This window comes from Pseudophryne corroboree, chromosome 9 (assembly GCF_028390025.1).
Source record: "Pseudophryne corroboree isolate aPseCor3 chromosome 9, aPseCor3.hap2, whole genome shotgun sequence".
Classification (NCBI taxonomy): domain Eukaryota; kingdom Metazoa; phylum Chordata; class Amphibia; order Anura; family Myobatrachidae; genus Pseudophryne; species Pseudophryne corroboree.
The window spans coordinates 363096016-363168104 of record NC_086452.1 but is presented as its reverse complement, the minus strand read 5'-3'; the positions used below and the strand labels follow the sequence as shown (position 1 = coordinate 363168104).

General features: G+C 44.4%; 1 protein-coding gene across 1 annotated transcript; it reads right to left on the bottom strand.

Moving 5' to 3' along the window:
* Positions 1-32194: 32194 nt before the first annotated feature.
* Positions 32195-69803, bottom strand: LOC134958261 (chondroadherin-like). The gene is made up of 4 exons (XM_063940731.1): positions 69700-69803; positions 47865-48304; positions 45987-46579; positions 32195-33997 (listed from the first exon to the last, which is right to left on the bottom strand). The coding sequence occupies exons 2-4, from the start codon at positions 48292-48294 to the stop codon at positions 33164-33166; spliced, it is 1857 nt and encodes a 618-aa protein (XP_063796801.1). The 5' UTR covers positions 48295-48304; positions 69700-69803; the 3' UTR covers positions 32195-33163.
* Positions 69804-72089: the final 2286 nt, after the last annotated feature.

Here is a 72089-nt window from a genome sequence, read left to right as displayed (position 1 = left end):
TTTTTGACCAAAATCGATGGGTTCGGGGCTTAGGGATTTTCTCATATGCCACAAAAACGGTGGAAGTTCCTGTTTGAAAATCATGCTCCGAAATCAACTTCTGTCACCTCAGTGATACATTTTGGGATGGTAACTAAAGTTTAAAGCAGAAATTGGGGCACTTTTGGAATTTTCATTTTTGACCAAAATCGATGGTTCCAGGGCTTAGGGAATTTCTCATATGCCACAAAAACAGTTGAAGTTCCTGTTTAAAAATCATGCTCCGAAATCAACTTCTGTAACCTCAGTAATACATTTTGGGATGGCAACTAAAGTTTAAAGCAGAAATTTGGGCACTTTTGGAATTTTAATTTTTGACCAAAATTGATGGGTCCAGGGCTTAGGGAATTTATCAAACACCACAAAAATGGTTGAAGTTCCTGTTTAAAAATCATGCTCGGAAATCAACTTCTGTCACCTCAGTGATACATTTTGGGATGGTAACTAAAGTTTAAAGCAGAAATTTGGGCTCTTTTGGAATTTTCATTTTTGACCAGAATCGATGGGTCTGGGGCTTAGGGAATTTCTCATATGCCACAGAAAATGGTTGAAGTTCCTGTTTGAAAATCATGCTCCGACATCAACTTCTGTCACCTCAGTGATACATTTTGGGATGGTAACTAAAGTTTAAAGCAGAAATTGGGGCACTTTTGGAATTTTCATGTTTGACCAAAATCGATGGGTCCGGGGCTTAGGGAATTTCTCATATGTCACAAAAACGGTTGAAATTCCTGTTTGAAAATCATGCTCCAAAATCAACTTCTGCCACCTCAGTGATACATTTTGGGATTGTAGCTAAAGTTTAAAGCAGAAATTGGGGCACTTTTGGAATTTTCATATTTTGACCAAAATTGATGGGTCTGGGGCTTAGAGAATTTCACATATACCACAAAAACAGTTGAAGTTCCTGTTTGAAAATCATGCTCCGAAATCAACTTCTGTCACCTCAGTTATACATTTTGGGATGGTAACTAAAGTTTAAAGCAGAAATTGGGGTACTTTTGTAATTTTAATTTTTGACCAAAATTGATGGGTCCAGGGCTTAGGGAATTTATCAAACACCACAAAAATGGTTGAAGTTCCTGTTTAAAAATCATGCTCGGAAATCAACTTCTGTCACCTCAGTGATACATTTTGGGATGGTAACTAAAGTTTAAAGCAGAAATTTGGGCTCTTTTGGAATTTTCATTTTTGACCAGAATCGATGGGTCTGGGGCTTAGGGAATTTCTCATATGCCACAGAAAATGGTTGAAGTTCCTGTTTGAAAATCATGCTCCGACATCAACTTCTGTCACCTCAGTGATACATTTTGGGATGGTAACTAAAGTTTAAAGCAGAAATTGGGGCACTTTTGGAATTTTCATGTTTGACCAAAATCGATGGGTCCGGGGCTTAGGGAATTTCTCATATGTCACAAAAACAGTTGAAGTACCTGTTTGAAATCATGCTCCAAAATCAACTTCTGCCACCTCAGTGATACATTTTGGGATTGTAGCTAAAGTTTAAAGCAGAAATTGGGGCACTTTTGGAATTTTCATTTTTGAGCAAAATCGATGGGTCTGGGGCTTAGGGGATTTCTCATACACCACAAAAACGGTTGAAGTTCCTGTTTAAAAATCATGCTCTGAAATCAACTTCTGTCACGTCAGTGATACATTTTGGGATGGTAACTAAAGTTTAAAGCAGAAATTGGGGCACTTTTGTAATTTTCATTTTTGACCAAAATTGATGGATCTGGGGCTTAGGGAATTTCTCATATGCCACAAAAACGGTTGAAGTTCCTGTTTGAAAATCATGCTCCAAAATCAACTTCTGTCACCTCAGTGATACATTTTGGGATGGTCACTAAAGTTTAAAGCAGAAATTGGGGCACTTTTGGAATCTTCATTTTTGACTAAAATTGATGGGTCCGGGGCTTAGGGAATTTCGCATATGCCACAAAAATGGTTGAAGTTCCTGTTTGAAAATCATGCTCCAAAATCAACTTCTGTCACCTCAGTTATACATTTTGGGATGGTAACTAAAGTTTAAAGCAGAAATTGGGGCACTTTTGGAATTTTAATTTTTGACCAAAATCGATGGGACGGGGCTTAGGGAATTTCTCATATGCCACAAAAACGGTTGAAGTTCCTGTTTGAAAATCATGCTCCAAAATCAACTTCTGTCACCTTAGTGATACATTTTGGGATTATAACTAATTTTAAAGCAAAAATTGGGGCACTTTTGGAATTTTCTTTTTTGACCAAAATCGATGGGTCTGAGGCTTAGGGAATTTCTCATACACCACAAAAACGGTTGAAGTTCCTGTTTGAAAATCATGCTCCAAAATCAACTTCTGTCACCTCAGTGATACATTTTGGGATGGTAACTAAAGTTTAAAGCAGAAATTGGGGCACTTTTGGAATTTTAATTTTTTTACCAAAATCGATGGGTCCGGGGCTTAGGAAATTTCTCATATGCCACAAAAACGGTTGAAGTTCCTGTTTGAAAATCATGCTCCAAAATCAACTTCTGTCACCTTAGTGATACATTTTGGGATTATAACTAATTTTAAAGCAAAAATTGGGGCACTTTTGGAATTTTCGTTTTTGACCAAAATCGATGGGTCTGTGGCTTAGGGAATTTCTCATACACCACAAAAACGGTTTAAGTTCCTGTTTGAAAATCATGCTCCAAAATCAACTTCTGTCACCTCAGTGATACATTTTGAGATGGTAACTAAAGTTTAAAGCAGAAATTGGGGCACTTTCAGAAATTTCATTTTTGACCAAAATCGATGGGTCCAGGGCTTAGGGAATTTCTCATATGCCACAAAAACGGTTGAAGTTCCCGTTTGAAAATCATGCTCCAAAATCAACTTCTGTTACCTCAGTGATACATTCTGGGATGTTAACTAAAGTTTAAAGCAGAAATTGGGGCACTTTTGGAATTTTCATTTTTGACCAAAATCGATGGGTTCGGGGCTTAGGGATTTTCTCATATGCCACAAAAACGGTGGAAGTTCCTGTTTGAAAATCATGCTCCGAAATCAACTTCTGTCACCTCAGTGATACATTTTGGGATGGTAACTAAAGTTTAAAGCAGAAATTGGGGCACTTTTGGAATTTTCATTTTTGACCAAAATCGATGGTTCCAGGGCTTAGGGAATTTCTCATATGCCACAAAAACAGTTGAAGTTCCTGTTTAAAAATCATGCTCCGAAATCAACTTCTGTAACCTCAGTAATACATTTTGGGATGGCAACTAAAGTTTAAAGCAGAAATTTGGGCACTTTTGGAATTTTCATTTTTGACCAAAATTGATGGGTTCGGTGCCTAAAATATATTTTATATATATATATATATATATATATATATATGTATTTCAAGTTCCCTCATTTGTTTTCTTAATAGGGAAGATTCAATGCATATGTATTATGAAATAAGATTGTTGCTGTCTGGTTTTTTCCCGTACTTCTTTATCTCTCTCTCTTTTTTGAAATATATATTTTTTTAGTTTTAAAAAAAAAAGTTTTTATGAAGTCTGTATGTTTTGTTTTATATTATGGAATTGTGATGGATTTTAATTGTGCTGCAGGAAATGGCTACTTGTCATACATCAGCTGTGCTTTGGTTACTATAATATTAGCTGCTAGACAGAAATACCTCATACTTTGAAAGCAAGTTTACTACATGTTTTAGTATATGGACATAATGAGATAATTAGCTCCAGCTGATCAGTGATGTAGCCACACCCATGATGATAAATAAAGATATATATTTTTTATTGTTGTATTTTTTTATCATTTTGTATAACTTGTAAAAAAAATTGAAGTGTTGTTTGAATGTATGTATATGTATATGCACATTTGATACAACTGTTGGTCAGCTGTTTTGAGAATCAGCTGTAATATAGGAGTCGGCAATTTAATATGCAAATGAGATTGGAGAGTATAAATAATAGCGTCTGACTTTGGGTATCCACACCCCCAATAAAGTCCCCGTGACAAAACGCGTTGGCATGGTAACTGAACACTGGATGTAATTACGTCTTTGCTGGCTTGATCCAGTGTGGTCCCGAGTGAGGGATCGGTTGATGAGCTGTAATCAGCGGCTGCTCCACTGCTGCTGTCCGGAGGCGCTTATGTATGAAACATCGAGCAGCTTGTTTCGCTCTGAGATGTATGTATGCATATGCTTTTATTGATTAAATGCTTACAACTATTTACTTATACTCCGCACTCCTCATTTGTTCTTTTGCATATATATATATATATGTGTGTACCAGGGAAGCTATCAGCGCCACAGATGCAGTATTCAAAATATCAACACTAGTAATGGAACTCCCACAGTATGATTATTAACAGATGTATATATATATATATATATATATATATATATACTAAAAGATATCTGCCTATTGGACACTACCCTCTAGATTTGGGGCGTCAGCCTGTTACCTCAAATAGAATTAGGCACTGGTATAGGTGCCTGTGGTGAACACTTATGAACAAAGGATGAGGTGGAAAAGGCGACCACTGATGTCAATCAGATGCAGAGGATAGGCAGTTGCAATAGAAATTAAAAAATTTATTTATACTGTGGTGTACTAAAACAAAGATGGAGTAAAAAAGTGGAATTTTATACAGTAAAAATATTATAATAAGCACAGGGGGGTAAATAAAAATGCTTAAAAAATTACAATTGACATAAAAATTGGTACATGGGACATTAAAACACATAGGATTAAAAGAGTAAAAAAAGGAGATATAAAATGCAAAAAATTGAAAAAAGGGAGTAAGATAGCTTAACTTAATAGTTGAGGTATAGACCCCTTGATGAAGTCCAGACAGGACGAAACGCGTTGGGTGATGCTTTGATCTATACCTCAACTATTAAGTTAAGGTATCTTACTCCCTTTTTTCAATTTTTTGCATTTTATATCTCCTTTTTTGACTCTTTTAATCCTATGTGTTTTAATGTCCCATGTACCAATTTTTATGTCAATTGTAATTTTTTAAGCATTTTTATTTACCCCCCTGTGCTTTTTATAATATTTTTACTGTATAAAATTCCACTTTTTTACTCCATCTTTGTTTTAGTACACCACAGTATAAATACATTTTTTAATTTCTATTGCAACTGCCTATCCTCTGCATCTGATTGACACCAGTGGTCGCCTTTTCCTCCTCATCCTTTGTTCATATATATATATATATTCATATATTTTTCCATCTCTCAGAAAGAGTTTCAGATGTACTCATTAATAGATGGTTAGGTCCCAGATTAGACTGGATTAATCAGTCTCCCACATATAGTGTCATGTATGCTCTTGTAACGGGATATCATTCCCTACTGATTCTTAGAAAGCATCTATTCTATCAATGCTATAATTATCTCTCACATATAGTGTCAGATGTATTTGCAACATATAGCATTCAATGTGCTTTTATTCTGGAATCAGGGTTGGATTGGCCCACAGGGGAACAGGGGAAACCACCGGTGGGCCCCACTGCCTGTAGGCCCTCCTCCTCCTCTAGGGATCAGGTTCCAGACTCTATCCTAGTGCACTTGAATTATGCATTATTCTTATGTTACATTATACTTCACAATAATATGGTTTATTGTATATTTGACAAGGGGAACAGAACATGTACTCTGTAACGGTTAGCCAAACTTCTGTTGTGGCTGGCCACACCCAAGTGGAGCCTGGCCACACCTTTAAGCATGGGCCCCTACAACAGCAACCTCCGGTGGGCCCTTCATGCCCCAGTCCGACACTGTCTGGAATATATTTTCTTGCAACACTATAGGGAGCGTTTATCCTGTAGATGTTATTTCCATCACATAAAGTGTCAGATGAGAATATAATATATAGTACACCAATAACCTGTTAGAGATTATCCAGTCTACAAATGATTTACCTCTCACTTATAGTGTCAGGTGTGCTTCAGTCACATATCATACAGCAATCTCATATAGGTATAATCATGGATGACCCTTGATATATTATTCCCCCAGAAAATAATATCCTGATGATGTTATAAATTTAGTTGGTTATATCTTATTTATATTCAAATTTATATTTATACAGCAATCAGCTAGTCGGGAATAATGTGATTATTGATAGTATGATTTTTTTTTGTATAATCTGTTTTTATTCAGGAAAATATAAGGATTACATCACGTTCAGACATAAAAGCAACAATGTGTAAAATTAGGATTAAGTACATTTTAGCCTGTGGTAGCAGAGTAGTGGGTTACCCCAGACTCTGGGGGTCAGTATAGGTAAAGGCATCGGTACATCATCCTATAGCATCAATACGGTATCCACTTGCTTTCTGTCTATACAATGAATACAATCGTGGTGTCTGGGTGAACATAGTAGGATAGTTATAGGGAGAATGAAGAATGAAGTAAAGAAAAGGAGAGGGAAAGAACAAAGAGTGACCAGTACTGGGGGACCTTCAAACTAAGAGATAGGTGTAATGCAGTCTCTGTAATCGATCAATTGCGATGCTAAGTCACTTGGTTGCATAAATGTAATCTTTGTAGTCTTTGGAGGACGTGTATTCTACCCATGGTAGCCACGTGGTCATGAACTCTGAGAGTTTGTCTCTGGAAACCAGGAGAATGTTCTCCATGTTCATGTAGTAGTTAATTCTAGTGAACCATAGTTTTCTTGTGGGCGGAGTTGGGGACCTCCAGAGAGTGGGGATAACTGCCCGTGCTGTGTTAGATAGGTGGCGGAGCAATGATATTCTATGCTAGGCCAGCGAGAGAGAGGAGTGGGAAAGCAACCAGAAGGCCGGGTCAATAGGGACAGGGGCATGGAGTATATCTTGAGAAGTGGAAATGACATCAGCCCAGAAAGGGCGAAGTAGGGGGCAGTTCCACCAAATGTGCATTAGGGAGCCGGTGGCGCTAAGGCATCTCCAACATCTGTCCGTCACTCCAGGATACATGAAGTGGAGGAGAGAGGGGTGTCTGTACCATCTCATTAGTAGTTTATATTGGGTTTCTCTAACTTGTATGCACACTGAACTTTTATGGGATTTGAGGAATATCATCCGCCAGTCCCTGTCTGTTAATTGAACCCTCAGGTCCCTCTCCCAGGCCACCTGGAAGGATGTAGGTGTTTGAGTATCAGTGCTTTGTAACAGTTTGTAAAGTGTAGAGACAGTATGCTGGGGGGAACACTTGGAAACACACAACCTCTCAAACTGTGTTAGTTCCCTTGAAGCCTGGAGATATCTGTGCTTGGAATGCAAAAAATGTCTAAGCTGTAGATATTTCCAGAAATCATGTTGTGGGATTTCCCATTTTGATCGTACCTCTGAAAACTGCCTAACTCCTGAGGAAGTCGCCAACTGGCCTACCCTAAAGAGACCCGCAAGGGCCCAGTCGCTAAAGTGGGAGGGCGTTAAGCCGGGTAAGAAGTCGGGGTTGGCTAGAAAAGAGGTCAACGGGCCAAAAGCGGAAGAAAGGGAGGGCCAACTGCGCGCTTTTTTCCAGAAAGAGAGGGTTGCGCTGATAGTTGGGTGGGAGGGTGGAGGCCTGGGCAGGGAGGGAAGCCAAGGGAAGATCTCTGGGAATCGCTGCATATAGAGCCCCTCTAGAGCCACCCACTGTTTGGTATCTCAACTCCTCGTCCTATCCAGAACCCTATTAAGCAAAATTGCCCAATAAGAGCCTCTGATATCTGGTAATTGGAAACCACCACTTCGGGTGGAACGAATCATAGTGGATCGACTAATTCTGGGTCGTCTCCGAGACCATATGAATTGTTGTATCAAGAGTTGTATGGACTTGAACCAGGAGTCTGGGATCCGTATGGGGAGGGCTTGTAATTTGTAGAGTAGCTTAGGGAGAGTATTCATTTTCACGACATTTACCTTCCCCAGCCATGAGAATGGTTTAAGATACCATCTGCTATAATCAGCTCTGAGTGTTCGGAGAAGGGGTGCGAAGTTCAAATTGAACAAACAGGTCAAATCTCTCGGCAGCTGTATTCCCAGATAGGATAGGTGAGAGGTGTTCCAAGTGAAGGGGAAGGATCGTTTAAGTTTAGCCACTGTGTCGGGGGGCGTGGATATCTTCAGGGCGCAAGATTTGGACATGTTAATCTTAAAGTTGGAGAGTAGTCCAAAATGGGACAGCTCTTGCATGAAGTGAGGAAGGGAGGAGATCGGATGTGTTATTGTGGCTAATAGGTCATCAGCAAACAGGGAGAGTTTGTGATCTGTATCTCCAACCCTCAGGCCAGTGATGCAGTCATTGGCCCTAATAGCTCTTGCGAAGGCTTCAATACAGAGGACAAAAAGTAAAGGGGATAGTGGGCAACCCTGTCGTGTCCCATTACTTATACAAAAGGGATCGGATAAGGATCCGTTGACTCGGACTCGGGCTGTGGGTGATCTGTAGAGTCCCATAATTCTGCCAAGCGCTAGGGGACCCAGTCCGATGTGACCCAACACATAAAACCCCAACTGACTCTATCGAAAGCCTTCTCAGCGTCGGTAGATAATAACACGGTAGGGGGACCCCCCTGGGATGCTATATGGATTAGGCTCAGAACCTTGGTGGCATTGTCTTTGGCCTCGCGGTTCGGGACAAAACCCACCTGATCGTTGTGGATTAGGGAAGGCAGGAATGCATTTAGTCTATTTGCCATTAATTTTGCAAACAGCTTAACATCGACATTTAGGAGAGATATGGGAGCACATCGAGGGGTCCTTGCCGGGTTTAGGCAAAACGGAGATGTGGGCCTCCAGGGATTGGTTTGAAAAATGAGTATCTGCGGAGATGGAGTTAAAGGCCTGGAGAAGATAGGAGGAGAGAAGGTCTTTGAATTGTTTATAGTATGTGAGCGTGAAGCCGTCCGGCCCCGGGCTCTTACCAGAGGGTGTCGAGGCCAGGGCGTCCTCCAGCTCTAGCTGGGTAAAGGGTTGTTCCAGTGCTTCCCTGTCCGTAGGTGGTAGGACAGGATAGGACACCTTTTCTAAATATGCTTTCGCCTGTAGGAAGTTATAGGGAGTGGCTGTGTCGTCGGCTTGGTTCTCTAGGTTATATAGAAGGGAATAATATTGTTTAAAGCACGCAGCAATTTCATGGGTTTTGAATCGGAGAGCATCCCCGGTGTCTTTTACATTGTTAATGTACAGAGATGAGTGTTGAGCTCTAAGAGCTTGGGCCAGGAGACGACCAGGTTTGTTGCCCCACTGGTAGTATTTGGAGTTGCATTTGCGGACTGAGAGCTGAATACTATCAGTGAGTGGTTTTTTCAGTTGGGCACGGGGGTCAAGTAGTTCTAGGTAGTCAGTCTCCGAGAGGGACGTTTTGTGTGAGGACTCGAGGTGGTGAAGTCGTTCTAATAGTTTAGTGATTAGTGCTGACCTCTGTTTCTTCATAAATGTCCCCAGCTGTATAAGTTTACCCCTTATGGTACATTTATGTGCTTCCCACAGAGTGACCTTGGAAACGTCATCCGTATCGTTAAAGGAGAAAAATTCCGTCAGGGCCTTTTCTATTTCGCCCTTGCAATATTGGTCCTGTAGTAGTGACTCATTGAGGCGCCAAGTCCATTGGCCCTGGGCTGCCTGGGGGGTTGAGAGAGTCATATGTACTGGGGCGTGATCAGACCAGGTTATTGAGCCTATGGAGGAATCTATTAGTAAAGGGAGATGTCTATGACTCAGAAATAAATAATCGAGATGAGAGTAAGCATTGTGTGGGGTCGAGTAAAAGGAGTAGTCTCGATCAGAGGGATGGAGAACTCTCCAGGAATCAGCCAGCTGAAGGTCATGGAATAGTCGCCTAACCTGTCGGTATTGACATTGGGATGTCCGGGGAGAGCCGGAAGATGAGTCCAGTGATGGATCCATTATCAAGTTCAGGTCTCCCCCCAGAACCACAACCCCTGAAAGTAGTGGTTCCACTAGGGTAAGGGCGGAGTGGAGAAATGGGATCTGGTCCTTATTTGGGGCATAAAGTACAACAAATGTGTATGGGCACATACATATTTTACAGCTGACTATCAAGAAGCGACCCGGGATCGGTTTGTGGACTGATATGTCTGACAGTTGGAGAGTCCTAGAGAATATTATCGCCACACCCTTGGATTTAACGTCTGGGTTGTTGTTATAAAAGGCCTGAGGATAACGGTGGTTAGTCAAGGAGGGGTTCTTGGCGGAAATTTTAAAATGTGACTCCTGTACTAGCGCAACAATAAGTATGATTTTATTAAACATTAATTATATAGGTGGGCTAATCCCACGAGCCTTCAATGGTACTCATATAATGTGTGTTTCTCAGTATTCAATTTAATGTCTGTCTATAAATGGTTTTCTTCAAGAATCAAGAGAAATTCCTTATTGTGGAAAGTACAATACTTTGGAATCATAGATATTGTCCACTTGATTACACATTAATTATATACTACAGATAGATGCATTTGAAGATAGACCACTAATATGATGGTATATATATAATCTGAGATCCCATGTATTATCTTATATCTCAGTCTATGGGAACGTCAGATATATGTCCATAACAGGATACATTCATATGAGTAAAATGAGTATCCAGGAATATTATGCCCCAATAAAGGTGGGTAGAACACACATACCGTTTATTTGTATCAATATATAGTATGATAACTACAAATATATAGTATATGTGTGCTAAAAGCAATTATGTGTGTATATGATGGACGTTGAACCCTCTTGAGCTGCTCACATGAACGACCATATACATACCAATAACTGAATAAACAATAATCATTTCTCTGTAAATGAGAGTGACAATTAGCGGGGGCACACACTAACTTAGCAGGTTGACAGCACTCGCGTGCACCCGAGGCTCACCATCCGTTCATACTGACATGCATTGGTTACAAAATATATAAGATGCATATATATTAGTAATTATATATGTGCACACTGTATTCTGAGCCGCCTTGAGCTGCCTATATAAATGGCCATATATATACTAATAAATAAGTAAACAGCAACTGTATGTGTGTACTGCCCACCAGGAGCAGATTGGCCCACCAGGACACCATGACAGATTCCGATGAGCCGGTCCCATACCCCCTTCAGCTAGGATGATTCACACTCAGGCTGGGCTGGCTCACACTGCTTCCAGTACTTGCGGTTCATTGGAATGCAATCCGGAAGTTAGGCTAGAAAGGACTTCCATGTGCCGCTGGCCGTGAAAATTGTTGAAGCTGTTCTGGCAACAGAGGACCTGGAGAAAGTTTACCAGCCCAGCAGCATCCTCTCCCTGGCCCCGTCCAAGGATCTCTCCCCCTCCCTGTACTTTGAAACATATAAGGTTAAAAAAAATTGAGGTTTGCAGAATGAAAAATCAATAAAATCAGAAGTAGATTAAAGGAATGACTGCAGTGTCAGTAGACACAGAAAGTGGGATAGCAGTCCTTGTATATCCAGTCGTACAGATGTACATCAGGGAAGGGCATTGTAGCAGCATATGCATAAAGTTGCAGGTAAACATTAGCATAATGTAAAGCAAATGAGGCCCCAACTGTGTCTATCTCAGAATCAGGACCTCTGAGGAGTGACCCCACCCACTTGACAGATCCCTCCCCTCAAAAGACTCCGCCCCCATTAGGGCTACTTCCATAAATTTCCCGGGCTGGTGTTCAATCCCAATCCACCCCTGCACATGGCTGGCAAGATTAAGGATCTGGTTAGAACTGGTGCTGCTTATTGTTCTGATTAGAACAATTGCTTTTATCTGGTGACCTCATAACATAATCTCAATATCTACATTAAGGTCAGAGAATATTGTATCCAGTGTCCAAAGGTTTCATTATGAAACACCCAGAGGAGTAAATGGGCCTAATTCAGACCTGATTGTAGCAGCAATTTTGTTAGCAGATGGGCAAAACCATGGGGGTAATTCCAAGTTGATCGCAGCAGGATTTTTTTTTAGCAGTTGGGCAAAACCATGTGCACTGCAGGGGAGGCAGATTTAACATGTGCAGAGAGAGTTAGATTTGGTTGTGGTGTGTTCAATCTGCAATCTAATTTGCAGTGTAAAAATAAAGCAGCCAGTATTTACCCTGCACAGAAACAATATAACCCACCCAAATCTAACTCTTTCTGCACATGTTATATCTGCCTCCCCTGCAATGCACATGGTTTTGCCCAACTGCTAATAAAAATCCTGCTGCGATCATTTTGGAATTACGCCCCATGTGCACTGCAGGTTTGGCAGATATAACGTGCAGAGAGAGTTAGATTTGGGTGGATTATTTTGTTTCTGTGCAGGGTAAATACTGGCTGCTTTATATGCTTTATAAAGCTTATATGCGAAATGCGCATAGGGTAGCACGCCACCCACCTTCTGGGTGCTGTGTTTTTTAAAAGATCACATGGTCTCATCAGGCAAAATCATATGCTAAGTGTACTAGTGATATAATCTGATATCCGGGGATACCTAGATTTATGTACTGTAGGACGCATATGTGGAAAATACTTTGTTAACAGAGATGCCGTTTTTCCCTTAGATATATGGGCAGTTTGATTCCATTAAAGTATATTGAAGTATATCTCAGCAAGGGACCAAAATACATTAATATCATACAATGCTACCAACAGCAGCTTTGGGATAAAAGTTCATGTGCAAAGTTAATACTTCAACCATATGTTATAGAAACTATACGTGATTATAATCTGCAGAGCATGCTATAGATACTCTGTATCTTAGATAAGCCATCTAGCTCGAAACGGCTGGCTTTGGAAAATACGCTGCAGAAGGGAGATTTCGTTTTTTACTATCAACTCCCTGCTAAATATGAGCATTATGCCGCAGCAGCATATTGTTTAATTAATTCATTACTCACGGGCTATGTATTGTATCACTGCGTAAAGTCCTTATTATGTTAACTGTGTGCAGAGCCGGTCATAGGCATAGGCAAACTAGGCAATTGCCTAGGGCATTTGATATGCCTAGGGGCATCAGGAGCTTCTGCTGATTAAAATGATATGTGACATGCCTATATTTTGTGTGTAACAGTTTATATGCAGATACAGCCACAGTCTCACACAGTATATAGGCATATCATTTTAATCAGCAGAAGCTGCTTCTGCATCCTAGCCACATAGCAATGCAAAAAAGGTGCCCAACATTAGCATTGAGGCAAGATTTATGAGGACACATCTGTATCCAAGTAGAGGCAGAGGTCACAGTGTTAGTGGCATTGTGAGTGATGTGTGCATGTGAGTGGGTTGGTTGTGCAGTAGTGTTCGGAATATGTGTAAGGAGCATTATGTGTGCCATGTAAAAATGCATTACTAATGTGCAACATATGTGTAAGGGGCACTATGTGTATAAGGGCATTAATAATGTGTGGCATATGTGTAACAGGGTACTACTGTATGTGTGTCATTATGCGTATAGGGGCACTAATAATGTGCGGCATATGTGTAAGGGACATTATGTGTAAAAGGACATTAATAAAGGTTTTCATAATGCGTAAGGTGCATTATGTTTATAAGGACATTAATAATGTGTCTCATATGTGTAAGGGGTATTACTCTGTGGCATTATGTGTTAAGGTGCTCTACTATGTGTCGTTGCATATAGAAAGGGCACTACTGTGTCGTCTAATGTGAATAAAGAGCAATAGGGTGTGGTGTAATGTGAATAAGGAGCAATTCAGTGTGATGTAATGTGAATAAGGGGCTCTACTGTGAGGAGCCTCTGTGGTGGCTGGCACACCCCTTATGCATGGGCCCTATCACTGCCATTCCGTTGTGGGCCCATCATGCCACAGTCCAACACTGATCTGACGTCATGATCTTGTGACCGCCCCAAAATCAGAGGAGCTGCCCTCCACATTCTGCAGTTCTACCTGTGGGCCCAGGTAAGCAAATTGTAATATAGTTGTCACTTACTACCTGTTACACTCTGTAGCTCTGTGCACCTACTGCCTCTCCATGACACCTTCTGCCCATCACCCTCTGGGGCTCCCTATTTTCTCAGTTCCGGGTCCCACAATTTCTGATGGGAGCCCAGCCCATAAGAAATGCTTTATCCTCTCCAATCATATCTGTATAACCTGTATTTTGCTCTCAACACCAAATCTGTATGTTTTATATTATTTATACTGTGCTCTCCCTCAGCGATATGTTTTATATTGTGCTCCCTCCTCTATCTGTGTGTTTTATATTGTTTGGTCCCTCATCTGTATGTTTTATATTATGCTCTCCTCCCCATCCATATGTTTTACAGTATATTGTGCTCTCCCCATGAGTGTTTTATATTGTGCTCTCCACCAGAATTTGGCAGCAGGTATGCAGTACCACCCACTGCACAGTTTGCACCTATGACTGCCATTAGCGCAATTATAATGCACTGCCGAGCAGCAAGACCATGGTGTAGGGCAGCATGACGGCGCCTCCCACTTTGTCAGGGGTACAGGGAGCGTGACGGTGACGTCATGAGATCACATCACTCTTTCTCTCCTAGCGGCCATGGCTGGCATGAAGAAAGGAGCGTGGGGACTGAGCTGGGTGCCTTTTCCTGCAGTTGTTTCCCTTCACTCAGCTCGAGTGACGCATCGGCACTGAGCGGCTTTTGTTCTTCACAGGCTGGGCTGCTGGGCATGTCTCTGGCTTCACTGTGTGGGGTAATTCATTTCTAATATAATGTGGACACTAATACTGTATATATGTCTATTATTATGGGGGCATTGCTATATATTTCTATTATAATGTGGGACACTACTATATATTTATATTATTATGGGGGCAATACTATGTATTTCTATTATTATGGGGGCATTACTATATATTTCTATTATTATGGGGTCATTACTATGTATTTCTATTGTAATGTGGGACACTACTATATATTTTTATTATTATGGGGGCATTACTATATATTTCTATTATTATTGGGGCATTACTATACATTTCTATTGTAATGTGGACACTACTATATATTTCTATTATTATGGGGCCATTACTATATATTTATATTATTATGGGAGCATTACTATATATTTCTATTGTAATGTGGACACTACTATATATTTCTATTATTATGGGGCATTACTATATATTTCTATTATTATGGGGCATTACTATATATTTGTATTGTAATGTGGACACTACTATATTTCTCTTACATCCTAGAGGATGCTGGAGTCCAGATTAGTACCATGGGGTATAGACGGGTCCACCAGGAGCCATTGGCACTTTAAGAGTTTGAGAGTGTGGGCTGGCTCCTCTCTCTATGCCACTCCTACCAGACACAGTTTAGAAAATGTGCCCAGATTTGCTGGTCACAGCTAGGGAAGCTTTACAGAGCTTCTTTAGTAAAAGTTTATTTTAGAGTTTATTATTTTACAGGGAGGCTGCTGGCAACAGCCTCCCTGCTTCGTGGCACTAAGGGGGAGTAGTGTCCTCCCTGCGGGGTCTAGCCACTATCTCCACTGACAGGACACTGAGCTCCTGAGGGGATCGATCGTTCCCCACCATAGGGGATCGCTCACACCAGCAGCATGCCACCACCCCCTTACAGAGCCAGAAGATTGGTGGCGAGTGAGTCACCGACCCCTCTAGCAAGCGGGGGGCCAGTGTGAAGATGGCGGCAACAGGGTATGGAGCGCAGTACTAACTGTGCTCCGGGGCTCAGCAGTACATAGTGCGGCACTGTGAGAAGCGCCCTGAGCCAGCGCCTACACCCTACACTGACCTTCCAGTCTGTCAGGGTACCTGGATCGCTGCCAGCATAATTCCTCAAGCCAGTATAATCTTCTGAAGAGCGGGATGACAGCGTCATTTTGGGGGTGGAGCTTCTCCTCAGAGCAGACCCAGCAGCGTTCAGTGCCATTTTCCTGCCTGCACATTGCTGTCAGTGAAGAGCAAGTCCCTCCAGAACAACTCCAGCTGTCTCCCACGGTACCAGGTGGGAGGCTGTGTAAAGACTGTGTAACCTATTAAGGTGCACAGTCAGCGCTGGTTGGGGGTCTCCCTTTACCAGGGACGAATTAAGGGCCACATGGGCCTGGAGCTGAAAAGTTTCAAAGGCCTATATTGAAAAGGGGAGGAGCTGTGATGAGTGTTGTGTGAGTGTGGCCAAATCCCTGTAAGTGTGTGCACACTATGCACTGTAAACCCCACTGTCTCCCTAAATACATAAACAGAAAAATTGCATAATTTTGTGAGAAAACTACAAAAACAATTTTTAATACTTGTGATTTATGATTGTTTGGCTAGCTGTGCAGCTGGTCATCATCCTCCTGCCATGATGATGGGCCTATTTTTATGTGGAGGCCTGGAGCTGGAGCTCCATCCGCCCCATTGTTAATCTAGCCCTGCCCTTTACCTAAAAAGCGCTGCATGTGGGTTGGCTCCAATCTCTGTGTCTCTCTTGCCATTCTTGGGGGTGAAACTCTGTCTGCCCTCCCCTGTGTGTGTGTGGAGTGTCTGTGGTCTCCGTTAAGCTATGTCCAGGGACTCTGTGTCATATGCTGCAGAGGATATGTCCTCTCAGGATGATCCCATTCCATGTAATCAGGATTGCACTGTTTTAGCACAGATACCAGCAAGGGAGCCTGAGTGGTTATCCTCTATCAAATCTATGATTTCTCAGATTTCTACTAGGGTTGCACAGAATGAGTCTGCAACTCAGGCTTTACAGAACTCTATGGCAGTTCTGTTACCTCAGGGCCCCCCGCTGAATATTCCCAAAAATGTGCTCTTGCACAGATTATGCAAGACGATACGGATACCGATTCTGACACTGCGGACGGTGATGGGGATGTCTTGAGGGGGGCAGCATCTCTTGCAAAAGGGGTGCAGTTGATGATAGAGGCCATTAGGGATGTGTTGAATATTACTGATACAACACCTGAGCAGGTTGAGGAGGCTTACTTGACTGAAAATAAGAAAGCCTCGCTAACCTTCCCTGCATCAAAATAATTAAATGCTATTTTTGAAAAAGCTTGGGAAAACCCTGAGAAAAAATTCCAGATCCCTAAAAGGGTCCAGGTGGCGTTTCCTTTCCCTGTGGAGGATAGGAAAAAATGAGAAAACCTGCCCATTGTTGACACGACGGTATCCAGGTATTTTACCTGTTCCAGGATCCACCACCTTGAAAGAGCCGGCTGATCGTAAAATTCATAATACGCTAAAATCCATGTACACGGCCTCAGGGGCTACACTACGTCCCACTACTGCCAGTGCTTGGATTGCCAAAGCTATAGTAAAGTGGTCAGGCATGTTACTTGAAGATTTGGATACTATGGATAAATCTGATGTTGAATTGTTTTTGCATAACATTCAGGATTCGGCAGGTTCCATGGCTGCAGGAATTTCTTCCATGTCTGTCTCAGCTCATCGAGGACTGTGGCTGCGACAGTGCTCTGCCGACGCGGAATCCAGGAGAAATGTAGAGACCCTACCCTACACAGGCCAGGCTCTCTTTGGGGAAGCGTTAGATGCGTGGATCTCCACGGCTACAGCGGGCAAGTCACCTTTTCTTCCCTCAGCTGCACCTGCTAGGAAGAAACCCCTTTCTTTGACTGCATCACAGCCCTTTCAGGCTGCCAAGCCAGGAAAGGCCAGACCGCCCAACACCTTCTTTAGGGGAGATCGGCACAAATCCAAGAATCCTGCTGCTGCGGTTTCCCAGGAACAGAAACCTGCTTCAGGTACGCCAAAGTCCTCAGCATGACGGTGGATTGCACGCCCCGGAGGTGGGGCTGGTGGGAGCGAGACTCAAGCTTTTCTGTCTTGTCTGGGTGTCATCCGGCCTGGATCCCTGGGTACAAGATATTGTGTCCCAGGGGTACAGGCTGGAATTTCAAGATATCCCTCCTCACCGATTCTTCAAATCAGGCTTGACAGCTTTGCTGGCAGACAGGACTGTCCTGCAGGCAGTCATCCAGAAGTTTGTGGAGGCACAGGTTATTGTACCGGTCCCTCCTCATATGCACAACAAAGGTTACTATTCGAACCTTTTCGTTGTAACGAAACCAGATGGTTCTGTCATGCCCATTCTGAACCTAAAATTGCTAAATCCCTTTCTGAAGGAGTTCAAGTTCAAAATGGAGTCTCTAAGGGTGGTGATATCAGGTTTGGAAGAGGAGGAATTAGTGGTATCCCTGGATATCAAGGATGCATACCTCCACATTCCGATTTGGCCGCCGCATCAAGTTTATCTCCGATTCGCACTGTTGGACTGTCACTATCAGTTCCAGGCCCTGCCATTTGGCCTCTCCTTTGGATCTCCTGGACAAGTGGTCGGGATCATATCTACAATTGCACCAGAGAATACGTTTGTCACCAAAGGCCAGGATTTCACTCCTCTGGTGGTTGCAACTACCTCACCTTCTGGAGGGCTGCAGGTTCGGGATTCAGGACTGGATCCTTCTAACCACGGATGCAAGTCTCCGGGGATGGGGTGCAGTCACTCAAGGGGAGACCTTCCAAGGAAGGTGGTCAAGTCTGGAAGCCGGCCTGCTGATAAACATTCTAGAACTAAGAGCCATCTACAACGGTCTTCTCCAAACGGCCCATCTTCTGAGAAATCGGGCCATTCAAGTGCAGTCGGACAATGTAATGACAGTGGCTTACATCAACCGACAGGGTGGAACGAAGAGCAGAGCTGCAATGTCAGAGGTAACAAGAATCATCCTCTGGGCAGAAAAACACGCGTTGGCGCTGTCAGCAATTTTCATTCTGGGCGTAGACAACTGGGAAGCGGACTTCCCCAGCAGACACGATCTCCATCCAGGAGAGTGGGGTCTCCATCCGGAGGTGTTCAAGGAGGTAACAGATCTTTGGGGTGTACCTTAAATAGACATGATGGCTTTCATCTCAACAAGAAGCTTCGGCGATATTGTTCCAGGTTGAGGGACCCACAAGCAGTGGCCGTGGACGCCCTAGTGACTCCATGGGTTTTCCAGTCGGTGTACGTGTTTCCACCACTCCCACTCATTCCAAGAGTGCTTAAGCTCATAAGGAGAACAAGGGTTCAGGCGATCCTCATTGCTCCAGACTGGCCAAGAAGGTCTTGGTACGCGGATCTTCTGGATCTACTGCTAGAAGAGCTGAGGCCTCTTCCTCTTCAGGAGGACCTGCTGCAGCAGGGTCCGCTCACCTATCAAGACTTACCGTGGCTGCGTTTGACGGCATGGAGGTTGAATGCCAGATACTAGCTCAGAAGGGCATTCTGAACAAGGTTATTCCTACCCTGATAAAGGCTATGAAAAGAGTAACGTCTAAACATTACCATCATATGTGGAAAAACTATGTATCTTGGTGTGAGTCCAAGAAGTTTCCTACGGTGGAGTTTCAACTGGAATATTTTCTCCTCTTCCTGCAAGTAGGTGTATATGGGCCTCAGGTTGGGATCCATAAAGGTCCAAATTTCGGCCCTATCCTTTTTCTTCCAGAAACAGTTGGCTGCCCTCCCTGAGGTTCAGACTTTTTTGAAGGGAGTTCTGCACATCCAACCTCCCTTTGTACCGCCTACAGTGCTCTGGGATCTTAATATGGTGTTGCAGTTCCACCAGTCGGACTGGTTTGAACCTCTACAGGAGGTTGAGGTCAAGTTTCTCACGTGGAAGGCTGTCACTTTGTTGGCCTTAGCTTCTGCTAGGTGTGTGTCGGAGTTGGGGGCTTTGTCATGTGAAAGCCCATACTTGATCTTCCATGAAGATAGAGCTGAGCTTTGGAATGCGTCAGCAGTTTCTTCCAAAGGTTGTGTTGGCCTTTTTATATCAACCAACCTATTGTGGTGCCAGTTGCGACTGACTCCTCAATTTCATCAAAGTCCTTAGATGTGGTAAGGGCTCTAAAAATCTATGTGAGGAGGACTGCTCGTCACATAAAATCGGACTCTCTGTTTGTCCTTTATGATCCCAAGAAAATGGAGTGTCCTGCTTCTAATCAAACGATCTCTCGCTGGATCAGGTTCACTATCCAGCATGCGTATTCTACGACAGTATTGCCGTGTCCAACGTCTGTTAAGGCCCACTCCACTTGTAAGGTGGGATCTTCCTGGGCGGCTGCCCGGGGTGTCTCGGCGTTACAACTTTGCTGAGCAGCAACTTGGTCTGGGTCGAACACGTTTGTAAAGTTCTACAAGTTCGATACTTTGGCCTCTGTGGACCTGAAGTTTGGTATATCAGTCCTGCAGAAGCCTCCGCGCACTCTCCCTCCCGTTCTGGGAGCTTTCGTACATCCCCATGGTAGTAATGTTGACCCCAGCATACTCTAGGATGTAAGAGAAAATAGGATTTTGGTTACCTACTGGTAAATCCTTTTCTCGTAGTCCGTAGATGATGCTGGGCGCCCGCCCAGCGCTTTGTTTTCCTGCTATCGTTATTTGGTCCAGTTGAACTTTGTTTTAGTTGAGTACTGCATTATTACTTGGTAAGTAATGTTACAGCGGTTGCTGAGTTTCAAGCTAGTTAGCTTGATGTGCCTTGTATGTTTGAGCTTGTGTGAATCTCGCCACTATCTGTGTAAATCCTTCTCTCGAAGATGTCCGTCTCCTCGGGCACAGTTTTTAGACTGAGTCTGGTAAGAGGGGCATAGAGGGAGGAGCCAGCCTACACTCTCAAAGTCTTAAAGTGCCAATGGCTCCTGGTGGACCCGTCTATACCCCATGGTACTAATGTGGACCCCAGCATCCTCTGCGTACTACGGGAAAAGGATTTACCGGTAGGTAACCAAAATCCTATTATTTCTATTATTACGCGGCATTACTATATACTGTATATCGGCTCGAGTGACTCATTGGCACTGACCGGCTTCTGTTCTTCACAGGCTGGGCTGCTGGGCATGTCTCTGGATTCACTGTGTGGGGTAATTCATTTCTAATATAATGTGGACACTACAATATGTCTATTATTATGGGAACATTATTATATATGTCTATTGTTATGTGGACACTAATAAATATTTCTATTATTATGGGGGCATTACTATATATTTCTATTGTAATGTGGACACTACTATATATTTCTATTATTATGGGGGCATTACTATATATTTCTATTGTAACGTGGACATTACTATATATTTTTATTATCACGGGGGCATTACTATAAATTTCTGTGGTACTGTGGATACTACTATATATTTTATATTTTATGGGGGCATTACTATATATTTCTATTGTAATTTGGACACTACTATATATTTCTATTATTTTGGGGGCATTACAATATATTTCTATTGTAATGTGGACACTAGTATATATGTCTATTATTATGGGGGCACTACTACAGTATATATTCCTGTTATAATGGGGGCATTACTATGTATTTTTATTAAATTGGAGGCATTACAATATATTTCTATTATACTGGGTTGTTGTTGTTTTTTTTTAATAATCTGTTTATTGAACAGTCAACAGTTACAGAAATGGAAATACACATAAATCTGGAGTATATGTAAATAAAATAACATCAATATACTTAACAGAGTACAGTTCCAGAGATCAATAAAATGTACATTTTGACTGTTCCTTTCTTACATTTTGTAAATGAAGCAAAGGAAAGATCAGAAAAAGAAAGAAAATAGGGGGACAGAGGGAGGACTAGAAAAGAAGGAGGGGAGGGGGGAGGGAGCTGGAGTAATACCATATGGGAGAATTTTAAGTTTCCACGTTGGTACTTATAAAGCGTTCTAAAGGTACTCAATGAATGCTATCATTAGCTATCGCGTATTCAACCACATCTACTATGGGGATGGAGAGGGCCGCCTTTGCCCCGAGACCGGGTCAAATAGCTTCTGCAGTTGTTCCTGTGTATGTTTGAACATATTAGTTAAAGATGTACCCCATTTCTTTTAGAAAAGGCTAATACCGTTATTCGCATAGAAAGTCGCCATGCGGCGTTCATGATATATGACTTCTATCAAAGCATTTTCCCATTCCCGAATCGTTGGGGCCGTTGGGAATATCCAAAGGAAGAGAATCATTTGTTTTGCTATAGTTACCATGACAGTCAAAGCTGGAATCAAATTAACAATTTCAAAAGGCTCCAACCATTCTGAGAAGTCAGCAAATAACATTGGTCTTATAGATAATGGCAAAGTCAGTCTAAACATCCCATTAATATAATTATGAAGTTTATGCAAAAAAATTTTAACCTTGCAACATGCCCAGAAATTATGAGTTAGGTTGGCATTCAGCATGGAACATTTGACACATAGCCCTAATTCAGAGGTATTGAAGTCTCTCCTCTGTGAGGGGGACACATACATTCTATTAATGGTTCTAATATGTATTTCTTGTAACTTGGCTGGTTTTAAATGTTTGAGAGCCTGTTTCGTATTGATTAGTATATCTGAGATTTCGGGGAGGTTCGGGATATCTCTCTTCCAAGCTGAAGAAAGTGAGTTCCAAGAGGGAGTGTTAGCTTCAATCAGTTCAACATACAGAAGTCTAATTTTGAATGAGCGAGTACGGCAAAATGCTAAGACAGTGCGTATTACTTTGGACAAAGAAAATAGACCCATGAGATCCTTCAGAGCATTAATATAGTGTCTAAGCTGAAGGTACATGAAACATTGTCTTTGTGGTAAGGAGTATTATTTTGTAATTGGGAAAAAGAAAGAAGTTGGCCACCTGGATCAAAAACGTCTTTAATTGCATTAATTCCCTGCATTTTCCATGTGTAAAATAGTTTATTTTGTAGTGACGGTTGGAAATTAGGGTTTCCCCATATAGGGATGTAAGGGGCAGAGTAGGGATCACTGTGAAGATTTTTATGAACCGCTACCCAGGCTTTATATGTGTTGTTAAATAAGATATTCATTCTGATTTCCTTTAGGATGTCTCTCAAAGGCATGTGCAAGAGAGCAGCCGGAGAATATGGGGAGAAAAGCGCCTCCTCCAGGGATGGGTTAGTATATGAGTCCTGATTCAAGAGCCACTCTGTGGTATACCGGAATAAGGCTGCTCTAGCAAATAACTGAACATTTGGAAAACTCAACCCACCTTTTTGTTTATTATGGTACTTGCGGGCTTTGGGCATGCAAGGTTTTCCATTTTTCCATATGAATTTGGAAAACATCCTAGAGCATAAGAGAGCATCCTTTCTGGAAATCACTACAGGAAGCATCTGGAGCAAGTAAGCCAACTTGGGGAAGGTCACCGATTTTATCACTATAGTCCTGTCAAGGATGTAAAGAGGGAGGTCCATCCAATTTTCCAACTGAAGTTTCATTTTCTGCATAATTGGGGCATAATTAGACAAATATACCTGCGAGGTCTGCGAGGGAATATTTATTCGTAGGTATTTCAGTGTGTTCGTATTAAGTGTAAGCTGAGGCACTAGGTCTGAGAGGTCCATGGGAGCTATCTGGGGGCCTATAGGGAGGATGTCCGATTTGTTAGCATTCACTCGATATCCAGCAAACGAACCGAACTTAGCTATGGTATAAAAAATGGGCGGGATAGAAGTCAGGGGGTTACTTACGAACAGGAGCATGTCGTCTGCGAACAAACTTAACTTAGTCTGCACTCCACCCACCGCAACACCTGTGAAAGTTTGAAGTAGTCAAAGAGCAATGGCAAGGGGTTCCAGGGCTATCACAAACAGAAGAGGTGAAAGTGGACATCCCTGCCTAGTACCTCTCTGAGTAGGGAATGGGGTCGAAAGGAATTTATTAGTGAAAATCTGGGTGAGGGGTTTATGGTAGAGAGCCTGCACCATATAGATAAACTGTGGAGGAAAGCCAAATCTCCGTAGAGTCTCGAACAGGTGATCCCACGTAACCAGATCAAAGGCTTTCTCGGCATCTAAGGATAACAGGAAAGCAGGACCACCAGCTCAAGAAGACTCCGGGGCCTGTATAACAGTTAGGATCTTTCTGATGTTGGTCACTGAATGCCTCCCCCATATAAAGCCGCTTTGGTCTTCGTGGATTAGACCTGGGAGCAATTTTTTCCTTCTCTCCGACAAAAGTTTTGTGAAAATTTTATAATCAACGTTAAGTAACGCTATGGGTCTATAGGAGGAAGGCAACAGCGAGTCCCGCCCCGGCTTAGGAAGAACCCGAATCAGCGCTGAATTAAAATATTGGGGAGCTAGATGAGAAGAGCAGATCGAGTTGTATAAAGATGCCAGTGGGCCACTGATTTTTGAAGAAAGAATTTTGTAAAACTCTGTTGACAAACCGTCAGGGCCTGGGGTTTTTAAGTTTTTAAGTGATTTAATAGTGTCTAGAACCTCTTGGGTGGTAATAGGGGCAGTGAATGATTCCGAATGTTCCAGGGGGAGCTGTGGCCAGGGCCGGCGCTACCATTAGGCAGCTGCCTATGGGCGCCGGCACTTGAAATTCGGTGCTGAGTGAACAAAAACATAAGTGAGGCACCCGCAGCGCTCTCTGTTCACCCGGTGCCAGATTGGAGCCACACGTGTGGCGCGCTGTTCACTCCTCCCCCTGCTGCATCACTCACACCCCCCCTCCTCCCATCCATCTCGATGACAGGGGGGCGGTGCCTTCACCCAGTGGGGAATAGAGGATTTCTGCAACTGCCATCAGATCTGTCCCCACTCATAGCGCATCCTGCCTGGCAGCGGATGTTGGAAGAGCAGAAGGTGGGACAAGAGGAGGGGGTCAGAGGGCTAGGCACATATTTGCTGCAGGCAGCCGGCGGGGATAATTGGCCAAGCTGACTGATGAGCTGCTGCTGGGTGGGGCTACACAGTAGTGTGCTTACAGTCAGCCAGCTGTACTGAGAGGCTGGGCTGACTAGGGAGGGTGGGTGGCAGGTGGAGCTGAGAGGGGCAGAAGTAATTGGAAGCCTCAGGGGGGTAAGGTGGGACTGAGGAAGTATCACTGACAGAGGGGCCCGCTGGTGCTGGTGATCGTGGCTGCAGATTGCTGCTCACTGACAGGCAGATATCTGCCTGTGCAAGTGTGAGAACGAAGCAGCAAGGGGCTTGGATCATCTGCACCAGTGGCTTCCTCTGTCAGCCTTTTGCTCATAACATTCAGGTGCAGGGATGGACTGGGTGCCCTGGCATGTGCGTGAACGTACCCACCATAAACGGGGGTGCATGGGCACTAAAGGCGGGTGTGTCGCGAGTTGGGGAGGTGTGGACTCGCGGCATGCCCCCATTTCCATGGATATGGGCGGGGACGCGCGACACGCACACGGGGAAAGCGGAAGCGTGGACTGGTGGCACTCCTCCATTTCTATTGAGATGAGAGGGGAGGCTGGGGAGCAGCCAGACCAGAGAGCGGCCGCTCCTGATTGGCTGCTAGTCCGCGGTAGATTTTAAATAGTAGCGCCATGGTCATCATAGGAGCCAGTGCTGCACCAAAGGGCACCAACCACAGATGCTGCTCTTCCGTTGCACCGCCGCCGCACTCAGCCTCCTCAGTCCTTCTCTGCACCTCTGCACAATCTCCGAAGACCACAGCCTCCTCCACCCCGCGCCGACCACAGCCTCCTCATGCACAACAAACCACAGCCTCCTCATGCACCACCGCTGCTAAATAGGTAATCTTACCCTGCTGCCTTTCTCTCTCCCTAGTCCCTACTGTATGCCCTTGTTGTCCCTCTCTCTGTCACTCTTCTTGTCCCTATGTCCCTGCTGTCACTTTCCCTATCCCTCTGTCACTCTCACTGTCCCTGCTGTCACTTTCCCTGTACCTCTGTCACTCTCCCTGTCCCTATGTCACTGATGTCACTTTCCCTGTCCCACTGTCACTTTCCCTGTCACTCTCCCTGTCCCTGCTGTCACTTTCGTGTACCACTGTCAATCTCACTGTCCCTGCTGTCACTTTCCCTGTCCCTCTGTCACTCTCCCTGTCCCTATGTCCCTGCTGTCAATTTCCCTGTCCCACTGTCACTTTCCCTGTCTCTCTGTTACTCTCCCTGTCCATGTGTCCCTGCTGTCACTCTCCCTGAATTTTGTCTCGTTCCATGTGGCATAATGTGAATTTCGGCTCATTCCGTGTGCTCTAATGTCAATTTGGCTCATACCGTGTGCTATAATGTCAATTTTGGCTCATTCTGTGCGCTATAATGTGAATTTCGGCTCATACCGTGTGCTATAATATGAATTTTCGGCTCATACCGTGTGCTATAATGTCAATTTCAACTCATTCTTTGTGCTACAATGTGAATTTTGGCTCATACCATGTGCTATAATGTGAATTATGGCTCGTACCGTGTGCTATAATGTGAATTTCGGCTCATTCTGTGTGCAATAATGTGAATTTCGGCTCATACCGTGTGTTATAATGTGAATTTCGGCTCATTCTGTGTGCAATAATGTGAATTTCGGCTCATAACGTGTGCTATAATGTCAATTTTGACTCATTCTTTGTGCTATAATGTGAATTTCGGCTCATACCATGTGCTATAATGTGACTTATGGCTCGTACCGTGTGCTATAATGTGAATTTCGGCTCATACCGTGTGCTATAATGTGAATTTCGGCTCATTCTTTTTGCTATAATATGAATTTCGGCTCATACCGTGTGCTATAATGTGAATTTCGGCTCATTCTTTGTGCTATAATGTGAATTTTGGCTCATACCATGTGCTATAATGTGAATTATGGCTCGTACCATGTGCTATAATGTGAATTTCGGCTCATTCTGTGTGCCATAATGGGAATTTTGGCTCATTCTGTGTGCTATATTGTGAATTTCGACTTATACCGTGTGCTGTAATGTGAAAGGGGCACCAGTACTAGATAGTATAAGGGGTCCCACTATTGTGGTGCAAAATGTGTATAAGGGGTGGTAAACTACAATGAAGGACATGCCCCTTTTGAGTGGCCATGCCCCCTTTTCCCAGAGCACGCGCACCTTCAGCGAACACATAATTACAACGTTCACTTTTCCATACCCCCACTTCAAAATTTCCACTTCAACCACTGTGTGTGTGTGTGTGTGTGTGTGTGTGTGTGTGTGTGTGTGTGTGTGTGTCTGTGTGTGTGTGTGTGTGTGTGTGTGTGTGTGTGTGTGTATATACACACACACACACACAATGTGTCCTCCCTCATCTAACGTGCGAACGGGTCATACGTGCATACTAGTTACGACCACCATCAGGTGGTGGCTGTGAAACTTATTAGATGCTGTGTCTGCACTTTTTCACTTTAGGGGGGCTTGATATCTTTATTTATTTATTTATTTTTTTGGGGGGTACAGTAAATATTTGCCTAGAGTGCTGAGACACCTTGCACCGGCCCTGGCTGTGGCAGTGATATTTCATCCCAAACATCTTGTTTGGCTGTATTATCTATAGGATTCTGAGAATATAGATCTTTACAAAATGTATGGAGGATATCTGAGATCCTGTTTCCATGAAAGTGACATTTTCCCTCATCATCCTTTAGGGCTGCTATGTGATGGGGGCCAGAGTCAGCCTTAAGAAGATTAGACAACAATTTGCTAGATTTATTGCCAAATTGGAAGATATTGTGTTTTTCCGCGCTGAGGTATTTGTTATCTAGTTGTGTCAAAACCTGATCAAAATGTTGTTTAGTTTTAATGTAAGTTTTTTGTCTACAACGTGGGAGAGGACTTAAAATCTTGAAATGAGGAAGTAAGGCTAGATTGTGCAGTACGGTAAGTAGCATTTAAATCTTTCTTAAATTTGGCTACAAATGCAATAATCTCGCCCCTTAATACCACCTTGGCCCTCTGCCAAAACAGAGCCGGGTCTGATTCATGCAAGGAGTTGTTAAGTTGGTAAGAATCCCAAGCCGCTTGTAACATAGCTTGAAATTGGTGGGATCCCGCCAACCTGTCCGGGAACCTCCACTGAGAGCAGGAGCCCAAAATAAATTTAGTCTGAATAATAATCGAAATGGGGGCATGATCCGAAATCAGTATTGGTTCTATGCTGGTGTCAGTAATTTTGTCCGACAGGGTGTCAGAGACAAAGAAGTAATCCAGACAAGAAAACGAATTAAAAGTGGCAGAATAGTATGTGTATTCAAGTTCTATAGGGTTATGTAGTCTCCAAATGTCTATAAGGCCAAGTTGTGTGGACAAATATGTTAAGTTGATCTTAGGAAGACTATCTCCGGGAAGAGACAGCCCTTCTATCCAAAGTCACAGAGGAGACCAAATTCAGTTCTCCTCCTAAAATAATAGGGGTATTAGTAAATGGCCTAAGAAGATCAGTAATTTTCAGGTAGAAAGTTTTATCATAAATGGTGGGGGCATAGACATTACACAAGACGTATCTGGAGCCCTACAGTGTTAGATCCAATATAATATACCTGCCTTCCGTGTCGATTATTTGGTGGTGTATCTCAAATGAAACTCCCTTACGTATAAGAATGGCTACTCCTCTCACTTTTGAGGTGTAAGAGGATGATGCAACAAGCTTCTGGCAAAGCATAGTAAGCTTTAAGTATTCATCTGGTGTCAAGTGGGTCTCTTGTAACATAATTACGTCTGCCTTTACCTTATTCATGTATGTAAGTATCCGTCTGCGCTTGATAGGGGAATAGATACCCCTCACATTCCAGGAATACATTTTAATTTGAGAAGCGATAATATAAGTCAGTTAGCAATGACTTTGCAGTACACCTAGGGGTTCCTAAAACACAATTCAAGACAAAGGAATACATTTGTAGCATTGTACTTGCATGTACCAACGACATATTCCTGGAAGGAACATCTCCCCAGCCCCCTGGGAAAAAAAGGAGATAGAAAAGCGAAAGAGAGAGGGAAGAAATGGAGGGCAAAGCAAGAAATAGAAAAGAACATGAAGCAAAAAAGACACCTGTGAAACATTGGGTCTCTTGACCAAATTACAACTATCAGCAGCAACCATGAACACCCCCAAACCAATAAGTGAGGAGGGGGATACAGAGAAAACCCCCGGCATCAAAAATACATTTTGAAAAAATTTTTTGTAGATCTTTGAAAACTTTTGTAAATATCGCCTGAAGTAGCAAAACATTGGTATAGGGTAAGCCAGTACGGAGTAGATAGACACAGGCTCAAAACCCTATCATAAGCTGGTAGGCTCTACAGACTCAGAAGCAAAACTATCTTAACCATAATGAGACAGGCAGTCGAACAAGGAGCCTGTCACCTATCAACAACCATAAGAAAACTAATACTTGATTATATGCCAAGATGACATCCTCTGCCTACACGCCTATACAATCGATAGTTCGTTTCTAAAGAGGACATATCTCCAGCTCCTGAGGCGTATATCATGGTATATCCTCCTGCCGGCAATCTCATTCATTCTGGTCCATTACCGTGGGTTCTGGGGTGTCAGCCACCCGTTGCAGGAATGCCCTAGCATCCTCTACATTAGTGAAGTCTTTTGGACCATGAGTTAAGAAGATGCGTAGATGGGTCGGGTATAGCAGCACAAATTTAGTACCTGACTGCACTAATTGCGAGCAGACAGTTGACATCTCACGTCGAGCTCTGGACACTTCTGCGGAATAGTCCTGAAACAGAAAAAGTCTCTGGCCATCCCATTTTAAAGGGCCTTTAGATCTAGCTGTGGACCAAATCAATTCCTTATGGTGAAAATTTAGGCATTTAAATATCACCGGGCGAGGACAAGCTTGGTTAGTTTCTCTCGGTGGGCCCAAGCGATGCGCCCTTTAAATTTCTAGTGAGGATAGTTCTTCAGGGATCCCAAGTAGTTCAGGCAGCTCTGACAGCAGAAATTTAAGTAAATCTGGGCCCTTAACGGATTCTTTAAGGCCTACTATCCTCAAGTTATTCCTCCTAGAACGATTTTCCAGATCATCGAGCTTTGACGTGTTGTCGGGAGGACGACAGGTGTGACACTTATTGCTTTAGATCTTCAATCTCTTGGAAGTTGGCTTCTATGCGATTCTTATTAATGGTGATTTTACGAGACTTAGAATTTAACTCTGATTTAATATCTGAGACCGCTGACATAAGTTTATCAGCCTGTATTTGAAGTAAAGGTTCCACTGTTTCCTTGATTACTTTCACAATCTCTGCAGAAAGAGGGGGGTGTTGAAGGGGCTTTTGGTGGCATCGTGTCAGGTCTGTCTAGTCTCAGCACAGGAGAATCGAAGGGCTCTGGAACGGGAGGCGATTCAGGGATGAGTGCAACCCTCTTCACACCACCTTTGATACGTTGAGGTTTAGGAGCCAATAAGGTAATAAATCTGTCCATAACACATTCAAGAAACACTATAGGTAATATGTAGTCAGGCCAGAAGATGTCCAACGCTTTGTATGGTAGGAGAGGTAATCATGGTCACCGCTTAAATTTTATCATTCCATATATTTCACATAGAAGTATGAAGAGAGAAACATACTGTAAACACCACTGGGTGCAGGAAAATATGAGAAAACACCGGCATCTATAGGAGCAGACAAGGGTATTTCGCTCCGTTAACCAGAGCCTTCCCCTTCACCGGAATGACCTGTCCAGCAGCGTCATCCCGGGATTGAAGATCCGTTTATGCTCTGAAGATGGACCAGTTCCCAACACTGACAGGGTGAGGTGGGGGGTGATAAGGTGTTAACAATCTGTGGTGTATGGCTGGCACCAGCTATGGCTGTGAGTATATGAGTAGATATACTTGTTGAACAGAGCTATAGATGGAGTGACAGACACAGCCTACGCAGGCTTAAGTGATCACACTATTATTAAGAAAACTGATAGGCTGTGTGATGAGTTTCTGTAATAAAGCCTGCAGCAAGCAAGCAGATATAATGTAATTCAAGAGAGGGGGAGAAGAAGCCGCTGTTGAGAGCTCCCCGCAGTAAACGCTGAAGCCACAGATGCACAGATTCTGGGTGATCATCAGTTACCTCAGTGAGCTCTGGTAAAATGGCCGCCACTCCATAGTACTCCCGCCCGAAGGCCCCCTCTCGTCTTCCTCCGCTGCTCCCAGCTGTTAAGGTGAGCATCCAGAAAGCGGTGGGGAGCAGTGAGGCAGGCATCGGCGGGAAGGTCTGTAGCTGGTGCGGTCACGGACTCCCATGTGCGGCTCTGCCGCCCGTCCCGGAAAGTCACCAAAATCGAGGCCCCGACTTTGTGGAAATGGGAAGGCTGCAACCCACAGAGTCGGCCTAAGCCTCCTCCCGATTCAGCGGCGCTTACCCACAGAGGCAGGTAGACACAGAAAGGGGTTGGGGTGCAGATGCTGGGGGAAATAACGCCTCCGATGTGGTATTAATGGGCTTTTTGTAAATGGGCAGGCTGGAGCCCATAAGAAGTGCAGCCTGCTCAGTTGCCAGCCAGCCCACGGCCCCCATACTGGGGTTTTTACTATATATTTCTTTTATGCTGGAGGCAGTATTATATATTTCTAGCCTTGCCTCCAGAGTACAAAGAAAAGGGACTGTGCTGTGCGTCCGCACCCCTAGTGTAATGTAACCGCTCCCCCTAGTGTCATGTGGTCATGAACCTCATGACCACTAAAAAAATATTTCTACTTACACCACTGGTTTTACATTATGCTCCTCCCAACTCCATGTTTTTTATTGTTTAGTATTGTTGTCACTACACCACTCCCCAGTCTGGTATTGTGCTGAAACCCTTTCCCATCTTAGTTTTTTGCTTCTCCATGTCAATGTTTCCCCAATGATAAGTGTAATGCTTATGTCTCTCTCCACTTCTTAGGTTTCAGTCATCTGACTTCCCATTGTCTGACTGTGATATCACATCTGGATGCTTCCAGGAGGCAGAAACAATATCTGTTCAACTGATACATCTGGTGAGTGGAGAGTCGGGATCCGGGCTCTTTCCTAGTTACAGCTCTGTGGTGCCCATGTGTGACCACCCGCTGGTAATTCGGCACTGGAGCCGTTGGAGCAGGGGCGCATCAAGAGAAAACAAGGCCCATGTGCACTCTCTGTCTGGGCCTCCTCTTCTCTAGCTAGCAGACCAATAGACTCTGGGCACTAGAGCCACTAGGAGACTAGCACTATACCAGAGTCTAGTGTGCACGTGCAGGTCTCCGGGAAAATGGCCACTGCATAATTTTCCCCATGGTTTCTGCAGCGCTGCTGCTGCTGACGTGGGACTGCTGCACTTCACCCATTATAGATTCGCCAGTGCATGGGAGGGCTGCTTCATCATGTTACAGAGTGCCTTGCTACTTGTCGCTGTTGACTATGATCGCCTGTTACTCTCTGAAACATAACTTTTAGATTCTCTCTACTTACTCAAAGAATAACTCTCACAAACATGCTTTATTTCAAATCTTTATTTCTGGAGTAGTGAAAATGGAATGAAAAATATTTTGCATGTGTTTTGCAGGTGATATATTTTACAGGCATAATGGATGGATTCAATTAAACACACTCACATTACTCTCCATAGGGTGCGAGCAGAATCTTCCTGCTGCAGATAACACGCAGAAGGCATTAGGACACACAAGTAACCTTAGGTTGCCTACTACTAGGTGAAGCAGGGGAGTAATGTTTGTGAATGTGTGTATTTAACTGCTAATTCCCTAATCTTTGTTTCTATGAGAAAGTCTAAGGGGGGGATTCAAATGTTTGAAAAGTTGGTTGGGTGTCTGTTTTTTCCTGTCTATTAGAGAGGAAAAAACAAATTCCCAACTGACTTTGCAAATATTTGAATCTCCCCCTAATACTGTAAACGGTCACTGTTTTTGCTTTCCTTTTTCCTTGTTAGGTTTTTCCAGCAGCAAACATGACACAATAGGAAAACATCAGATTCAAAGGCACTCCAAAGTTGATGGTAATCACAAGAGTGCTCATACAGAACAACAGCCTCCTGTAAAACCAGCAGTGGAAGGACGCACAGTTAAGGCAAATGGCGAGGGACAGCTATGCGTCTCAAGAATACTAAAGTGACTCGTTGATGTTTTATGTGTTTCCGTCTTCCACTGTCCGCCTTTATTGCAGAGGTTAGACTCTACTGGTAGCTGCACAGAAACAACACTCACTAATGACTGCTTTATTACTGGCGGCTGATAATGCTACACATTCCCCATCAGCAATTGCATCTTTTACACTGCTATTTATGTATCAAGTGACCCTTACACCTTTTAGATCGTAAGCTCTTCTGGACAGGTCCAGTTTTGCTTTCTGTTTCAGTTCATTGTATGTAATTTATTTGGTTCATGATCCCCAAAGTGTAACCTAAATTTGCACTGACTGTTTTAGTATTCTCGGTACAATGTTAGCGAGAATCAGAGAGTAACATACTTTGGACATGAAGGTAAGGGTACGGAGTCGGCTAAGCTACAATCAAGTTTTTCATTATCCATTCCCCATAAGCTGGATGCAGTGACATAAATATGTCGGTCTTCATCAACATTCTCATACACATCATCCCATTTGTCTGGATCAGTTTCCTGCTTCCTTCCGCCATCTATTCCATCTTCATCATGATAACGTTGGAACTGAAAGTTATTGGTGCGCCTAGTATATAGAATGAAGCAAACAGCTGCCACCAGCACCACGACAGCCATAAAGGACCCAATAATCACAAAGGGGGAGCTGTTGGTACTGGGTGGAGAATTTACATGATAGGTCTGCTCTGGAACGTCATCTGTTTGACCATTTGCACACTGCCCGGGTTTTGGCTTTTGGCATTTCGCAATGTCTATATTTTGGGGCACAATGCAAACTGTGTAGATGGTACCAGGATGTAGATGGTAAAGTTGGGCATGCATTGGTTCCCCTAAAATGTGCAGTGTACCTCTGTCTTCATCTGCAGAGTAAACAATCTGAAAGGATTTGTAAGTTCTGGAGACCGACCAAGAAACCTGAAGTGACTCCTCACCCATCGATTTCACCAGAACGTTAGATATGTAATCTGCGAGACATGGATCTTCATCCACCTTATTTATCACTGTAGTAGAAACCGATGTTGCTGGTGTGAATATTTTGTAAGGTGTTACAAGTGCTCTAGTGGTAACGGCCACGGAGGGGGGTGAATTCACCAATTTGCCTTCAGTATAGTTTCCTGGAGTAGCCGTTGTGGAATCTTCAGTTAACGACTTGCAGTTGAGGTGTAATATCTGGTAAAGAAAATAGTTAAAAGTCCCAGTTTAATTTGACAATTTACCAAAAAGTATTTTTTTTTGCTTTAATATAACAAGATAACCCTTTTTTTTTTTTTAGAATCTAAAATACTTACACAACTTGTGTAGAAGTCTACAAACCTGTCAGAAAACGTACATATTACTAGTCCAGCACCAGTATCTTCCCAATACAGTCACACAACTTCAGCTTTTTCTAACTTACAATAAATGTAACAATTCTTTGCAGCTGTGTACAAGGTATTGTTCTCTGGTATTAAACAGCTGAGATATAGAGAGACTGCCAGCTATGGGCTTTACTGCAGCCTAGTCTATACAGGTGAAAACAGCAGGAATTATCAGCCAAAAGTGTGGAACCATCACCGCACACCCTAAACCCAGAGATGATACTTCTCTACTCAGGGGCGTTTTAAGAGAGAAGGGGACCTGCATGCAGCCTCTGTTTCGGGCCCTCTCTGGCAGCAAGTAGACACTGGCATAATGTCAAAGTCTATTGCGCATGTGCAGGTCTCCAGGAACATGGCTCCTGAGCCTTGCTCCTGCGACATCTCCAGTGCATATGCGCAAATCATTAAAAAATGGTTGCCGTGGAACTCCGGAGGGGTAAGTACACTGCACCCATTATAGAAACTCCTATGTCTCTAATGGCATTGCAGTTATCACCAGGAAAATGACACTGATGTTACAGCACTTTCCCAGAGATCTGTGCATGAGCAGGAGAGGAATCACCAGGAACATGGTGCCGGCACCATTTTCCCGGAGATCTGCATATGTGCAGTAGAGTATGGCACAGTGCGAGGGTCTACTCGGCACGTGGACCTGCAATAGAGGATGGCCCACACAGAGACTGTACACGTCTCCCTTCTCTCTTACACTATCCCTACCTATATTCAAGTACTCCTCAACTTACTCAGCATCGGGCCTCTAAAGTAGGAAGAACCTGCTGATGCTTAGTAGCACAGAGCCGCACCACTAGGCCCCATTATATGTAAATGAAATAATAGCGCCAATGTCAGGATTATGACCAAATACTGCCAAATGTTGAAGATTTTAAGTAAGAATTTATTAGGGGGCCAACATGTACTTATTAATTATGGTGCTAATAATTATTGGTGTATTAAGAAGGTACGGTAATATCAATGTATTATTTTGTAATAGGAGTACAACTATTTGATTTATTTTTAACAGGACACGTAAGCCCCTTTCACATCTCCAATGCCGGATCCCACCCTGGAATTGTTTAATGGGTCCTTCCTGGGTGGGATATGGCATGGGAGCCTAAGCACTGGCTTCCCGACTCGGCAATATGCTAGGCCGGTTGCCATTGCGGCGGGGGGCGGAGCCAACAGCGGAGGTAGCACTGGGAGATGAGCTCATCTCTGTGCCGCCTCAATCTATGTAATAAACGGGTCCTTGGTCGCATTGCCACTGACCCAGCATTCAACCCAGGAATAACCCTTCTTATAACCCTGGTTGAATTACCGAGTCAGGAGACCCGGGAATTCTCCAAGGCCCCTTTCACATCGCACAGTGACCCGTGTCGACCGGGTCGATACCAGGTTATGTTTGCGATGTGAAAGGGGTAATATTGGTAAGAAGACCTCTTAATACCATTCTGATTTTATCAGTTCCATGTAAGGCTGCAGCAGAGAAACACATCAAGGTGCTCCGTTCATATGCTGTGTTCATCCGAGAGGTACAACGCTTTATTTGGGCTACACAGATACCACCGCTAAAACACCTTAGTGTGTCCGCTGCACACTATTGAGACGAGAACTTAACTCACTCACAAGCACAAGTATAAAGGTCGTGAGCAGGAGCTAGTACATTCAGGCTGCCTGTGGCTACAATTGCCTTTAGTGTTTGTCAACTACAACCCGACATAGTGGTGTAATCACGACACCATAGGAATTCTGCGGTCGGTATCCCAGTGTCGGTATGCTGACCTCCAGGATCCTGACTGCCGGTCTCACAGCCCCAACCCATTAGGGAACTCAACCTCAAATACTCCTGGTGCTCTGATTGATCAGGACTGAACACTGCAATTCTTAGGGGTAATTGGTTTTTACCCCTTATATAGTCGAACAAAAATAGAAAATATAGAGCGCTGTTCTATCTGATGTGGATTTTAATTCAGAAATATAAATTCAGCATATACATATATGTTTGATACCGGACAGCGTCACATAAAAACAATAAAATAAAAAAAATCACAAAAAAATATTATACACACTCCTCTAAAAAGTATTATTATCTTGTTAGAATTGCACTCAATATATTTTTTGTTAATATTTGCAATTAGCAACATGCAATACTTGTTACTTTCTATTTCCAGCTTTAACTAATAATCAGGCAAATCATGCATTAGTGTGCCATTTCACATAGACACGTATCTCTTTAAAAAGGGTATTAAAACGCTCCCCGGGAACTATAGACCGGTACGCTTGACATCTATAGTGGGGAAAATATTAGAAGGTATATTAAGGGATAGCATTCTAGAGTACTTGGATTCCTCCTAGGTTATTACTAGGAATCAGCATGGATTTGTGAAGGACAGGTAATGTGAAACTAACTCAATAAGCTTCTACGAGAAAGTGAGTGATAATATTGATCATGTTATGATTCCCGAACTCCAGACCAGAGGAGATCTTATGGCAGAGGTCTGAGTACAGGGAAGATCTGCTGGTAGTGGGAGCAGGAGAGCCTAGTAACCCCTGGCGCCCTAACTCCGTTGTCTCGCCCGTGTTATCAGAAATCCCCTGCGAGACTATGGTTGCTTGAGCCCATGGCAGCCGCGTTCGAAGGGCGGATTATGTCTGCCCAACCCCGATGCCCCCTCAGGTCTTAATGGGAGACAAAGGGAAATCCGAGACAGGGTGATAACAAGGGGCCCTCTGACTAAGCAACCAGGCCAGGGGTTACAAGCTAACTAACTTAAACCAAAGGTATGTGCGGACTAGCCGCCAGGGAAAAGGACAACCAAGGATCCACCGATCCGTTACTCCTATCCAGCACCGCTGGATACCAGAGTGGATCTGTGGGAGCGGAATCCTCCGCAAAAGCTCCAGAACACAAATATACTAAATAATAAACAGTAAGCGGACAAGCCGCAACACACGGCTGCGCCGCGACTCACGAACACCACAGGATGTTAAAGGTGCTCGGTCAGACTCCAGGAATGATGACAACTTTCCGAGTACAGGACCACTGAGGACAGGAACAACCGGATTGAGCAAGACTGGAACTCTCTGCAACTGACACAGGCAAACAGGAAGCTATCACCGGCGTCTGTGGGAAGTCCAAAGGGTGCTTATAACAGAGAGCTCCCCAATCAGGAGCCAGACTGGGTAATCACAATGAATGCCGTGCAGCTTGCAAGCTGCACGGCCAGCACACCATAAAATAATTAGAACAGACCCAGCAACGGGGAACGCGGCCCGAACGTGGCGTCCCCGTTGCTAGGGTCAGAGCGGCTCCGTGCGCCCGGCGTCTAGCGTTGCCAGGGAGCCGGCGGCTGTACGCGCACGGCGTCCCTGGTTGCTAGGCGCCGGGCCGCACCGACGAGCGGACCCCGGCGCCTAACAGTACCCCCCCCCCCTTGAGGAGGGGTCAAGGAACCCCTAAAGCCAGGTTTCTGAGGAAATTCTCGAAAAAATGCCCTTTTGAGCCTCGGGGCATGAAGATCCTCATCCAGGACCCAAGACCTTTCCTCTGGCCCATAACCTCTCCAATGTACCAAAAAATAAAGCCGACCCCGGGAAAACTTGGAATCGAGAACCTTCTCAACCAGGAACTCCTGCTGACCCTGTACATTTATTGGTGATCTCCCCTGAGATATTTTACGAGGAAATCTACTGGACGAAACATATGGTTTCAGCAATGAGCAATGGAAGGTATTTCCGATCCGTAAAGTTTTTGGTAAACGCAACCGGAAAGCAACTGGATTGACTTTTTTGATAATGTGAAATGGTCCAATAAATTTAGGACCCAATCTGGCTGAGGTTTGTCGAAGTTTAATGTTGCGAGTCGACAACCACACCCTATCTCCTACTTTAAAAGTGCACGGCCGCCGGAGCCTGTCAGAAAATCTTTTTTCCCGGAATGCCGCTTTTCTGAGAGCCAGGTGTACTTTTCTCCAAATGAGTCTAAGATGAGAGGTCAGGGCCAGTGAGGAGACAGAGGAATGTTGAAAAAATGAATTAGCCCTGGGGTGAAAACCAAAAACTGCAAAAAATGGAGACACATTGGTGGAAGAATGACAGGCATTATTATAAGCAAACTCCGCCAATGGAAGAAACTCAGACCAGTCATTTTGGAGTTTGGCCGAGTACAAACGCAAATATTGTTTTAGAGATTGATTAACTCGCTCAGTCTGCCCATTGGATTGGGGATGATAGCCAGACGTTAAAGATAATTTCATCTTTAATGAAGCACAAAAAGACTTCCAAAATTGTGCAATGAATTGTGGACCCCGATCAGAAACAATATCAGTGGGTAAGCCATGGAGTCTGAAAACATGGCGGAGGAACAAGACTGCCAATCCCTGGGCAGATGGCAATCGGGGAAGAGCAATGAAATGGGCCATTTTGCTAAAACGGTCCACTACCACCCATATGACTCGGCATCCGGCTGACAGAGGGAGGTCCACCACAAAATCCATGGAGATATACGACCATGGCCTAAGAGGAACATTCAAGGGCATAAGTTGACCGATAGGCAAAGAACGAGGAACTTTATGCTGTGCACAGACCTGACACGAAAAAACAAACTCTTTAATGTCTTTGGAAAGACCAGGCCACCATACAGAGCGGGAGACTAATTCCAAAGTCTTAGCGATTCCCGGATGCCCGGCAACTTTGCTATCATGAAACTCCGTCAAAACAGTTGCTCTCAAAAACTCAGGGACAAAAAGACGACCAGCAGGAGTATTTCCAGGAGCTTGATGTTGAAGCAGCTTTAACTGGGTAAATACATCCTGTGTGAGGCCTGCCCGAATGACTGAAGACGGAAGTATGGGAGTAACAGGACTGTTGTCTTGAACTGGAAGAAAACTGCGTGACAGGGCATCTGCCTTAGTATTCTTGGAACCTGGCCTGAAGGTGATAATAAATTTGAAACGAGTAAAAAATAAAGCCCAACGAGCCTGCCGGGCATTCAGTCGTTTAGCTGATTCAATGTATTGAAGATTTTTGTGATCAGTCAAAACTGAAATGGTATGAGTCGCTCCTTCAAGCCAATGACTCCACTCCTCGAAAGCCCATTTAATAGCCAGCAATTCCCGGTTACCAACATCGTAGTTGGATTCTGCAGATGAGAATTTCCTGGACATAAAGGCACAAGGATGTAATTCGAGGGAATCCGGATCCTTCTGAGATAGGATAGCCCCTACTCCAACCTCCGAGGCATCAACCTCAACAATGAAAGGCAATTCTGGGTTGGGATGTCTGAGGACAGGGGCTGAGACAAAGGCTTGTTTCAAGGCCTGAAAAGATAACTCAGCTTCATGTGACCAATTGGTAGGATCTGCTCCCTTCTTAGTCAGTGCCACAATGGGAGCAACTAGGTCAGAGAAGGAGTGAATAAATCTTCTATAGTAGTTCGCAAACCCTAAAAAGCGCTGAATTGCTTTTAAGTTGGTGGGTTGCGCCCAACTAAGGATGGCTTGGAGCTTCTTTGGTTCCATACAGAATCCCCGAGGGGAAATAATGTACCCTAAAAAGGATACCTCCGTGACATGAAATTCACACTTCTCAAGCTTGGCATATAGGTGATTTTCACGTAATTTTTTTAGAACCTGACGCACCTGGGTAACATGTTGTTCTACAGAGTCAGAATAAATCAAAATATCGTCTAAGTAGACTACAACGAACCTTCCAAGAAACTCACGGAGCACATCGTTAATGAGATCCTGGAAAACTGCCGGAGCGTTAGACAGGCCAAATGGCATAACCAGATACTCATAGTGGCCTGACTGAGTACTGAATGCCGTTTTCCACTCATCCCCTGACTTGATTCTGATGAGGTTATATGCTCCTCTCAGGTCAATCTTAGAAAAAATCACAGCCGAACGTAGCTGATCAAAGAGGACAGAGATCAGCGGCAGAGGGTAAGTATTCTTTACTGAGATTTTATTCAAAGCTCTAAAGTCAATGCAGGGTCTAAGTGAACCATCCTTCTTCTCTACGAAGAAGAAACCTGCACTTAAAGGGGATTTAGATGGCCTGATAAATCCTTTCCCAAGGCTTTCTTTCACATACTCATTCATGGCCACAGTTTCAGGACCAGACAATGCATATAACCTTCCTTTAGGCAACGTGGCACCAGGAATTAGCTCAATGGCACAATCATAAGGCCTATGGGGAGGCAGAATATCCGCATTGCCCTTGGAAAATACATCAACAAAATCCTGGTATTCCACAGGAATGGGTGCGGGAACGGCGGCAGCTACTCGGATAGGAAGCGTAATACATTCTTTATTACAGATGGTACCCCATTGTAAGATCTCCCCCGACTGCCAATCAATGATGGGATTATGAAAGGCCAGCCAAGGGTGACCCAGAACCACAGGAACTGCTGGACAATGGGTAAGGAAAAACTCAATCTTTTCAGAATGCAGAGCTCCTACCGAAAGTAAAACAGGAGGTGTACAGAGAGAAATAACCCCATTGGACAAGGGACTCCCATCTAAACCATGCATGGTGACACACCTACCCAAGGTTAACTGAGGAATACCTAAGGCCTTGGCCCATGTTAAATCCATAAAGTTCCCTGCAGCTCCACTGTCCACAAAAGCAGAGACCGAGGAACAGAGGCTGCCAAAGGAAACTTTAGCAGGAACTAACAGTGAATTATTTGAGGAGATAAGCTGCAGACCAAAGTGAACCCCCTCACAACTCACTTGGTCGGGAAGTTTCCCGACTTGTTCGGACAACTACGGGCAAAATGTCCCTTACCTCCACAGTATAAACAAAGACCAGAATTTTGCCTCCTGGTTCTTTCTTCAGGAGACAATTTGGAGAGACCTATCTGCATAGGCTCCTCCATGTCCACAGGAATGGAAAAAACACAAGGAGTAGATCCGACAGATGCTCCTTTTTCAGCCCTCCGCTCTCTGAGCCGACGATCTATCTTAATAGAGAGCTCCATGAGTTTATCGAGAGTCTCAGGAGCGGGATACTGAAGGAGACTGTCTTTTATAGATTCAGATAAGCCGAGGCGAAACTGACTGCGTAAGGCTGGGTCATTCCATCCACAGTCGTTCGACCAACGGCGAAACTCCGTACAATAAATCTCTGCGGGATTCCTACCCTGTCTGAGAGCACGCAACTGACTCTCAGCGGACGCCTCTCTATCAGGGTCGTCATACAATAGCCCTAAAGATTTTAAAAAGGCGTCTACAGACAATAAGGCCGGATCGTCTGTCTTTAAACCAAAAGCCCAGGTCTGAGGATCCCCCTGAAGCAGAGAAATAATAATTCCAACCCGCTGAGCCTCCGTACCTGAGGAGACTGGTCTTAAACGAAAATAAAGTTTACAAGACTCTTTAAAATTAAAAAACTGTTTTCTATCCCCAGAAAAACGGTCAGGCAGATGCATTTTTGGTTCAGGGATGACCCTCGGGGAAGTCCGTAACAGATCTTCCTGTGACCTCACCCGGAGGGACAGATCCTGAACCATCTGAGTAAGTTCTTGAATCTGACTAACTAGAAGTTGGCCAGGATTTGGCCCAACACCGGTGGGATTCATGAGGCCGACAAAATCTCCCAACTGAATAAGTGAAAAAAAATTAACTCCTTTTAATTTTTTTTTTTGTCTGGCCGGTGATAATGTTATGATTCCCGAACTCCAGACCAGAGGAGATCTTATGGCAGAGGTCTGAGTACAGGGAAGATCTGCTGGTAGTGGGAGCAGGAGAGCCTAGTAACCCCTGGCGCCCTAACTCCGTTGTCTCGCCCGTGTTATCAGAAATCCCCTGCGAGACTATGGTTGCTTGAGCCCATGGCAGCCGCGTTCGAAGGGCGGATTATGTCTGCCCAACCCCGATGCCCCCTCAGGTCTTAATGGGAGACAAAGGGAAATCTGAGACAGGGTGATAACAAGGGGCCCTCTGACTAAGCAACCAGGCCAGGGGTTACAAGCTAACTAACTTAAACCAAAGGTATGTGCGGACTAGCCGCCAGGGAAAAGGACAACCAAGGATCCACCGATCCGTTACTCCTATCCAGCACCGCTGGATACCAGAGTGGATCTGTGGGAGCGGAATCCTCCGCAAAAGCTCCAGAACACAAATATACTAAATAATAAACAGTAAGCGGACAAGCCGCAACACACGGCTGCGCCGCGACTCACGAACACCACAGGATGTTAAAGGTGCTCGGTCAGACTCCAGGAATGATGACAACTTTCCGAGTACAGGACCACTGAGGACAGGAACAACCGGATTGAGCAAGACTGGAACTCTCTGCAACTGACACAGGCAAACAGGAAGCTATCACCGGCGTCTGTGGGAAGTCCAAAGGGTGCTTATAACAGAGAGCTCCCCAATCAGGAGCCAGACTGGGTAATCACAATGAATGCCGTGCAGCTTGCAAGCTGCACGGCCAGCACACCATAAAATAATTAGAACAGACCCAGCAACGGGGAACGCGGCCCGAACGTGGCGTCCCCGTTGCTAGGGTCAGAGCGGCTCCGTGCGCCCGGCGTCTAGCGTTGCCAGGGAGCCGGCGGCTGTACGCGCACGGCGTCCCTGGTTGCTAGGCGCCGGGCCGCACCGACGAGCGGACCCCGGCGCCTAACAGATCAGGGTCAAGCAGTGGATGTGATCTTTTTGGACTTCGCTAAGGCCTTTGACAAAGTTCCACACAGGAGACTAATTCTCAAACTAAGAGAGATTGGGGTAGGAAACACTATTTGTACTTTGGTGAGTAATTGGCTGTTTAATAGGGAACAGCGAGTCGGGATTAATGGGATGTACTCTGAATGGGCTTCAGTACTCAGTGAAATACCGCAGGGCTCAGTACTCGAGCCATTGCTGTTTAAAATATTCATTTATGACCTAGGAGAGGGACTGGAAAGAACAGTGTCAATTTTCGAAGATGATACTAAACTATGTAGAATAATTATTTCAGACAAGGATGTTGAGTCTCTACACAATGACTTATCTAGACTTGAGGTCTAGGCGGATAAATGGAGAATGAGGTTCAATATAGACAAATGTAAAGTTATGCACTTTGGGACTAAGAACTATCAGGCAGCCTATAAACTAAATGAGGAAAATGTAGGGATAACGGTAGCTGAAAAAGATTTGGGAGTGCTCATCGATAATAAACTTGGTAGCAGTACGCAATGTCAAAATTCAACAACAAAGGCTAATAAGGTTTTAGCATGCATAAAACGGGGTATGGAGACAAGTGATGAGAGTGTAATCCTGCCTCTGTATAAATCATTGGTGCGGCCACACCTGGAATATTGTGTACAGTTTTGGGCACCATACTATAAAAAAGCTATCTTGGAACTCGACAGGGTTCAGAGGCGAGCCACTAAACTGGTTAAGGGGTTAGTGGCACTGGATTATGAGGAAAGACTTAAAAGGCTTGATATGTTCACACTGGAAAAGAGGCGACTGAGAGGGGACATTATTCATATTTATAAATACATTAAGGGACAATACAAGGATTTATCAAACGATCTGTTTACCAAAAGAACACTACATAGGACATGAGGACACCCCCTGAGGTTAGAAGAAAAAAAAAATCCACATTGAACGGAGAAAAGGGTTCTTCACAGTAAGAGCAGTAAGGATTTTGAAGTCTCTGCCAGAGAAGGTAGTAATGGTGGACTCAATCAATAAGTTTAAAAATGGATTAGATAAATTCCTAGCGAAAAAAATATCCAGGGATACAGTATTTAATTAACATTAAAAAAATGTAAAAAAAATAAAATTATAATATAGGTTGAACTCGATGGACATTTGTCTTTTTTTCAACCTCAACAACTATGTAACTATGTATCCAATTACGTAATTAGTAGCAACAACAAGTCATGTGATGTTTTAGATTTTTTCTCTCACACTGCTCCTGTTAGTATTCAAAGCATGTCATGCATTAATAAAACCTTTTTATATGCATATATCCATGTACTGTAGTTCGTAACAGCCACACAAAAAATCATGCAATGTAGTTCTGAGCCTCTCTTATTGCTCCTGTTAGTATTCAAACAGTTCATGCGTTATTGGAACGTATCCTGTAGCAGTCCATGCCTTTCAATGTATAGTTAAAAGCAATAATAAAAATCAGATGCCATATACTGTGCCTGCTTTATAGATTCCAAGGTGCTTGGCAGTACCCCTCCCGGCTGGTTCTCTCACCACCAGCCTTATCCAGAGTCTGTGGGTAGTTTTAGGAGTGCGCTCTCCACTTTCCCTTTGCACTGGGATTCTCAATCACACAGCCGGCCGGCTAATAGTGCTCTTTGCTGGAACCGTTTTTGATTTTTTGATGGAGTTCGTGACAGATGCGTTTCCATGTATATATATATATATATATATATATATATATAAGCGGCTTCCTCGGTGTCAAGTGAACTAGTTTATTCTAGAATGTATAGAGTCGCTGTGTTTTGATGGTACCTGAGGAAAGAGCAACACCTCACCCCCAAAAAGCACTTCCTGAAATGTACCCTATATGGGGAATTTAATTGCTGGCAAATCCATTTGCCTGGCCAACTTAGCGTGGCAATAACCGCTCTGTACAGCAGCCCGATCTTGCACTTTTGTGTGAATTTAGCTGGCCGAACAAAGGGTGCCAGATGGGGTTCCGTTGCAGCATATAAACACTGCGGCAACAGCAATTCGCACTCTTCAACTGGAATTGAATTGCCCCCTATGTGCAGTTCAGTGGACTTCTTCTGTCATGCTGCATATATTTGGTAGTAAGAGAGTGGAGAGAGATTTATATTTGGGTGGGGTATGTCCAAACTAAAATCTAAATTGCAGTGTAAAAATAAAGCTGTCTAACATTTGTGGGCTACATGCAGAAGCAGCCAGTATTTACCTTGCACAGAAACAACATAAATATATTCCCTCCCCCTGCATGGCAACATGGTTTGTTCCAGACACAAAGTAACTTGCTTTTTTTGCTTTACTACCATTGTTTTACTTATGCACATGCGTCCCGATGATCACTGATGGTAGATGAAAATTTGAAGTGCATGGAGACCCACGGCATTCCTGGGTGGTGGCAGGGTGCATGGCTCGAGTCGATGGACGTGTCAGTGGCGTGCTCGTGTCAGGGACTGTGTCCAAAGATGCAGTTCCTCTGGCCTCAGCATTCCAAATTCCAATGGACATTCTGAGTCTGGCCAATGTCCACTCTATGGTGTGCCTTTGTGCACTCCACTGTGAATCAGAACCGCCACCAGTCAATATACAGCCCATTGGCTGCCACTACTGCTTAGCGTCCACCTCCTGAATCAGGCTCTGTGCCCTACCATTAATGGACTTGATACAGAGATGAACAGAAATCATCTGTGATGCTCCTTCATTTTGCCAAATATATGGCCAAATTTAACGAGTGGTATTCTTGTTATCACTCATTACAAATGATAAATGGTGCTCCAGCCAATCAGCTCCTAACTGTCGTGTTTGAAAAATGACAGGTGATGATTGGCTAGAGCCACATTTATCATTCGTGATAGCAAGAATATGTCTTGTTGCTAAATCTGATCCATAGACTGGTGCAACTGCATACTGATGATGACGAGTGGCAAACCAATAACAGGGTATGGGCGCACCGCACGATGCATAAAATTCTGTATGTTGGCGAATACACGCATTCATGTCTGTGCTTGCAAAGTAGCAGCATATATGAGTGGGCGAGTTGCCTTCAACTCTGCACCAAAGCCCTAAGTGTACATTAATGTCTGACATTTGTTCTAAAGGTAATATTTGCTGAACAACAACAAGCCTTACGTTTAATGTAGTTAGACTTCTGCCCTCCAGAGCCTTGGGGCTTTGGCACTGCACTTGCTGCTGTGGGTTATTCTTGTCTCCCAACAATAATCGGACGTAGAGAGCAACGATGGAGCAGTCACATCTCCAAGGGTTTCCACTAAGATAGATCTTTGTGTTGCTCTTAATTCGAGACACAGGGAGAGACGTCAAGCTATTGTTCCTCAAGTCAAGCACTTCAAGCATGCGGATTCTGGAGAACGCTAAAGATGACGCTTTTTCCAGTCCCATGTTGTCCAGATACAATTCTTTGACAGACTTCAAGGAAATAGATGTCAATTTTCTGATTCTGTTCCCACTCAATCGCAGCTTCTGAAGGTTACTTGTGATGCGAATGGCGGAAGAAACCCTGGTCAGATTGTTCATCTCCAAATTCAGATTGCGGATATATGGCACATCCTCAAAGGCCTTCCGAGATATGTTAGAGAGTGCATTGAACCCTAAATCAAGCCAGCGTAGCTGGGTCAAGCCTTTCAAGGAACCGTCAGTTAGTTCAGTCAATGAGTTGAAATTCAAATACAGTGCAGTCAATTTATTCAGAGCTGAAAATATACCTGGAAGAAATAATCAGCAAATGAATCATCAATGACTGGAAATATATTAGTAGACTATTTGTATCCATTTAGTTCAGGTTTTCATTTATATACTCTTTTTACCACTGTCTGACAATCTGGATTTGTGGCATTTATGAATTCTCACACACTGATTAACAGTTCATCTACACCATGGGGCATCTACTATTCGAAATTGCTCAAATCCTCATTATATGGGGAAATATATTTGGTAAAGTGAAGAGCATATAGGTGAAAAGTATATTTCACAATGTAAGATGCAGATACTGTGGGAGAAGAATAAGACAAAATGAACAGCATGCAGTGGGAAAAGATCACACAAAATATTCTATACGGAACGGATTAAGGGCCACATAAGCCTGGGGCTGAAAATGATCAGGGGCCTATAGGTAGAGGTGGAGGAACTTTATGTTGGCATGTGCACCCCCTACACCAGTGGTTCCCAAACTGTTTTGAACCACGGCGCCCTAGAGAATCAGATTTTTTTTTCACGGCACCCCATGGTCAAAAATGTCTTATTTAGAAAGAGATATTAAATTAAGTAAATTGTGTTTATAGGTCATCCTTATGTTCAGTTATGTGTTGAGGGACAAGATTTGCTTCTGACTGACCACATATTTTATGATTGACCGCCACCTGCACTGGTTTTGCCTATTATATTGACCATTTGAATTGGTCCTGGACCACCAATCCAAGGCATCCCTGCAAGTGTCCCGAGGCACCCCAGTTTGCCACGGCACACAGTTTGAGAACCACTGACCTACACTATCAGCCCTAATGTCTCCTGAAATACATAAAAATTCACAATTTTGCAAGGAAAATAAATATACAATTTTAATGTATGGCCAGCTGGTCCTCCTTATGATATCATGACTATGGGCCTATGTTTATGTGGAGGACTGGGGCTGTAGTCCCATCTCCCCATTGATAAACTGGCGCTGCTTATATAAGTAAATTATAAATCAATCTATTTATGGTAACTTCAATTCCTTTTTCTAGATTTAAAAAACTACTGTATGTAATTGTCTGTGCCTTGGTTGCAAATGAATAACATCTCGGAATATAGAAGAAAACAATACTGAGAATAACTAGCACACTGTAGTATCGACCTCCCTTACCTAGTGTTACCAGCTACGTATTGTTAGCACAGCTTAAAACAAATGTTTTTGAGTTTAAAACCAGCTGAAAAATCTTAAATTGCAGGATACAGTGTCATCTGCTTTACACAACATAGAATTAAATGAATTACATTTTATTTCTATAATACCTGGATGCAGATAATCAATTTTGTTTTTCTCCAGATGTAGATACAGCAAATTGCTCAGATTACTAAATGTACCCTCCTGAATCCGGTGTAACTCATTGCTGTCCAAGTACAGGTGTTCTATGCCTGTTACTTCTTGGAATGCACCTGGCTGGATGTCTTCAACGTTACAATTGCTCAGGTAGAGGGCTCTGAGATCTGGCAGATTCTTCAAAAAACTCGACTGGAGCAGCGAGAAGTTGTTGTCTTGCAGGTGAAGCTCTGTTGTGGTGTTCTGTATTTCAGATGGTATGGATGTGAAGTTGGCATTGGAGCACAGGACATGGCGCTGAAGAGGAAGGCAAGTACATCTTTCGGGGCACAGTGCAGTTGGCAGTGAAATAACACAGGTCTTCATCAGTACTGCCATAAGGATCAAATATGACCATACCATGGTGAACAATCTGCAAGAGAACATTGCACATCAGAACACCGCACATCCATAAAACTACTTATTCTACCCAGGCTTATAGATAGGGTGGTCTGTCCAGTACCGTTGCGTCAGACTGTAAATAATAATAATAATAATAATAATTTTATTTATATAGCGCTCTTTCTCCAACAGGACTCAAGGCACTTTAAATATTCTCTAGATGTAACATCAAGGGACTGCAGCAGATATCTCCACCATTCATAAAAAGTACAAAAATCAGACACCCAAAAGAGGCGGAACTGAAAATGGGAGGGACAGGACTGGAAGTGGGAGGAGCAATAAGTAGAGTAGGAGGGGTCAGGATTAATTCTATACCGCCCCCCTACCCCACCTTACATGAAAAATCTAGATCTGCCCCTGCAGAGTACTAGAGTATACAGGTCGGAAGAAACATTGGGGTAAATTTACTAAGATGGAAGTTCTATTTAAGATGGGATGTTGCCCATTGCAACCAATCAGATTCCAGGTATTATGTTCTAGAAGGTGCTAGATAAATGAGAAGTAGAATCTGATTGGTTGCTATGGGCAACATCCCATCTTAAATAGAACTCCCATCTTAGTAAATTTACCCCATTGTAACATAGTAACATAGTAACTAAGGTTGAAAAAAAGACAATTGTCCATCGGGTTCAACCTATATGTGGTCTCCTATGCAGTCTTATTAAAGGACTAGTTATTTTTATGTTAGCGCTAGTTATATTAACTATAATGCGTGCCTACGCACCATAACCCTGAATATCTTTATCCAATAGGAATTTATCTAACCCATTCTTAAAGGTGTTGACTGAGTCCACCATTACTACTCTCTCAGGCAGGGAATTCCAAACACGTATTGTCCTTACTGTGAAAAAACCTTTTTGCCTCAATGTGAGGAAACTCCTCACCTCTAACCTAAGCGAGTGACCACGTGTCCTCTGTGCTGATCTTATAGAAAACAGGTCCCTCCCAAGCTCTGTGTATTGACACCTTATATATTTGTAGATGTTGATCATGTCCCCTCTTAGTCTCCTCTTTTCCAATGTAAACATGCCTAGCCTTGCAAGCCTTTCCTCGTATTCCAGCGTCTCCATGCCCTTGATTAGTTTGGTCGCCCGCCTCTGAACCTTTTCTAGCTCCAGGATACCCTTTTGTTAATATGGTGCCCACAATTGCACACAGTATTCAAGATGTGGTCTCACTAGTGATTTATATAATGGGAGTATAATACTCTCGTCCCTTGCATCAATTCCCCGTTTTATGCATGCTAATATCTTATTAGCCTTCTTTGCTGCACTCCTACTATGGGTACTGCTGCTTAATTTGTTATCTATGTGAACCCCTAAGTCTTTTTCCAGTACAAATTCCCCTAATATTACCCCATTTAGTATGTAGGTGTTATATTTGGTCTTGTCAGTGCATTGTCAGTGCATTACCTTACACTTGTCTGTGTTGAATTTCATTCTCCAATTTGCTGCCCATGCTTCCAGTTTAGTTAAGTCGTTCTGAAGAGACTCAGCATCCCCCTCCGTATTTATAACCTTACACAACTTGGTATCATCTGTGAAAATTGACACCATGCTCTCTACACCTACTGTTAGGTCGTTGATGAAAATGTTGAACAAAAGTGGTCCAAGTACAGACCCTTGTGGCACACCACTTAGTACTTTAGTCCAATTTGAAAATGATCCATTGACCACAATGCGCTGCTCCCTATTATCTAACCAATTACTGACCCAAGTGCATATTGTGCTCCCTAGCCCTATTTCTTGTAGCCTATAGATAAGACGCATGTGTGGTACAGTGTCGAAAGCTTTGGCAAAGTCTAAAAAGATTACATCCACCTCCTTACCCTGATCAAGGTTCGCACTTACTGTTTCATAAAAGCCAAGTAAGTTGGTCTGACATGATCTGTCCTTCACAAATCCATGTTGGTTCCTTTTAATGACCTTATTTGCTTCAAGGAACTTTTGAATCCTGTCCCTTAGAATACCTTCCAATACTTTCCCCACTATAGATGTAAGACTAACTGGTCTATTGGTTCAACTTTGCTCCCCTTTTTGAACATTGGCACTACCTCCACTATACGCCAGTCTTTGGGAACCATACCCGATTTAACCGAATCCATGAAGATCAAAAATAGAGGTCTTGCTAGTTCAGCGTGCAGCTCCATAAGAACCCTCGGGTGAATTCCATCGGGACCAGGTGACTTATTAATCTTTAACTTTTTTAATCGGTCACAGACTACCTCCTCACATAAATAAGCATTTAGCAGTGGGACATTATCTTTGTTGAGATTTTGTGCTAGATCCAGCATTTGGTCCTCTCTGGTAAATACCGTTGAAAAAAACTTGTTTAAATTGTTTGCTATGTCATTATCATTTTTGATTAAGACTTCCCTCTTGTCCTTTAAAGGGCCTATACTCTTTTTCTTTAGTCTCTTGCTGTTGATGTACTTAAAAAAAAAAAATTGGGATTCGATTTGCTTTCCTTTGCTACTAGTTTTTCAGTTTCTACTTTAGCCGCTCTTATTCCTTTTTTGCATATTTTGTTACAGTCCTTATAGTGCTGAAATGACTCCGCATCCCCCTCAGATTTGTATTTTTTAAATGCTCGTCTTTTTTTGTCCATTAATTCCTTTATATTTTTGTTAAACCACATTGGTTTGGGATTTTTATTCCTTTTTTTGATGCTGGTGGGAATAAATTTAACGAGTATTATTAATTAGCAGTGATTTTAATACATCCCATTTCTCTGTAGTATTTTTTCCTTGAAACAGAATTTCCCATTCAATGTTCCTTAACGCTTCCTTCATCATGTCAGAGTTGGCTTTGCTAAAGTTTAGAGTCCTAGTTGAGCCAGTATAGGACTGCTTATGAAAACTGATATTTAATGTGACCATATTGTGGTCGCTGTTACCTATGGGCTCTTCTACTTCAATATTTGATACCAATTCCCCATTGTTAGTTAATACCAGGTCTAAGATTGCATTGTGCCTAGTTGGTTCCTCGATTAATTGAACTAAGTAATTATCATTTGGCATGTTTAAAAACATTGCCCCTAGCAGTATCACATGAATTGATTTTCCAGTTTATCTCGGGATAGTTAAATTCTCCCATCACTACTATGTCTCCTACTCCTGCTGCTCTTTCAATTTGATTCAGTAACAATTTCTCGTCAGACACATTAATACCAGGCGGCCTGTAGCATAACCCCAATAACAACTTCTTTATTCCTTTACCCCCACATGCAATTTCTACCCATAACATCTCAATAGTATTTACAGTCCCTTCTTGAATATCTTCCTGTATAACAGGTTTTAGAAATGGCTTTATGTAAAGACATACCCCTCCACCCTGTTTATTTAGTCTGTCTCTCCTGTACAGCGTATAACCCTCTAGATTGGCTGTCCAATCATGAGATTCGTCCCACCACATTTCAGTAATGCCTATAATATATTTCTTGCTTGCTGCGAGGATTTCTAGTTCCCCCTTTTTACCTGTAAGGCTTCTAGCATTTACATACATACAATTGAGATATGTATTTCCCCTTATGGTCGGGACATCTTAATTCTTATGAAGCAAAGATGACCCGTAATCATCATTGGTTACTGTTATTCTAAAACCCTTTTTAGTTCCCATGTTACTAACCTTGCCGTCTGCTCTATTCCTCCCCCTACTCCTCCCCAGTTTTGTTCACTAACGCCACTCCTGCTATTCTTACTGAATGACCCGTAATTTCTTGCCAAACCCTCCCCCAGACACCTAGTTTAAAATCTCCTCCAACCTTCTAACTATCCTTCCCCCCAGCACCGCTGCCCCCCTCCTCATCCAAGTGCAAGCCATCATGACAAAAAAGATGGCACCTGACTGAGAAGTCTACCCAGTGTTCTAGGAACACAAACCCTTCTTTCCTGCACCAATCCCTAAGCCACACATTTACCTCCCTAATCTCCCTCTGTCTCCCAGGGCTAGCGCGTGGCATTGGTAATAATTCAGAGAATATTACCTTAGATGTCCTTGCCTTAAGTTTCTTGCCTAATTCCCTATAGTATTTCTTAAGGACATCCCACCTTCCACTAACTTTATTGTTGGTGCCAATGTGCACCAAGACCGCCAGATCATTCCCAGCCCCTCCCAACAATCTATCTACCCGGTCTGCGATGTGCCGCACCTGAGCAGCCAGGAGACAACAGACCGTAAAGCGATCACGGTCCCGGTAGCAGATTGCCCTATCTATCTTCCTAATAATGGAATCCCTTACCACCACAATCTGACTAGGTACCTTACTAACTTTTATCCCAACTGCGCCAGAGGGACTGCTCCTCTGGTTGCTAGATGGAACAGTCTCCTCCGGCACTGTCATTTTCTCACTATCATCCTCCGATTCCTCGTCCAGTTGTGCGAATGTATCATTACTAGTTTTAGCAAAGAGTTCCCTATGCTAAAATGTAGTATTTTAATATTAAAATTATACATTATATTTGAATTTGTGAAATACTCATGTGGGGGAATCTGACATTGCACATGCGCAGGGCTGCCATAAGAAATTGTGGGGCCTGGGACAAACCAAATAGGTAGGACCCCCCTTTCCCCTCCATAAAAAAAACACCAAACAACCCTGCATTTAGATGACAAAGAGAGGCAGTGGGTGACAAGCAGAGGGTGACAGGGAGAGGCAGAGGATGATGGGCAGGTGACAGGAGAGGGTGACGGACAGAGGCAGAGGCTGGAAGGCAGAGGCAGTGGGTGATGGGCAGAGGGTGACAGGGAGAGGCAGAGGCAGTGGATGATGGGCAGATGACAGGAGAGGGTGACGGACAGAGGCAGTAGGAGACAGGGAGAGGCAGAGGGTGACAGGGAGAGGAAGTGTGTGCCACAATGTACATACTTCTAGGACTATCACACAAAGCGTACCTCTATAATAACACTGCACCTCCAGGACTATCACCACAAGCATACCTCTATAAGAACAGTGCACCTCTAGGACTACAACACATACACGTAATAACACTGCCCCTCTAGGGCTATCATGCCAAGCATACCTCTATAAAAACACTGCACCTCTAGGACTACAACACATATGCCTAATAATACTGTACCTCTAGGACTACCACAAATACTCCTAATAATTCTAGGGGGGGGGGGGATTTATCAAAACATACAATGCTGTGAGATAAAGTACTAGATGACTACTAGATAATCATATAATACAATACATTTTACAGGCTGTGTTTCAAAACTGACAGAAACTAATTGTTTGATACTTCATCTCTCACAATTTTATCTCTTTCCAAGCTTTGATATATAGGACCGGATGCAATGCCGCCCGAGTCCGGTGGCCATGCGGCATGCCAGCCAAACTTGGACTTTTTTTTAAAAGGGATATTCACTTACAAGGCAAAACCATGCGAATGCCCCTTTTAAAAAACCCTCCAAGTTCGGCTGGCATCCTGCACGGTCACTAATCTCAGGCGGCATTACATCCGGCCCCTAGTCTCCCAAATATTTTATTGGACAAAAATTAAAGGAAAACTATTTTAATTCAAATAAGAAAAATATGTACTACAGTATATATACACATAATATATACAGTGTCTTGCTAAAGTATTCATCCCCCTTTGCATTTTTCATATTTTGTTGCCTCACAACCTGGAATTAAAATGGATTGTTTGAAAGTTTGCATCATTTCATTCACAGAACATGACTACAACTTTGAAGATGTTTTTTTTTTTTTTTTATTGTGAAGCAAACAACAAATAGGACAAAATAACAGAAAACTTCAGCGTGCATAACTATTCACCCCCCCTAAAGTCAGTACTTTGTAGAGCCACCTTTTGCGGCAATTACAGCTGCAAGTCACTTTGGATAAATCTCTATGAGCTTGCCACATCTTGCCACTGGGATTTTTGCCCATTCCTCGAGGCAAAACTGCTCCAACTCCTTCATGTTGGATGGTTTCCGCTTGTGAACAGCAATCTTCAAGTCTGACCACAGATTCTCAATTGGATTGAGATTTGGGGTTTGACTAGGCCATTCCAACACCTTTAAATGTTTCCCCTTAAACCACTTGAGTGTTGCTTTAGCAGTATGCTTCGGGTCATTGTCCTGCTGGAAGGTGAACCTCCGTCCCAGTCTCAAATTATAGGCAGACTGAAACAGGTTTTGCTCAAGGTTATCCCTGTAGCACCATCCATCTTTCCCTCGACTCAAAAGAGTTTTCCAGTCCCTGCTGCTGAAAAACATCCCCACAGCATGATGCTGCCACCACTATGTTTCACTGTGAGAATGGTGTTCTTGGGGTGCTGGGATGTGTTGGGTTTGCACCAGATAGAGTGTTTTCCTTGGTGGCCGAAAAGTTAAATTTGAGTCTCATCTGACCAGAGCACCTTCCTCTATACATTTGGGGAGTCGTCCACATGCCTTTTGGCAAACTCAAAATGTGCCTTCTTATTTTTAACATTAAGTAATGGATTTTTCTCTAGCATCCATAAAGGATATTGAGGACACATTAGTATGATGGGGTATAGACGGGGTCCAAAGGAGCCAGTGCACTTTAAATTTCTTCTCCTGGGTTTGCTGGCTTCTCCCCTCTATGCCCCCTCCTACAGGCAGTTTAGAAAAAAGTGCCCTCAGGAGAGGATGCACACTCTCTGCTAGCTCCAGAGTTTTTCTTCAATTTCTTTTCAACTTTTTTTATTTTGGTATGCTGTTTGGGCAACAGTATACCTGCACCGTGGGAGTTAGGGTGGGGATGGTCACCGGCCTCGCGAGGTGCAGAGCCGCTTCCCCGCTGCAGGACCACCGTCCTGAAGGTTTGCTTGTTCAACGAGGTACTGTGCCTTGGCTATCGCAACCGCAGCACGCCGCACACCCCTAACAGATGGCTGAAGGTGAACATCAGTGGTGAGTACACACCGGGGGCCCCGCTAGGGGGGTCCCCCGATTCATGGTGTGGCTATCACACAGGTGAGGCAAATGGGTCCCTTCTGGGGGGGATCCACTATTGCCCCTGTGAAAACTGGCTAGCGGTGGGCTTAACTGAGCATCTCTGTGAAGTTATAAGCATGTTTGGAGACATTGCCAGTATAAAATCTTCAGTAGCTCCGGCGCCATGAAGGGTGGCAGAGCTACATCACAGCGGGCTCAGCTGCATTTTGGCGCCTTCCTCTGCAGATACAGCAGCAGCCTCACACAGCTCCTCCAGACACTGACACACGCTGGATCACTAGTACAGGGTGTAGCTTTGGGGAGAGCCGCTAAAACTGTGCACATTACACATTCCTAAAGGAAAATTGGGTTTTTAAAACAAACAGTGTTTCACTGAACTAAATGCTGACAGCCTCACTGGGGCTCTCTGGCATGGGTGTGCTGGTGCCTTTTCTTCATATGTGTCTCCTCTCACATACAGTAGGGCAGGCTTGTGTGTTACTTTTCACCATGGTAAAACACAAGTTATGCAGTGTCTGTAACACCAGGTTCTCCCCACTCTCCTCTGGTTCCATTTCATGTGAACAGTGTAGTCAGTCCTCACAAAACGTTGAGGAGAATGTGGGGGAGGGTCACGAGCCTTCCTGACTAGGTGCAATCAAAACTATGATGTCTGATATGTCATCTCAGCTCACTGCAAATGCCCACAAAACAAGAAATGCAACAAGCAGCAGCAGATCTGGCTGAAAGGGCTGACATTCTCCATTCCCCCCTCTCTACTGCAGGTCCACATAAACTTGCTTTCCCTGCACTTCTACTAGATACTGATGATGACATACAGGATAATGGGAACGATGTGGATCCCATAGGTGGGGATTCCACTCCTACACAGGGTATTGAACCCCTAATTTTAGCTATGGAATGTGCTAAAGCTTCCCCTAGAGGACGTTGCAAATCAGCAGTTGTTTTTTCTCCCTCAAGACAAAGTGACTGTCACCTTTCCTGATTCTAAAGAATTAGATGATTTATTTAAGCTAGCCTGGAAAAATCCAGATAAGAATTAGCAGGTGTCAGAACGGTTTTGCATACATTCCCATTTGCCCCTGAGGGCAGAAAGTTCTGGGAAGAAGGCGGAGCTCCCGACTCCGGGCTCCTTTACAGTAAGGGACCCGGGGATAGAAAAATTGAGACCACACTGAAATCTATCTACATTCCTGCAGGTGTATCTCAAAGACCGTCATTGCAGGTTGCTGGATGAAACATGCAATTCACTCCTGGGCTACTCAAATTCAGGAGGGTCTCTCGGGTGACATGACCCTGGTTACTATGGTAACTTTCCTAAAACACATTCAGGACACAGCAAGAGTCCTCTGTGACTCCCTAAAAGAGATTGGCAATATTAATGCAGAGCCATATGGTTGCGTCAGTGGATTGCAGACGCTGACTCCAAATGCAATGTGGAATCTCTTCCCTTTACAGGTGAATGGCTCTTTGGAGGCATATTGGATGATTGATCTCCAAAGTTACTGCTGGGAAATCCATGTTTCTTCCCTCGGTGGCTCCGCCTGCTAGACATAGCTACCCGGGACCATCTATTCAGTCCTTTCGGTCCACCAGATTTCGATCTAGGGCCAGAGGTGCATCAAATGCAGCTAAAGGCACCAGGGGTAAACCTAAGAAGCCAGCCTTTGCCAGTTCAGCTTCTGCAAAAACCTCAGCATGACGGTGCCTGCCCACCCCGGGAGGATCTTGAGTTGGGAGCCCGGTTATGTCACTTCAGCCACATCTGGGAAAGTTCCTGCCAGGATGCCTGGGTAAGGGACCTTATTTCTTAGGGTTACAAGCTGGAGTTCGATGGTGCTCCTCCCCAACGATTTTTCAAATCAAGCTTACCAGCTTTGGAAACTATGCGTGTTACGTTACTGCAGGCCATCACAAAGTTGGTCCAGTCCCAAGTCATTGTTCCAGTACCCCTGCCACAGTAAGGACAAGGTTACCACTCCAGTCTGTTCATTGTGCCAAAACAAGACGGGTCTGTGAGGCCAATTTTGAATCTGAAGTCCTTGAATCCTTACCTAAAGGTTTTCAAATTCAATATGGAATCTTTGAGAGCAGTGATCGCAGGCCTGGAACATCAGGAATTCCTAGTGTCCCTGGATATCAAGGACGCCTACCTCCATATCCCAATTTGGCCTCCTCATCAGGCCTATCTGAGGTTCGCCCTGCTGAACGATCACTACCAGTTCCAGGCGTTACCCTTTGGCCTGTCTACAGCTCTGAGGGTGTTCATGAAGGTGATGGCGGAAATTATGTTCCAGCTCAGGGTCGAGGGGGACAAAGTGGTCCCTTACCTGGACAATCTCCTGATAAAAGCGAGTTCCAGGGAGCTCCTACTGCTCCATATAGATCGCACTATCCAACTTCTGTCACACCACGGGTGGATCCTCAATCTACAGAAGTCCCACCTGGAGCCATATCAGTGGCTCCTGTTTCTGGGAATGCTACTGGATACTGTAGCGCAGAAAGTGTTCTTCCCAAAGGACAAAGTGAGAACTCTCCAGAAAATGGTTCGCATGGTTCTCCGACCGGCTCGAGTTTCCATTCATATTTGCATAAGATTGTTGGGAAAGATAGTAGCCTCGTACGAAGCCATTCAGTATGGAAAGTTCCATGCCAGACCATTTCAATTGCACATCCTGACCAAGTGGTCCGGTTCCCATCTTCAGATGCACCGGATGATTCAACTGTCACCCCAGGCCAGGATTTCACTCCTGTGGTGGCTGCAGTCTTCCAATCTCCGGGAAGGTCAATGCTTCGGGATTCAGGATTGGATCCTCCTCACGGCGGATGCGAGTCTGAGGGGGTGGGGGGCTGTCACCATGGGGTGCAGTTCCAGGGCAGGTGGTTTGTTCAAGAGGCCCTACTTCCGATCAACATCCTGGAACTTCGGGCTATCTACAAAGCTCTGATTCAGGCCTCCCTTCTGCTTCGGGATCAGGCAATCCAGGTATGGTCGGACAATGCCACGGCCGTGGCATACATAAATCGACAAGGAGGGACAAAAAGCAGGGCCTGCATGCGAGAAGTATCAAGAATAATCCTCTGGGTGGAAAGAAATGCATTAGCACTGTCTGCAATCTTCATTCCGGCAGTAGACAACTGGGAAGCGGACTTCCTGAGTCGCTACGATCTCTACCCAGGGGAGTGGGGCCTACATCCTCAGGTGTTTCAAAAGATCATTGACCGGTGGGGTTGCCCCCAGATCGACATGATGGTGTCTCGCCTCAACAAGAAACTTCGCTGCTATTTCTCGCGAACCAGAGACCCTCAGGCGTGCGCAGTGGATGAACTGACGTCGCCTTGACCTTACCAGCTGGTCTACGTATTTCTTACGATTCCGCTGATCCCAAAGGTGCTCAAGAGGATCCGGCATCAAGGAGCACCAGCAATTCTGATTGCCCCGGATTGGCCCCAGAGAGCATGGTACGTGGATCTTCTGGACATGTCCACTGAAGACCCTTGGCCTCTACCACTCAGAAGAGATCTTCTTCAACAAGGACCGTTCATCTACCCTGACTTACGGCGGCTTCGTTTGCCGGCATGGAAGTTGAGCCGAACATCCTAGCTCACAAGGGACTTTCCAAAAAGGTCATTGCCACTATGATGCAAGCCAGAAAACCTGTGATGTCAAAACACTATCATAATATCTGGCGGAGATATGTCTCCTGGTGCGAGGAACGCACATATCCATCTGCCAAATTTCACTTGGGAAGATTTCTTTGTTTTCTGCAGACTGAAGTGCATCAAGGCTTACATCTGGGATCCATTAAGGTTCAGATTTCAGCTTGGGATTTGGATGTGGTTTTACGATTTCTGCAGTCCTCCTGGTTACTGGCCCTGGCTTCTGCTAGACGTGTCTCAGAATTGGGGGCCTTATCGTATAAAAGTCCATACTTCGTCTTTTATGAGGACAGAGCGGAGCTCAGGACTAGGCAGCAGTTCCTGCCGAAGGTCATCTCTGTGTTCCACTTGAATCAACCTATTGTGAACCCGTCAAGTTCTGTTGCTTCTGCCCCTCCGGAGGCATTGGATGCTGTGCGAGCCTTGAAGATCTATGTCAAGAGGATGGCTCGGATCAGAAAGACAGATTCCTTATTCGTGCTATATGATGCACAGAAAAAGGGTTGCCCTGCTTCAAAGCAGTCCATTGCTCGTTGGCTTCGGCTCACTATTCAGCAAGCCTATGTGTTGGCAGCCTTATATGTTCCACAGTCTCTGAAGGCCCACTCTACAAGATCAGTGGGGTCTTCTTGGGCGGCTGCCCATGGAGTCTCGGCCCTGCAACTGTGCCGAGCGGCTACCTGGTCGGGGAAGAACACCTTTGTGAAGTTCTACAAGTTTGATACCCTGGCCAAAGAGGATACCCAGTTTGGGCAGGCGGTGCTGCAGATGTCTCTGCATGTTCCCACCCATTCTGGAAGCTTTGGGACATCCCCATCGTACTAATGTGTCCCCAATATCCCTTATGGATGCTAGAGAAAATAGGATTTTAAATACCTACCGGTAACTCCTTTTTGTCACAACTGAGGGCTGGTGCTGACCAGGGGGAAGCCTCAGTTGTAGGGGCTGAGGTATATGTGTACCTGGGAGGCAGTACAGGATTCTTGGACATGCAGGGAACCTTTAGAACAAATGCCCGAAGGCGTGACCACGACAACAAGGGAAAGTTCAAAGGTTTTATTAAACACAGTTCAGAGGAATACTGATGACTTGGTACTGGTAATAGGAAACACAGTTCAGAGAAATACTTGGGATCGATGACGGAACACCGATGGTGACTTGGAATCGATGACGGAACACCGATGGTTACTTTGGGATCGTTGGTAAGCTTTGAATGAAGCTGGGGTTCGCAGATAGAAATGCACTATTGTACTTAGAAGCATAGGTGAAGCATGAAGTGATGCTGGGGAATGGCTGCTGGGAAGCCGGAGTTCAGACACAGGTGAATCAGGGTAGACTGTAGAGGGTTAATCACTGGAGTGTCGGGTTACACTGCAGAGTATAATCACCAGGGAGTCAGGCTGTACTGCAGAGAAAGTCCATGGGAGAACTGCACACTGGAATCACTGATGACAATTGAAGCACTGACATCTTTCCACCCCAGGAACAGGATATTTATACCTGCTGGGAAGCAGGGATTGGCTGGCTGATTAACCAGAGACCTAGAGTGCAGCTGCTGGATAATTAGGCTGAGATCAGAGTGCAGCTGATAGGCTGAAAGGTAACATGTGACTAGGAAAACATGGCTGCGCCCATGTTAGCTTTTGGAGGGAAAGATTGTTTGTAACTTGAATATGAGCTTTAACCAAGAAGCTGCCAGAATCACAGTAAAGAGATTTGAGACAATGAGATGCAGCGTGCTGCACACAGACAGTGCAGATGGAATCCAGGCTTGGAACACTGGGACAGTCTCAGGAGGCATTTGGAAGGTAAATACTGATAAGGAATTACCTAGATCGTGACAGCACCCCCTCCTTTAGGAGTGGCCCCAGGACACTTCTTATAAGTTCTTTACCTGAACAAATGGAAGGATCTAGATTGAATCCTGATGAACTTGAACTGGCTGGGACCAGAGGAGACTGTACCGACCTATGGACGAGACCAAATTAAGTCCAGACAAACTTGAACCGGTTGAGACCGGCGGAGACTTTAGACCGACGGATAGGACCGGATTAGATCCGAAGGTATTGGAATCGGCTGGAACCGAAGGAGGCTGATCCGGACAGACGGATGGGACCGGATTGAGTCTAAAGACAGTTGAATCAGCTGGAACTGAAGGAGTCTTTGGACCTACGGATGGAACCGGATTGGGTCCAGAGATATTGGAATCGACCGGAACCGAAGAAGTCTTTGGACTTACGGATGGAACCGGATTGGGTCCAGAGATATATGAATCGTCCGGAACCGAAGGAGTCTTTGGACCTACGGATGGAACCGGATTGGGTCCAGAGATATCGGAATCGGCTGGAACCGAAGGACTCTTCAGACAGACGGATGGAACCGGATTGAGTCTAAAGACAGTTGAATCAGCTGGAACTGAAGGAGTCAGAATCCGGTTAGAACCGGAATAAGTGGTATCCGAGTGTTCAGTTAGACCATCCTGGATCTGGTCCATGCTGGATGCCAACAGGGTGGTGCTCTCTGAAGACGGCAAACAGGAGTTCATAACTGCATCTGTAGCACAAAAATTTCCATCTGGGAACTTGGCTCTGGATACTTCCCTTGGGACTGAAACTTTGGTGACCCCTCCTGGGGTTGATGAATCAGACACCTCTCTCAGGGTTGTTTTCTCCAGCACCCCTCCTGGGGTTGACAGATCAGAAAGTCCTTTTTGAGAAGACTCATATGCCCCTACTAGAGCTTGAACATTGGATACCCCTCCTATGGCTGTAGACACAGACGCCCCTCCTTGGGCTGTAGACACAGACGCCCTCCTTGGGCTGAGTAAAGAGCATCATCATTCCAGGAAAGTTCGGACGCTAGGATCTGGTACTGTACCAGATATTTACCGACTGTTCGTGTCCCCTGACGTAGCCGGAGGATATCAGAGGAGGCAGAGGTCACACGACCTGGTTCATCAAAGATGCGCCTGAAGGTTGCCACGAAATCTGCATATGAAGAGAGCAGGGCATCAGACTTCTCCCATAGAGGTGATACCCAATCGAGGGCGGAGCCACTGAGGAGGGAGATGATGTAAGCAACCTTGGTGCGGTCAGTTGGGAAACTGCCAGGCTGTAACTCAAAATATATCTCACACTGATTTAGGAAACCCCGACAGGCTTTTGGGGAACCATCAAACTTGGCAGGTGTCGGTAAATGGAGACAAGGAGCAGAAACGGGAATGGTGGGTGGGGATACCACCAAAGGTACTGCAGTCGGCACACTGGACGCCCTTGAACCACGGAGGGTTACTTGTATTCCATCCAGCCGAGAGGAGAGGTCCTGGAGACAGCGGATCACATGGCCCTGTGCAGTCTCCTGACGTTCAAGGCAGGCTGCAAGTTCTTGGATCGGCCTGGTCGCTTGGACCTGGTCTCCGGCCGGATCCATTTGGTCAGTGCTTACTGTCACAACTGAGGGCTTGTGCTGACCAGAGGGAAGCCTCAGTTGTAGGGGCTGAGGTATATGTGTACCTGGGAGGCAGTACAGGGTTCTTGGACATGCAGGGAACCTTTAGAACAAATGCCCGAAGGCGTGACCACGACAACAAGGGAAAGTTCAAAGGTTTTATTAAACACAGTTCAGAGGAATACTGATGACTTGGTACTGGTAATAGGAAACACAGTTCAGAGAAATACTTGGGATCGATGACGGAACACCGATGGTGACTTGGAATCGATGACAGAACACCGATGGTTACTTTGGGATCGTTGGTAAGCTTTGAGTGAAGCTGGGGTTCGCAGATAGAAATGCACTATTGTACTTAGAAGCAGGGACGTGCAGTCAGGGAAGGCAGTGCCTCCCCTGTCATTAATGAGTAAAATAATACAAAGAAGATACTTATGACACATAAGTATCTTCTTTATTATTTTACCTATCATTAATGTGTGTGAAAATCAGTTTGGGAGGCACCGATCGTGGTGCCTCCCGTAGTGATTAGGAAAGGTATGGGGAGCGGGGGGCGGGCGCGGGCGGGGCCTAGCAATGGGCAGGAAAAGCCCATTGAAATAACATGGGAAAGCGGCACCATTAGTGGTGCCGCTTTCCTACAGGGACGTGGTTTCAACCTATGAAAACACGTCCCTGTGAGTGAAGGCACAGTGATTGGCCAGCGGATCCGTCACTGGATCCGCTGTCAATCACTGTGTGGGCGTCGGTACCAGCGGAAGTGCGGGCGGCAGAGATGCGGGATGCGGCGGGCCGGGCGGCGGAGAGGCGGGCGGCGGTAGCGGCGGCGGGTTGCGGCATTCAGACCCCTTGTGCAGAGTTTGGCAGCGGAAGCGGTACCCATTTCAAAAATGGCGCCTCAGTGTCATTTTTGAAATTCAAGATGGCCGCCGCGAGCCAATCATGGCTCGCCGTGTCATTGCCCCGCCCCCTCCCGCTGACTTATATAAGTCAGCGCGAGGCAGCGGCTGTCACAGTCCGACGGCGGAGGAGGAGCGGAGAAGAGCTCCTGAAGACGCCGTGGAAGTCCTGGATGGGCGGCGGCTATGCAAAAGAGCTTAGCAGCCGCCGCCGCCCACCAGGTGAAGATGCTGGAGGAAGACCCCAGAAGCCCTGGGGAGGTGGCGCCCCCCCAGGTGAAGACGCCGGAAGTCCTGGGAAGGCGGCGGCCATGCAAAAGAGCTTAAAGGCCGCCGCCTCCCAGGTGAAGACGTTGTGGAAGTCCTGGATGGGCGGCGGCTATGCAAAAGAGCTTAGCAGCCGCCGCCCACCAGGTGAAGACGCCGGAGGAAGACCCCAGAAGCCCTGGGGAGGTGGCGCCCCCCCAGGTGAAGACGCCGGAAGTCCTGGGAAGGCGGCGGCCATGCAAAAGAGCTTAAAGGCCGCCGCCCCCAGGTGAAGACCCAGTTTAATAAAGGATTTTTTAAAGAATGTGTCGGTTTTTCCCCCCAATATTTTCTTTACAGGTGGACTACAGGTGCCAGCGGGCCCTTTATGTCTGGGCATGCTGGCACTTGTGGTTCTCCAAGTGCCAGCATGCTGGGGCAGGCTTGCTGGGATCTGTAGGCCACCTGTAAAGAACAGTATTAGCATACAATGAACCCCGCACCCACCGCCACCAGGGGTGCGGGGCATAGCACTGGGCTATCAGCCCAGTGCTGGTTGTTGCTCGCGAGGGGGGACCCCATTTAGATTTTTTGGGGGCCCCACTTTCCGAGGAATTCCAGCCCTGGGCTGACTGGTTTGGGGGGTGTTTAATGGCATGGCAGGGGGACCCCACACTGAGTGTCTCCCCTGCTATGGCATTATCCCCCCTGGCTGGTTCTGCCTGCTGCTGGTTTTAGTGGTGTGGGGGGACTGCACTTTTTTTTTCCCGGGGGTGGGGGGGGGTGTTTAGCTGCAGTGCCTCCCCAGCCCCTGACCTCACCGCACGTCACTGCTTAGAAGCACAGGTGAAGCATGAAGTGATGCTGGGGAATGGCTGCTGGGAAGCCGGAGTTCAGACACAGGTGAATCAGGGTAGACTGTAGAGGGTTAATCACTGGAGTATCGGGTTACACTGCAGAGTATAATCACCAGGGAGTCAGGCTGTACTGCAGAGAAAGTCCATGGGAGAACTGCACACTGGAATCACTGAAGACAATTGAAGCACTGACATCTTTCCACCCCAGGAACAGGATATTTATACCTGCTGGGAAGCAGGGATTGGCTGGCTGATTAACCAGAGACCTAGAGTGCAGCTGCTGGATAATTAGGCTGAGATCAGAGTGCAGCTGATAGGCTGAAAGGTAACATGTGACTAGGAAAACATGGCTGCGCCCATGTTAGCTTTTGGAGGGAAAGATTGTTTGTAACTTGAATATGAGCTTTAACCATGAAGCTGCCAGAATCACAGTAAAGAGATTTGAAACAATGAGATGCAGCGTGCTGCACACAGACAGTGCAGATGGAATCCAGGCTTGGAACACTGGGACAGTCTCAGGAGGCATTTGGAAGGTAAATACTGATAAGGAATTACCTAGATCGTGACACTTTTCTCGTAGTCCATAAGGGATATTGGGCGCCCGCCTCTGCAGTGACTTTCTGCAGGTTCTCTGTTATGTGTTACCTCTTCAGCTGTTGCTGTTTATGTTGCCAGCTGTTGCTGGCCCAGTTATGTTATGGTGTGCCTGTGTATAAATCTCACCACACTTCTCATTGTTATGTTCCTTCTCTCAAGTATGTCATTTCTACTTCGGGTATTGTTTTACCTATAACTGCCTGTAGGAGGGGGCATAAAGGGGAGGAGCCAGCACACCCAGTGGAAGAAATTTAAAGTGCAATGACTGCTTTGGACCTCGTCTATACCCCATCGTACTAATGTGTCCCCAATATCCCTTATGGACTATGAGAAAAGGATTTACCGGTAGGTATTTAAAATCATATTTTTCAGGCCACTCTTCCATAAAAGCCCAGCTCTATGGAGTGTATGGCTTATTGTGTTACCTTTGGTCTCTGTGCTGCTTCTCTGATTAATGCCCTCCTTGCCAGATCTGTGAGTTTTGGTGGCCGGCCATCTCTTGGCAGGTTTGTTGTGGTACCCTGTTCTTTCCATTTGAAGATGATGGATTTGATGGTGCTCTGGGGGATACCAAAGATTTGGATATTTTTTTTATAACCCAACCCTGACTTGTACTTCTCAACTGTGTCCCTGACTTGTTTGGAGAGCTCCTTGGTCTTCACAGTGTGATGCCTCTTGCTTAGTGGTGTTGCATCCTCTGGGGCCTTTTAGAAAAGGTGTGTTTATACTGACAGATTATGTGACACTTATGGGCCCTACTCACTGGCCGAGGTGCCCGACGGCCGATACGGCCGACGAGCGACCCGGCGGCGGGGGGGGCAGTGACGGGGGGAGTGAAGCTTCTTCACTCCCCCCGTCACCCGGCTCCATAGACGTGCAGGCAAATATGGACGAGATCGTCCATATTGGCCTGCATGCACAGCCGACAGGAGACCAGCGATGAACGAGCGCGGGGACGCGCATCGTTCATCGCTTAAGTCTCCACACTGAAAGATATGAATGAGATCTCGTTCATTTATGAACGAGATCGTTCATATCTTTCAAAATATCGGCCAGTGTGTAGGGCCCATTAGATTGCACACAGGTGGACTTCATTTCAATAATTATGTGACTTCTGAAGGTAATTGGTTGCACCAGAACTTTTGAGGGGCTTCATAGGAAAGGGGATGAATACACATACACATGCCAATTTTCAAATTTTTCTTTTTAAAAATATTTTTTTTTATAAATTTTTCTCGTTTCAGTTCACCACCTTAGACTATTTTGTGCATATCCATCACATAAAATTCAGATTAAAAAATAAATTAAATTACAGGTTGTAATGTAACAAAATAGGTAAAAGCCAAGGGGGGTGAATACTTTAGCAAGGTCCTGTAATATATATGTCATTATCTCAGTAGGAGACCCAAAAATGTGAGATAAGGGATACTCAACCTGTAGTACACTGTTCTGCCAAAAGCCTGGCTTTTTTTTTCAATGTAAAATTGGGAGACTATTCATGGTAGCCCCCATAAAATAATTGGTAGTTCTACATATTTATTGGTAGCGCTAATATACAACAGGGGCTTATGCTATTAATTGCAAAATATGACTATTTATTGAAATCCAGTGTAGAATTATCTGATCTTTAAACATGATTATTTGAAAATATGAAGCTAACTCCACAGCTGTTATTATGGGGTGTATTTATCAAAATTTGGAGAGAGATATAATCACGAGAGATAACCTACCAACTAAACCGCTCCTAACTGTAATTCAAACAGCCTGTAAAATGTAAAGTAAAAGCCGATTGTGAGAGATAAAGTACTAGCCAATTCTATCTCTCTCTGAGTTTTGATAAATACCCCCTATGTATTACATTATTGATAATCCTTAATACGTTACTCATATTAATAATGGTGGCTTATATTTTATATATTTCATGGTTACTAATTGACTGGAAAAGGAAATATAAAACAATTACACTATTATCCCAGAATGTTTCATGCTGTTCTGTTTTGTGTTCTTAAAGATGTAATATTATCTTCTAGGCAAGATGTGCACATGATATTATCTGTTTTGGGGCTCCCATCAATGTAACTATAGCTCTTGCAAAGAATTAGGACAGGCATGTCCAAACTGCGGCCCTCCAGCTGTTGAGAAACTACACATCCCAGCATGCCCTGACACGGCTTTAGCATTCTCTGACAGCAAAACTGTGTCAGTGCATGCTGGGATATGTAGTTTCACAACAGCTGGAGGGCCGCAGTTTGGACATGCCTGAATTAGGACATTTCCACTGTGGGAATAGAATGTCCGAGCTGCAATGGTGAGCACAGCTTAGATGGCACTACAATTGTATCACAGTCTTCTCACGCTGTACTGAGTTACACTTTCCTGATTACAGGTAGCCTTTATTTTGTTATAGATTCATCTAAAAAAAAAACTCCCATGGATCTTTCTTTGGTCTCCTTATGTTAGTTTTCATGATTTGCCTTGTACAGCTTGTGTTAGCAATGTTGGCTTTTCTCCTTACTGGAATTATGAGCCTGTAAAATGAGAGTTAGGCATTCCCTTACCTCGGTCCTCAAGGCACACTAAAGGGTAAATTTACTAAGATGGGAGTTCTATTTAAGATGGGCTGTTGCCCATAGCAACTAACCAGATTCTACTTCTCACTTATCTAGCACCTTCTAGAGCACAGGTTCTCAAACTCGGTCCTCAGGACCCCACACGGTTCATGTTTTCCAGGCCACCTGTAGATTTTTTAAATGTGACAGTTAGTGATACACAGTGCAGCTGCTGGGTGACCTGGAAAACGTGAACCGTGTGGGGTCCTGAGGACCGAGTTTGAGAACCACTGTTCTAGAAGATAATACCTGGAATCTGACAGGTTGCTATGGGCAACATCCCATTTTAAATAGAGCTCCAATTTTAGTAAATTTACCCCTAACAGTGAAGGTTTTAGTGATATCCAGGCTTCAGCACAGATGGTTATATCAAAATAACTGAGGTACTAAGTAAGTCACCTGTGCTCAAGCATAGATATCACTAAAACCTAGACTATTAAACTAGGTACACACTATACATCTGCCAGATCTAGCTGGTTGGAATGAAAATCTGGTAATGGATGAGAGTAAATTACAATCGGCCATTTGCTACCAAACACTGGAAAACTAACAAAACATGTCGTTCTAACAAATTGGCTAAACACAAATTTAACCAACTTGGAGGAACAACTTTTTTTGTCCATTTTGCAGTTTTTAGGCGCAAGTGGTCAACTGCCATTTGCTCTCATCCATTGCCAAACTTTCATTCCAACCAGCTGATAATTGTATATAATTGTAGATATGTAGACTGGCAGATAATTGTATAGTGCAGAGGTTCTCAAACTTGGTCCTCGAGGGCCCACACAGTGCATGTTTTGCAGGTAACCCAGCAGGTGCACAGGTGTATTAATTACTCACTGACACATTTTAAAAGGTCCACAGGTGGAGCTAATTATTTCACTTGCAATTCTGTGAGGAGACCTGCAAAACATGCACTGTGTGGGCCCCCGAGGACCGAGTTTGAGAACCTCTGGTATAGTGTGTACCTAGCTTAAATGTGCCTTGAGGACTGAGGTTGGGAATGCTTGGTTTAGTGCTTTATTTCTCTCCACTTTATCTCTCTTCATGCATTGATAATGAACTCAGAGATCTTATTATCTGATAGTATAAGTAGTTGGATGATTAGATCACGGCAATACTATAATACTGTATGAAAACAAAGGGCTTTGCTGTCCCCATCACTGCCTTATGCTGGGATTACCAAACGCGGCCCTCAAGGCACCCTAATGGTCCAGGGTTTAAGGATATCATGGCTGAGCACAGAAGGTTAAATCAAATTGATTGAGGTACTAATTAAGAGCCTAATTCAGACCTGATTGCCGCAGCAAACTTTTTCTCTAATGGGCAAAACCATGTGCAGTGCAGGTGGGGCAGATGTAACATGTGCAGAGAGAGTTAGATTTGGGTGGGGTGTGTTCAAACTGAAATCTCATTGCAGTGTAAAAATAAAGCAGCCAGTATTTACTCTGCACAGAAACAATATTACCCACCCAAATCTAACTCTCTCTGCACATGTTATATCTGCAGTGCACATAGGTTTGCCCATTAGAGAAAGATTTTGCTTTTGCGATCAGGTTTGAATTAGGCCATAAGTCACCTATACCCAGCTTGGTTAGCCTTAAAATCTGGACCATTAGGGTGTCTTGTGTGCCACATATGGGAACCTCTGGCCTAATGTGCTATGTATAATATGTGAGTAAGTAGAATGTTCTGAAAATCACCAATTTAGTCATTTATTTATTTGTGAAATATGCTCCCTTTTTTAGGTAATGTTTCTAGAGCAAAGATATTATTTATAGATAGGATATAGATATTATTCATAGATAGGAGCTAGTAAAGTATTTAATTGCGCTACACAACCTGTTGCACCTTTAAAATACAAGATCATAGTTCAAACTGATCTATCTGATACAGTAACTCCATTAAAGTTACAAATCTTCTCCTTTCTTTTAACGGTCATTTTTTTGATTGGATGTATATAATGAGAGTGAAATGCAACATGTTATAATACTAAACACTAAATTCATTAAAATAGATCTGTATCTTTGTTTAGAATCCATATAAAATAATAAAATGGGGCTAGTGTACTGTATGGATGCCTATAATATACTGTATAATAGAAAGAATATATTGTGGTGGTCCTTACCTGTTCTCTGCAAACCTTTCTGCAGCCGGTCTGAGGAGGAATCTAGTCCCTGCTGTGTTTAGGACGGACAGGACAGTACAAGTGCAGTGTCATTATCCAGCTTTGTTTTCCTACCACATGTCAGGAGCGGAAGAGAAAGGGATGTGGAGGATGAGCTATGTTTCCTGCCATTGTCACTAGTTCTGTGCAGTGAGTGAACCTGACAGGAAACGTTTTAGGAAACACATGTTCCTGTCTAGTTGCTGTGTGTGACAATTTTTGTGTACCTAGCAGGTCTGGTTGGTAGATCACAAAGCATAATTTACAGTATGAATAAAACCGACCTACAGTATGTACCATACATCATAGCATATGCTCTTCTAAATACCCCCCTTAGTCACTATTATAAGGGCAACATTATCCATCTCATTTTTTATCATACTGTATGTTATTAGTGTTAGGCAGGGACGGACTGGGGTCGCAAATCGTCCCTGGCATGTGCATTACATGGGCGCACACGCCGTGAGTCAGGGGGTCCTGGATTCGCGGCATGTCTCCATTTCCATGGAGACGGGCGGGGGAGCTGCCAGACCAGTGAGCCAGACGCTGCACGCAGCCTTCCTGGTTTTCTGCGTGACAGGACTGGCCCACTAATCCATCGGCCCTTCTGGCATTTGACAGAAGTGCCAGATGGGCAGTCCGGTCCTGGTGTTAGGAAATGATTGAGCTCCCAAATTCACCAAGCTGTTTTGCTGTCCAAAACTGGCAGCAGAGTGTTGTGAACAGTGCGGTGCTGTATGTGAAGTGCGGTGCTATACCTGTAATGTTGTGCTATTCGTGTTATGTGGCGCTATTTGTGTAATGCAGTGCTATACGTGTAATGTGGTCAGAGCCGGCCCTAACCAATATAATGCCCTAGGCAAGATTTTGGCTGGTGCCCCCTAGCACCACTGCTAGTTCCGCCTCTGACCCTGCACCCCTTTCCTAGCACCATCACCCCCCACCCATAGCAGTCATTTTTTTGTTTTCCTACCCCCTGTAATTTAAATAAGAACAGTGTCCACATTCGGCGCACACACCCCAAAAAGGTATGTGTTTTTGCTGGCAAGGGGCATGGCCGCACAATAGTACCCCCAATTCAAATTATGCCTCACAGTAGTGCAAATTTATTCACAAGTTATCATACGATAGTGTCCCTTATTTACATTACATCACACAGTAGTACCAATTTACCTTATATACGTTACTTCTCACAGTAGTGCCCCTCATTCACATAACATCATACTGAATTGCTCCTTATTCACATTACACCACACCATATTGCTCTTTATTCTCATTACACCACACCATATTGCTTCGTATTCACATTACACCACACCATATTGCTCTTTATTCACAGTAGTGCCCTTTCTATACGTTACGCCACAAAGTAGAGCACCTTATACACATAATGCCACACATTGGTAATGCATTTATACACATAATACCACACAGTAATGCCCCTTACACATATGACACACATTATTAATGTCCTTATAAACATAGTGCGCCTTACACATTATGCCAACCCTTATTAATGCCCTTATACACATAATTTCCCTTACACATATGCCGCACATTGTTAATGCCCTTATATACATAATGACACACATAATGTCCCATACACATATGCCACACATTATTAGTGCCCTTATACACATAAGGACACTTATAGTGCCCCTTACACATATGTTACACATTATTAATGCCCTTATACAAATAATGACACATATAGTTCCTGGCATGAGTCTACTGGCAGCTCTGCTAACGTCGGGTGCCTATTTTTTATGAAAATGCATCTTATTTGCATTGCTATGTGGCTAGGATGCATGATATGCAGCATGCCTATATATTGTGTGCGACTGTGGCTATATCTGCATACGAAATGCTGCACACAGAATATAGGCATGCCTCATATCATTTTAATCAGCAGAAGCTGCTTGTGCCCCTAGGCATACCAGATGCCCTAGGCAATTGCCTAGTTTGCCTATGCCTAAGGCCGGCTCTGAATGTGGTGCTATACGTGTAATGCGGTGCTATACATGTAATGTGGTGCTATACGTGTAATGCAGTGCTATTTGTATAATGTGGTGCTATTCATGTAATAATGTGGTGGCTATGTATGTAATATGGTGGCTATGTATGTAATCAGGGGCGGATTGGCCACTGGGACAGGTTCTGCTGCGCTGGTCCCCTGTGTCTGTGTTTCACTACTTGTGTGTACTCCCTCCCTGTACTGTGCTGTATGTAGTGTGTGCTCCCCCTCCCTGTACTGTACTGTATGTAATGTGTGCTCCCCCTCCCTGTACTGTGCTGTATGTAGTGTGTGCTCCCTCCCTGTACTGTGCTGTATGTAGTGTGTGCTCCTCCTC

Bases quoted from the DNA above. Each gene is read 5' to 3' on its own strand.
- LOC134958261 (XM_063940731.1), bottom strand. From the start codon at position 48,294: ATGGTATGGTCATATTTGATCCTTATGGCAGTACTGATGAAGACCTGT. The intron at 46,580-47,864 runs GTATTATAGAAA...TATTTCTTCCAG, and splicing joins AATTGATTATCTGCATCCAG to GTATATTTTCAGCTCTGAAT. The intron at 33,998-45,986 runs GTAAGGCTTGTT...TTTCTTTACCAG, and splicing joins GAAGTCTAACTACATTAAAC to ATATTACACCTCAACTGCAA.